This window comes from Panthera onca, chromosome A3, assembly GCF_046562875.1.
Source record: "Panthera onca isolate mPanOnc1 chromosome A3, mPanOnc1 haplotype 2, whole genome shotgun sequence".
In the NCBI taxonomy this organism is placed as follows: domain Eukaryota; kingdom Metazoa; phylum Chordata; class Mammalia; order Carnivora; family Felidae; genus Panthera; species Panthera onca.
Genome location: NC_138341.1, coordinates 90,412,060 through 90,484,148, shown reverse-complemented (window position 1 = coordinate 90,484,148; position 72,089 = coordinate 90,412,060). Strand labels below are relative to the sequence as shown.

Sequence of the window (72,089 nt, the reverse complement as noted above, 5' to 3'; positions counted from 1 at the left end):
TATTTTTTAAAAATAAAATAAATAAATAAAATAGTAAGTGTATAAGATTTAAGTTTGGTGCCACTGGACATTGAACTAGCAGTCCTAGACTACATGAAGAAGTAAACCACATAAGGGCAATATATAGGGATCTGTTTTTGAGAGAGAGAGAGAGAGAGAGAGAGAAAGCATGAGCAGGGGAGAGGGGAGGTGCAGAGGGAGAGGGAGAGAGAATCTTAAGCCTGCTTCATAGCCAGGAGGGAGACCAATGCAGAACTTGATCTCATGACCCTGAGATCATGACTTAAGCTGACATCAAGCGTCGGACACTTAACTGTGTCACCCAGGTGCCCTAAGCAGTCATATTTAATCCATCTATATAGCAAGAGCCATATATAATCAGTCACTTTCCTCTTGCTACTTTCAAGATTCTCTTTTTGTCTTTGTCTTTCAACAGTTTGACTATAAGGTGCCTTGCTGTGGATTTCTGAGTTTATTGAGCTTGTTAAATGCGTAATGTCTTTTATAAGATTTGGGAAGTTTTCAGCTACTATTTCTGCAACTATTCTTTCTCTCCCTTTCTCTCTTTCCTCTCCTTCTGGGACTCTCATTATGCATATGTTGGTATGCCTGATTGTGTTCCACAGGTGACTTAGGCTCTGCTTATTTTCCTTCACTGCTTTTCCTTTCTACTTTTCAGAATGGATAATTGCAATGGTCTCATCTTCCATTTAGTAATTCTTCTACCTGTTCAAATGTGCTATTGAAATTCTCCTGTGAATTTTTGATATGTTGTTGTACTTTTCAGCTCCAAATTCCTATTTCGTTCCTTTGATAATTTCTCTCTATTGTTATTTATTTGTTGAGCCATCACTTTCTTGTTTTCCTTTAGTTCCTTATCTAGTTTCTTTGAGCTCTTTGAGCCTATTTAAGACAGTTGATTTAAAGTCTTTGTCTAATAACTCCAATGTCTGTACTTCCACAGGGACAGTTTCTGTTCATTTTTTTTGTGTGTGTGAATGGGCCATGCTTTCTTGTGCTTTTTTTCCATGTCTCATAATTTTTTATTGAAAAGTGAACATTTTTATATTATAATGTGGTAAATCTAAATCAGATTCTTCCCTCTCCTCAGTGTTTGTTTTTGCTTGCTATGGGTTGTGATTGTCCGTTTAGTGATTTTTCTAAAATATTTTCTCAAAAGACTATTTTTTTGGCATGTGATGGCTGAAGTGCAGCTAACAGTTTCACAGACATTTGCTTAAATGCTGTGCTTCAGCTATCTTTTTCTTGATTCAGCATTTTCTTCATTGCTCTAAACCTTTGACTATTTTCTGGGGTTCAAAAAAATTGATCACGCCTTTCTTTTGCTTTTTTTTTCAGTGAGGAGATGGGCCTTTTGAATTCCATACTCTCTTTTCAGTAATATCCCTATGATCCTTTTGGAGTTAATTTTTGTATATGATGTGAAACAGGGATCCAAATTTACTGTTTCTATACCAAATTATATAACATTGTATGTTGAAAGGAATATGTTTTCTCCCATCTGACTTATCCTGACAACCTTGTCCAAAGTTAATTGAGTAGAAACGTAAGGATTTATTTCTGGACTCTAAATTCTATTTCTATTAACCTGAACTATACATCTATTCTTGTGCCAGTACTATACAGTAATGTTGACTATAGCTTTCTAATAAATTTTGAATTGGGAAACTATGAGTCCTCCTCTTTCTTCTTTTTCAAAGGTTTCTGACTATTCCAGGTCTCTTTCATTTCTGTATGAATTTTCATATTATCTTGCCAAATTTCTACAAAAAAGTGTAATTAAGGTTTTATAAAGATTGCATTTATCTGTAGATCAATTTGAGAAGACCTACCATCTTAATATTAAATATTTTAATTCATAACATAGCATGTCTTTCCATTTACTTAGGTCTTCTAAAATTTCTTTCAATTATTGTTTTCTAGTTTTCAATGTATAAGTCATACACATTTTGTAAATTTCTTTCTAAATATTTTATTCTTTTGATATTGTTATAAATAGAATTGCTTCCTAAATTTGATTTCATTCAATGTTCATGACTAGTGTATAGAAATACAATTTTTTTTTTTTTGGTTTTTAGTTCTGAAGTTAGTTTTAAAAAAATGTAGTCTTGGCTTCAGTAGAATCCAGTGATTCATCACTTACATATAACACCCAGTACTCATCCCAACAAGTGCCTTCCTTAAGCTTTTTACTATTAATCTCACCCCTATCAATCTTCAGTGTGTTCTCTGCACTTTAGAGTCTTACATGGTTTGCCTCTCTCTCTGTTTTTACCTTATTTTTCCTTCTCTTCCCCTAAGATTATCTGTTAAGTTTCTCAAATTCCACATATGAGTGAAATCATGTGATATCTGTCTTTCTCTGATTGACTTGTTTCACTTAGCATAATACCCTCCAGTTCTATTCATGTTGTTGAAAATGGCAAGATTTCATTCTGTTTCATCACCAAGTAGTATTCCATTGTGTATATATACTGCATCTTCTTCATTCATTCATCAGTTGATGGACATTTGGGCTCTTCCCATACTTTGGCTATTGTTGATAGCACTGTTATAAACATTGGGATGCATGTGCCCCTTCAAATCAGGATTTCTGTATTCTTTGGATAAATTCCTAGTAGTGAAATTGCTGGGTCTTTGAGTAATTCTATTTTTAATTTTTTGAAGAACTTCCACACTATTTTCCAGAGCGGCTGCACCAGTTTGCATTCCCACCAACAGTGCAATAGGGTTCCCCTTTCTCCACATCCTTGTCAACATCTGATGTTTCCTGAGTTGTTAATTTTAGCTATTCTGACTGGTGTGAGGTGTATCTATTGTGGTTTTGATTTGTATTTCCCTGATGATACACAATTTTGAGCATCTCTTCATGTGTCCACTTGCCATCTGGATGTCTTCTTTGGAAAAATGTCTGTTCATGTCTTTTGCCTGTTTCTTCACTGGATGATTTGTTTTTGGGTGTTGCATTTGGTAAGTTCTTTGTAGACTTGTGATACTAACCCTTTATCTGATATGTCATTTACAAATATCTTCTCCCATTTCACTGGTTGTCTTTTAGTTTTGTTGATTGTTTATAGCTTTTTATCTTGATGAGGTCCCAATAGTTCATTTTAGCTTTTGCTTCTCTTGTCTTCGGTGACATGTCAAGTAAGAAGTTACTTCAGCCAAGGTCAAAGAGGTTGCTGCCTGTGTTCTCCTCTAGGATTTTGATGGTTTCCTGTCTCACATTAGGTATTTCATCCATTATTAATTTATTTTTGTGTATGGTGTGAGAAAGTCGACCAGTTTCATTCTTTTGCATGCTGCTATCCAGTCCTCCCAGCACCATTTGCTGAAGAGACTTTTTTTCCACTGGATACTCTTTCCTGCTTTATTGAGGATTAGCTGGCCATATATTTGTGGGTCCAGTTTTGGGTTCTCTGTTCTATACCATTGATCTATGTGTCTGTTTTTTGTGCCAATACCACACTGTCTTGATAATTACAACTTTGTAATACAGGTTTAAGTCTGGGATTGTGATGACTCCAGCTTTGGTTTTCTTTTTCAACATTACTTTGGCTATTCAGGGACTTTTGTGGTTCCATACAAATTTTAGGATTGTTCTAGCTCTGTGAAGAATACTGGTGCTATTTTGATAGGGATTGCATTGAACATGTAGATTGCTTTGGGTAGTATTGACATTTTTAACAATGTTTGTTCTTCCAATCCATGAACATGGAGTGTTTTTCCATTTCTTTTTGTCTTCTTCCATTTCTTTCACAGATTTCTATAGTTTTCAGCATATTGATCTTTTAGCTCTTTGTTTAGGTTTATTCCTAGGTATTTTATGGCTTTTGGTGCAATTGTGAATGGGATTAGTTTCTATTTCTCTTTCTATTGCTTCATTATTGGTGTATAAAAATGCAACTGATTTCTGTACATTGATTTTATATCCTGTGACTTTGCTGAATTCATGTATCAGCTCTAGCAGTTTTTTGCTGAAGTCTTTTGAGTTTCACATGTAGAGTATAATGTCATCTGCAAAGAGTGAAACTTTGACTTCTTATTTGCCAATTTGGGTGCATTTTATTTCTTTTTGTTGTCTGATTGCCGAGGCTAGGACTTCCAACACTATGTTAAACAACACTGGTGAGAATGGGCATCCCTGTTGTATTCCTGATCTGAGGGGGAAAGCTCTCAGTTTTTCCCCATTGAGGATGATTGGTTTTACTATATCAGTCCTATATCCTGCCACTTTGCTGAATTCATTTATTAGTTCTAAAAGCTTTTTTGTGTATGAGTGTATTCCTTAGGATTTTCCATATATAAGATGATGTCATCTGCAAATAGAGGTAATTTTAATTCTTTTTTTCCAACCAAGTTTCCTTTTGTTTCTTTTCCCTGTCTAATTACCCCAGCTAGAATCTCCAGTGCAATGTTGAATAGAAGTTGCAAGAGTTGGTACCCTTGTCTTGTTATTAATATTGGGTAAAAACATTTAGTTTTCCACCACTGCATATGTTAACTGTGTTTTTTTTATTGTGATAAAATACATATAACATATAATGCATCACACAACCATTTTTAAGTTCACTGTTCTGTGGCATTAAGTCCATTAGCGTTGTTCTGCAACCATCACAACCATCCATCTCCAGAACTTTTTCATCTTCCTACACTGAAACTTTGTCAACATTAATCTCTAACTCTCATTCTCTCCCACCTCCAGTCCCTGGTAACCACCATTTTATTTTTGTCTCTGTGAATGTGACTACTGTAGATATTTCGTATTAGAGGAAGTGGAATCATGTCCTTTTGTGTGTGGCTTATTTCATTTAGCATAATGTCTTCAAGGTCCATCCATATTGTAGCATGTGTCAGTATTTTATTCCTTTTTCAGGTTGAGTAATATTCCATTTTATGGGTGTACTACATTCTGTTTATCCATTTATCCATTGATGGAAATTTTAGTTGCTTCCACCTTTTGGCTACTGTGAATAATGGGGCTATAAACATGGGTGTACAAATATTTTACTTTCAACTATTTTAGTTATATACCCAGAATTGGAATTGCTAGATTATATGGTAATTCTATTTTTAATTTTTTGAATAACTGCCATATTGCTCTTCGTAACAGCTACATCATTTTACATTCCCACCAGCAGTGCAGAAGTGTTCCAGTTTCTCCACATTTTGTTAAGACTTGTTATTTTCAGGGTGCCTGGGGAGCTCAATCAGTTAAGTGCCTGACTCTTGATTTTGGCTGAGGTCATGATCTCACAGTTGTGAGATCAAGGGATATTCTTTCTTCCTCTCCCTCTGCCCCTCCCACTCTCCCACCCCCACTCTCTCTCTCATAAAAAAGGGAAAAAAAAGATTTGTTCTGTTCTGTTTTGTTTTGTTTTCCTAATAATAACCATCCTAATGAATGTAAAATGGTATCACATTGTGGTTTGGATTTGCATTCCCCTAATAATTAGTGATGTTGAGCATCTTTTCATGTGTTTACTGTTCATTTGTATACCTTTAGAGAAATGTCCACTCAAGTCTTTTGCCCATTTTAAAATCAGGTTGTTTTTTGTTGTTGTGAAGTTGTAGATATTTTTATATATTAGTCCCTTAACAAGTATATGATTTGCAAATATTTTCTCCCATTCTGTGGGTTTTTTTCACTCTGTCTTTGGTGTACAAGAGTTTTTAATTTTGATGTAGTCAATTTATTTTTTCTTTCTTTACCTGTACTTTTGGTGTCATATCCAAAAAATCACTGTCTTATCCAGTGTCATGGAGCTTTTTTCTGTTTTCTTCTAAGAATTTTATTTTAGCTCTTACATTGTGGTCTTCGATCTATTTTGAGTTACATTTTATATATGTTGTAAAGTAAAGGTCCAACTTCATTTTTTTTTGGCATGTGTAGATCCAGTTTTCTTTGTTTTTGTTTTTTATAAACTTTTTAATGTTTTTTTATTTGAGAGAGAGACAGAGATAGAGACAGAGACAGAGTGCAAGCAGGGGAGGAGTAGAGAGAGGGAGACAGAATCTGAAGTAGGCTCCAGGCTCTGAGCTGTCAGCACAGAGCCTGACGCAGGGCTCAAACCCACAGACAGCGAGATCATGACCTGAGCTGAAGAGTAGAAAGGAAAAGCAGTGAAGGAAAATAAGCAGAGCCTAAGTCACCTGTGGAACACAATCAGGCATACCAACATATGCATAATGAGAGTCCCAGAAGGAGAGGAAAGAGAGAAAGGGAGAGAAAGAATAGTTGCAGAAATAGTAGCTGAAAACTTCCCAAATCTTATAAAAGACATTACGCATTTAACAAGCTCAATAAACTCAGAAATCCACAGCAAGGCACCTTATAGTCAAACTGTTGAAAGACAAAGACAAAAAGAGAATCTTGAAAGTAGCAAGAGGAAAGTGACTGTTTCCATACAACACCCAGTGCTCCTCCCAACAGGTGTCCTCCTCAATGCCCATCACCCACCCACCCCTCCCACCCACACCCTCAGTTTATTCTCAGTTTTTAAGAGTCTCTTATGGTTTGGATAATTTCAATTGTCTCATCTTCCATTTAGTAATTCTTCTGTCTACCTGTTCAAATGTGCTATTGAAATTCTCTTGTGAATTTTTGATATGTTGTTGTACGGAAACCAATTTGACAATAAATTTCATATTTAAAAAAAAAAAAACCTCCACCCCAAACAAACAAAACAAACAAACCTTCCTATAAAGAGAACCCCAGGCCCAGATGGCTTAAACCCAAAATTTAAAGAAACAAAAACAAAAAAAACACAATGCAATTTCACCCCCAAAAATATAATGGAAGGGAACATTTTTCAACTAATTTTACAAAGCACGTTTTACTGTGATACCCAAACCAAAGACATAACAAGAAAAGAATACTATAGGTCAATCTCTCTTATGAATATAAATGCAAACCTCTCAACAAAATACCAGCAAACCAAAGACACCAACACATAAAAAAGATTATGTAGCATGACCAAGTGTAATTCATTCAAGGAATGCAAGATTGGTTATATGAAAATCAGTCAGTGTCAAACACTGTATTAATAATTAAAAAAAAGGACAAAATCACATGATTATCTCAGACACAAAAGCATTTGACCAAAATCCAACATGCTTCATGATAAAAACTAGGAATGAAGGGAACATTCTCAAACTATTAAAGGGTATCTATGAAATCCACAGCTATACTACCATAAAGACAAACAAACCAATAGAATAGAATAAAGAGCACAGAAGTAAGTCTGTATATATATGTTAAATGATTTTCAACAAAGGTGGCAAGATCATTTAGTGGGGAAAAGGGCTATAATTGAAGCAAGCTGTGTGTGTTTATGTGTCTGTGATCCAGAAAGACCTCTCCTTCTCATTATGTAATTAATTGTGTAATGTTGCCTTATCTTGAGAGAGCATTAATAAATTAGCTTATAAAGGAACTCTTTTCCTGGTTGGCTTATAGAGCAGTTGGATCATTTTTAGCCCATTCCAGCAATCCTTGCCTTTTTATTGGAATGTTTAATCTATTTACATTCCAAATAATTACTGATAAGGTAGAATTTATGTCTTACATTTTGCTATTTGTTTTCTACATTCTTACATCTTTTTGGTTCTTCTATTACTCCATGACTGCCTTCTCTATTTAAATATTTTCTAATATATCATTTTAATTCCCTTGCTGTTTCTTTCTTCTTTTTTTTTTTTTTTTTTTTTTTTTTGGATAATTTCTTAGTGATTGCCCTGGGGATTACAATGAACTTATTAACTTAAAATAATCTAGGCCCAGGGTGCCTGGGTGGTTCAGTCAGTTAAGCGTATGACTCTTGCTTTTGGCTCATGTCATGATCTCATCGTTCATGAGCTCAAGCACTGCATTGGTCTCTGCACTGATAGCATGGAGCCTGCTTGGGATTCTGTCTCCTTCTCTCTCTGTCCCCTCCTCTGCTTGCTCTCTCTCTATCTCAAAATGAATAAATAAAAATAAACAAAATTTTTGTAATAATCTAGTTCTGACTAAGGCTAATAAATTTCAGTAATACACAAAGACTTGGCTCCAGTGTAGCTCTGTTCCCTGCTCCCTCTTTTGTCCTATTATTGTGAAACAAATGACATCTTTATATGTAAGGAGTTTATCAATACAATTTTATAATGATCGCTTTATACAGTTGTGGTTTTTTTAATATTTATTTATTTTTGAGAGAGAGAGACAGTGGGGGAGGGGCAGAGAGAGGGAGACACAGAATCCAGAGCAGACTCTGGCTCTGACTTGTCAATACAGAGCCCGATGCAGGGCTCAAACTCACAAACTGTGAGATCATGACGTGAGCCCAAGTCAGAAGCTTACCTGAATGAGCCACCCAGGCACCCCTATACAGTTGTCTTTTAAATCATATATGAAAGGAAAATGCTTACAAACAAAAATACGGAATACTGTCTTTTATTTTAATCTATATATTTATCTTTTCAGTATTCTTTGGTTTTTCATGTGGATTGAAATTATTGTCTAGTGTCCTTATATTCAACTTGAAAAACTCTTTTTAGCATTTCTTGTATGGCAGGTCTACTAGTGACAAACTCCCTGGGTTTTATCTGAAAATGTCTTAATTTCTCTTTCATTTTGAAGGATATTTTTGTTGAATATAAATTTTGTGGGTTTTTTTTCTTTTCAAACTCGGAAGACAGTGTCATTTTGGCCTCCATGGTTTCTGATTGAGAATCCATCCTAGGTAATGAATCACTTCTCTCTCACTGCTTTCAAGATTCTCTCTTTGTTTTTGGCTTTCAGCAGTTTGTTTATGGTGTGTCTTGGTGTAGATCTCTTTGACTGATTCTACTTGGAATAGTTTAGCTTCTGAAATATGCAGATTAATGTTTTCCATAAAACTTGGGAAGTTTATTACTATTGTTCCTTCAAATCTTCTTTGTGCCCCTTTACCTCCTTTCCTTCTAGGAATTTAATTATGTGTATGTTTGTACGGTTGATGGTGTCCCACAGGTCTCTTATACTCTGTTCATTTGTCCATTTTTTTTCTTTCCAATCCTCAGACTGATCATCTCAATTGATCTATCTTCAAATTTGCCGATTCTTGATTACATTAGTTCAAAACTGCTATTGAACTTTTCTAGTAATTTTTCACTTCAGAAATTGTCTTTTTCCAACTCTAGAATCTCTGGTTCTTTTAAAATAATTTCTATCTCTTTATTGATGTTCTTTATTTGGCAAGACATTGTTCTCCTACTTTCCTTTAATTCTTTAGACATATTTTCATTTGAACAATAGCTGGTTTAAAGTGTTTGTCTAGTAAATCCAACATCTTGGCTTCCTGAAGGATAATTTCTACTACTACTACTACTACTACTACTACTACTACTACTACTACGTTTTTCCTGTGAATGGGTCACCCTTTCCTATTTCTTTGCATATCTCATTCTTTTTCATTGAAAACTGGACATTTTAGATAATATATTGTAGCAATTCTGGACACTTATTCCAAGGCTATAATCACATATTTGCTTACTGATTTGTCTGGAAGTTTTCACTGTCTCTTTCCCCTCATATGAACAACCTTTTATTTCACTCCTCAGAGAGCACAATGTTCGACACTTTCACAGTCACTTTGACCCTTCCTCTGTCCAGGGATGACAATGGTCCTAGTTGGACTTGCTTTGACTTCTCTTTCTCTGAGGAAAGAAATGTTTCCTTTATGTTTCTAGATCATCTGTCTCTACTGATATTGTACCCAGATTTAACTTCCACTAATTGCTAGCTGATTGTTCTGTTGTTTCTGACAACATTCTGGGGCATAAATTGCTCTATAATCTGATCCAGTCAAATTTGGGGCCCCTTTAAAGGATTAAAGTAGGTTTTGAATCAGTGTTTGAGGCTTGCTCTGACTCCAGTGGGGATCTTCCTAGCTACCTCTTTCCCTGGTTCTATTGAAAGCATAACTGGCCCACCATTTCCCTTGTTGCTACCAGTCTCCTCTTAATTGCTAGCCACCAAAATCTCCACTGCTTTTTAAAATTTTTTTAATGTTTATTTATTTTTGAGGTGGGGGCAGAGAGAGAGGGAGACAGAGGATCTGAAGCAGGGTCTTCGGTGTCAGTGAAGAATACAGAGCTCGATCCATTGCTTTTGAGACTATGATTAGGCTTGAACTTCCCCATGTTCTATTCCATGTAAAGTCAGTCCTCTTGAGGAGAACTACAAAGTCTTTGTTATTCTTATGACCTGTCTCTCTTCCTCACAGAACCTCTGCACCACTGCCTTGTTTCTGGAGGTAGGGACAATCGTCCCCCCCGCCCTTCTCTTAGAATGATGCTCCTGCTTTACTAGAATGACACTAGAGCAGGGATATAGCCCCTCAGCTTTCTGAGGTTTTCTCAGCCTGCTTTTTCTGGAATGGAAAGTCTAGCTTATGAATGAGCTGGGGCAAGGGCAACCAGGACCCAGTATTCCTGGCCTGCCATACCTGGGGTATAACCTGTGCCCTACGTGTGGGTGCGCCTAGGTGGAAGAGGGTAGCCACAGACCTCTTGGCTACTCTTATCTGAAATAGAACTTCTGCAACACGGAGCTGGAGGGAGATGAGAAATGTTAGTAGTCTTTCCCTCCTGGGGTGAATGTGTAACCCAAGATTGAGAACTGAGGAGAGGAGTCCATTTTCTTGATTATACCCACCTAAAATAGAGCTTCATGGAGGGAGAGGAGACAGATCATGATCATGCCTCAGTGCCACAGACACTCACTGTTCTTACCCAGAGTTAGTAGAATTTCTTGAATAAGTGTTTTTCCATATGCTGTATGCCCTTAGAATTTTCAGACTTAAAGTGGCTATTACTTTTAAATATGTTTTACCAGTTTTGCTTGTTTTGCTTGGGAAAGAGTCTGCAGTGCTCATTACACCACCATTTCAGAAATGCTACTACTGTGTGCACTGAGTTTTAGGATGGTTTGTTACATAGCACTGTGGCAATAGCTAACTAGTACAACAAGCCTTTTTCTCCTAAAGTAACACCTAACATTTGTTGTTTACTCTGTGCTACCCAATGGTTAGATATTATTTTTAATCTTCATTTTACATATGATAAGAGTGATAGGCAGTAATTTCTCTGACATTGGACATAGCAATTTTTTTCTAGATAGGTCTCCTGAGACAAGAGAAACAAAAGCAAAAATAAACTATTGAGACTATATCAAAATAAAAGCCTTCTTCACAGCAAAGGAAACAACCAACAAAACTAAAAGACAAGCTACTGAATGGGAGAAGATATTTGCAAATAGCATATTCAGGAAAAGGTTAGTATCCAAAATATATTAAAAAACTTATACATCTCAACATAAACACACCAAAAAAAAAAACCCCAAATAATCCAATTTAAAAGTGGACAGAAGACATGAACAGAGATTTCTCCAAAGAAGACATACAGATGACCAAGAAGACACATTTAAAAAATGCTCAACTTCACTCATCAGGGAAATACATATCAAAACTACAATGAGGTATCACCTCACACCTGTCAGAATGACTAAAATCAACAACACAAGAAACAACGGGTATTGGTGAGGATATGGAAAGAAAGGAGTCCTCGTGCATTGTAGGCGGGAAGGCAAACTGGTGCACCACCTACTCTGAAAAACAGTATGGAGATTCCTCAAAAAGTTAAAAATAGAACTACCCTATGATCCAGTAATTGCACTACTGGATATTTACCCCAAAAAATACAGAAACATTAATTCAAAGAGATACATGCACCCTTATGTTTGTAGCAGCATTATTTATAACACCTAATTGTGGAAGCAGCCCAACTGTCCATCAATAGTGGGATGGATAAAGAAAAGGTGATGTGTACACACACACACACACACACACACACACACACAGGAATATTATTCAACCATGAAAAGAATGAAATCTTGCCTTTTGCAACAATATAGATGGATCTAGAGAGTATAATACTAAGCAAAATAAGCCAGAGTAAGACAAATACTATATGATTTAATTAATATGTGGAATTTAAGAAACAAAACAAATGAACAAAAGAAAAAAAATAGAGACCAACCAAAAAACACTCTGTTTTTAATATTAAAAAAAAAAAATTTAACGTTTATTTATTTTAGAGAGCGTGAACAGGGAAGGGCAGAGAGAGGGAGATACAGAATCTGAAGCAGAATGTGAAGCAGCACAGAGCCCAACGCAGGGCTCAAACCCGTGAACTGTGAGATCATGACCTGATCTGAAGTCAGATGCTTGACTGACTGAGCCACCCAGGCACCCCAAAATCAGACTCTTAACCACAGAGAACAAACAGATGGTTACTGGAGGGGAGGTGGGTGGAGTAATGGGTGAAATAGGCAAAGGGAATTAAGAGTACACTTACTTGAGGAACACTGAGTAATATGTGGAACCGTTGAATCATTATACTGTATACCTGAAACTAATATAATGTTGTGTGTTATCTACACTGGAATTTAAATTTTTCAAGAATAAAAATAAATTTTAAAAATAAAATTAAAAAAGAGTGAAGCTCAGGGAATTTGAGGAAATTCAGGAAATTTTTCCATCTGAGTTTCCTCTTTATAAGAGGATACAATGTTTATCCCTGATTCCATTGGGGGAGGGGGAGAAAGTAGACTAGATTGTCTCTGAACTCCCTTTCTGCTCTAATGCCCTAAGATATTAACTAAGAACCAGGTTTCCAGTACCCTCATAAATAGCCTCCAAATCCTACCTTTCCGATATCAACTATAGTTAACTCCAAATGTCCTGTCTGGTCTCTGTGCCTGAGGGCTCTTCCGGAGCCTGCATGTACAGCAGGCCAGATATGCAGAGAAATTAAAGCTTGGCAAATGACTGACAGAAGCTGATGTATACCCCAGTTGCCTCCTGCTCTAGACTTTGGTTCCCAAAGGGACCCAAACTAAGACTGAGAATCTGGAAATATTACTGTGGAGCAGAGGAAATTTGACTGAATGAAAGTTGGAGCTCTGCCAGGTATGGAGAAGGAGTGCATGGCGAAGTCTAGGTTATAAGGACACAGTTGGGTCAGCAATAGGGAATCAAGACAGTGATGACCAAGAGCCTTTCAAGAGTTTGGGGCACCGGGGTGGCTCAGTCAGTTAAGTGTCCAACTTTGGCTCAGGTCATGATCTTGTGGTTCATGGGTTTGAGTCCCACATCAGGCTCTGTGCTGACAGCTCAGAGCCTGAAGCCTGTTGTAGATTCTGGGTCTCCCTGTCTTTCTAAAAAATGAATAAACATTAAAGAAAATTAAGAGCCTTTCAAGGGTCATAAAGGGCTTGAGAGAAGACAGGTCAAAAGAATTGGAGGGAAGAACAAAGGATCGGGAGTACGGCTGCTCAGATAAAGCCTTGAAACCTGGGAGTCTCTAGCCCTAGATGAGCTTGGACACTAACAAACAGGGATGTATTTGTGAAGCAGGTCTGTAGCTCTTGTTCACATGGCATTCCAAAATATAGATCAACTCTTTTTGTTCATGACTCAATTATAACAACTCTTTCACTATGCTTCTACAATGTAAGTGATGGATATAGCCAAGAAATCAAGATTGGGGGAACATCATGACCTCCCAACAACTACAAGGAACTTACCCTCAGAATGAGGATTTGGAGTGGTAATCCCAAACCGGTCCAGCTCTGACACTCCAGAGGACAGCCAGGTCAGCACAAGCCATCCTCAGGCCACCGTTAACAAAATTATCCAGAGTAATGCACCAAGCCCCAAGCCAGACATACTGATAAAGAAGCTTAGCCCATTCCACTCCACCTTTCTGTCCATCCTCATATTCTCTGCCCTCCAGTGGTTCTCCACAGGCCAAGCACATCAAGTCTTCTAGCCCCAACAAGTTACTTTTGGTTTGGCAGCTAAAAGTGTTTGCTTTGGAGCCAGAATGTCTGGGTTGGGATCCTGGCTTATTAGTATGATTTTGGGCAAGGTATCTACATCATTGTGCCTCAGTTTGCTCATCTATAGAATGAAGATAATAATCATTTTCTGAGGAATTAATTTGAAGGGTGTATGTAACAAAGTGAAGAAACCTAGCAGATACTATCTCAACCAAGTGAGTAAAGTTAACATCACCAATAATGAGCCATCAGGGCTCTGAGATGTGCTGAGAACACATCACTTTTGTGGTAAATCACTTCTGCCCAAAATACATAACCTGAATTGGATCATGAAGACACATCAGACCAACCCAAACTGAGATACATTCTACAAAGTAACTGGTGCATGTTCTTCAAAAATGACAAGGTCATGAATTACAAGGAAAGGCTGAGGGTCTATTCTAGATTGAAAAGGACTGGCAGAGACAACTAAATTCAGTACATGATCCAGAATTATATTCTGGACCACAAAGGAAGAAAGATAAAGGAAAGAATTTTTTGTTCTGTTGTGTTTTTGCTACAAAAGACACTTTTGGTACAACCAGTGAAACTTGGTCTGTGTGGGTTCCATGATAGTACTGCATTAGTGTTAAGTTTCTAATTTTGGTGAATGCACTGGCTATGTAGGAGAGTGCCTTAGGAAGAACCTTAGTAAGAATACTAATTATAGCATTTAGGTTAAGCAATTAGTCTGCTCCATACAGTCTATTATATATAGTTTTGTTGCTTAACTGTTTAGCAGACAGATGTTTGATCCTTGAGGGTGTTACATATTTGTAACAATCCTAAGATCTAATATATTGGCATACAAATTTGTTTACCCAGCAGACACAAATCCAGATTTTAATCTGAATTTGCCAGCCACTGGGCCAAGCATGGGAATGCATGCCCAGATGAGTCCCAGGTTCAGGTCCTCAGAGTGTGTCTGTTCTAGTGGGAGAGGCTGAAGGTCACCTTAAGGGAAAAAGCAAGAGGATGCAGGGTACTGATTGGTGAGACAAGAAGAATAATAGGAATTAAAAGGAGGGAAAGGAATGTGTATAGAATAAAGATAGAAATGAAAGGAATACATAGTAAGATCAAAAAGGCCTTGTTTAAAATTACCTTTTGTGTGTTTTCTATGGGGTGAGTTTGGGCTTGCCTATAAAGGTAAAAAGACAAGAGATGGCATGTGTTCAAGGATAGATAGTGTATCATCATTTATAATTATTTTAGAGAGAGAGTGTGTTTGTGTGAGTGAGGGAGAGAAACAGAGGGAGAAAGATAGAAAGAGAGAGAGAATCTTAAGCAGGCTCCATGCTCAGCACAGAGCCCCATGCAGGGCTCAGTCCCATGACCCTGGGATCATGACCTGAGCTGAAATCAAGAGTTGGACTCTCAACTGACTGTGCCACCCAGATGCCCTTCCAGGATATACTGTTAAATGAAAAATGTATATACAATAATGTGCATAGAATGCAATCTTTGATGAAAGTAGGGGTTTTATTAAAGGAAATGTATACACTTCTATCCTTACATTTCCTAGAACTTCACTAGAAGGGAGTAGGAGAAATGGGGGAGGCATTGTCACCAGGAGAGAGGGGAAGCGTAGCTGTGGGCCTGAGGCAAGGACCACATGTGGGAAAAGGAGTCAATTAATTTTTTAAAGCAAGGGAAAATCTAAAGCATGGAGAAAGTAAGGGTGCTTTCATTGTTACTTTAACACCTCAGATTATAAGTACTGTGTGGGTTTAAATCATTTGAGGCTAACAATTTTGAGGGAGGAAACATGTGCACATGCATGATCTTGGAAGGCTTGTAGGGGAGTCTGGAGTGGCTCTAAAATTGTGTTTTTCTCAACAAACTAAAGTCCTGTGTCAGATTTTACACTCAATTTTTATAATAGATTTAAAATTCAACCAAGCCCTCATTTATTAAAATTGGGTAGCCATTTACCTACACACATGCACAGACACACATGCTCAGGAGACCTGTTGTGCAGAGGATAACCATGTGAAACTGCTGTTCAATTTTTGGAAAGATCCCCCAACACACACACAACCCACTCCTACTCTCACCCTCCACTCTGCCTCCATCTTCTGGTAATATACTGCCACCTAATGTCCCATAAACAAACTGACACATCCTCAGAAATGTGAATTCAGAAATAATGGAATATATAAGGTTAAGGATGATGCATGTTACTATAATTGAAAAATACATTAGAAACAAGTCTATATATACGCATGGATGCTTTTGTATATATAAAATACCTCTGGGGAATATAAACAAGCTGTAAACCAGGAAGGGGAACTGGGAAGCTGAGAAAATTATTGCTGTACATAATTTTGTACCTTTAAAATTTTAAGCCATAATAATGTATCGCCAATTGAAAATAATTAAGCAGTTTGAAAAGAAAAAAAACATGTTTATTAAATTTTGCTAGTATGTTAACTAGGAGGGCATCTTTTCTTCATTCATTGGTTCATATATTTAACAAATTCATATATTTAACAAATACTTAGTAAATGTATACTGTATGCTGGGCACTGTCTGGAGGAACAAAGGTGAAGAAAACAGATACATTCCTGGCCTACTGGAATGTAGATGCTGCTGAGAGGATGGCCTTAGACAGCACATGTTGAGCATAGCAGTGCCCATGAACTTGGGTCCTAAGATGACAGATGGTAGGGAGCAGGGCTCCCAGCCCTGCGTCACTAGGATGGCAAACAATCATCTTCTATTCTCTTTAGACCTATGGTGGGATCTCATTTCATCACTTCAGCTTATCAATATCACAAGTGTGATATAGTGGGTATTTTATTCACTCAACATCTGAAACACACACATTTTCCTCAAATACAACTTAAAATTAGTAGATGCAAAGCTACTCTCAATAATTTTCAAAGAATGGATATTATAGAGATTACATCCCCAGGCTACAATGCAATCAGGTGAGAATTTACTAAGCAAAAGGTTAATTTTAGAAATTAATTCAAAAAATTTAAAACATATTTTTTTAATTTTTTAATGTTTATTTTTAAGAGAGAGAGAGACAGAGAGTGAACAGGGGAGGGGCAGAGAGAGAGGAAGACACAGAATTCGAAGCAGGCTCCAGGCTCCGAGCTGTCAGCACAGAGCCCAATGTGGGGCTCGAACACACAGACCACAAGATCATGAACTAAGCCGAAGTCAGATGCTTAACCGAGCTACCCAGTCACTCCTAAAAACATATTTCTAAATAACTCATGGAACAGAGAGATTTTGTAATGGAATTTAGAAAATTTTTCAAGCCAACAATTATAAAAAGACAATATAGCAAGATTTGTAGGATAGAGCTAATGTGGTACTTGAAAATTTAAAGCTTTAAATACATTAGGAAAGAAGGCTAAATATTAATGAGATGATTAATTAGAAAAAGGAAAAAACTGAATATACTCAAAGAAAGTAGGAAGAAAGATAAAATAAAGATGAGAGAAATTTTAAAATATCACACAGATATAATGGAGTTGTTTAACAAAGCTAGAAGTTAGTTCTTGCGGGGAAAATGTAACCAAATATTTAAATTTCTGGAATGTTGATCAAGAAAAAGAAACAGGGCAAAAAGAAGTAATATTATTAGTGCAAGAGAGACTATAACTACAAATGCTAAGGAGATAAGATATGAGCAATGTTATGCCAATAAAGTTGAAAACTTAGGTGAAATGGGAAAATTTTTCACCAGAAATATACCAAAATTGCCTGAAAAATAAATAGAACACTTGAATGATTAGAAATGGAATCAGCAGTTTAAAATGTTTCACGTAGAAAACAGGCATATTCTCTCAAATGCGCAAGGAATAGAAAATTCAAAACGACACAAACTCTCTTAGGAGGTTGTTGTTGTTGTTGTTTTTTAATTTTCAATTCCCTTTGTAAGGCAATATAACCATGACCATATATCCAAATAAGTACAATGTATGAAAGAAAATTAGAAGCTAACCTCTTTCATGAACATAGAAACAAAGAGCCTAAAGCCCATATTAGCAAATCAAATCCAACAATGTATAAAAAAACAAAAAAAAAAAAACAAACATACTTTCTATTGGGAATCAGGAATGATTCAACATTAGAATTTGGGGCACCTGGGTGGCTTAGTCCATTGAGTGTCCAACTTCAGCTGAGGTCATGATTTTGCAGTTTGTGAGTTTGAGCCCCATATCAGGCTTGCTGCTGTCAGGCTGTCAGCACAGAGTCCACTTTGGATTCTCTCTGCCCCTCCCCTGCTTGTGCTCTCCCAAAAATGTACTAAATACTTTTTTAAAAAGAATTTAATTTACCACATTTACAAAATAATGGATAAAACTCATATGATTGCCTCAATAGATTAATAAAATGCACAAAATAAAATTGACATCCACTATGATTTTTTTAACTCTTAAACTAAACTAAAAGTTCTTAAAAGGAAGTTTTCTTAATCTGACAAAGGGCATCTTCATATTTAGTGATTAAAAAGTTAAGGGCCTCCACAGAGGGGAGGAGAACAAATACACAGCCACTTGAGGAATTAAACAGGACAATCATCCACACCAGTCTGTCTCTCCTCTTGATAGTTAACCCAGTCACCCAGAACTTTACCTATGCTTCTTATACCTGCACTTCTTGGTGTCCCAATTAGATTTTCATTATGGTACAGGTGGCCTCTGTTGAGCACATATCAGGAAGTCAAAGGAGATCTTGTGATGACCAACATGGCAGGTAGAAATAAAAAGTCCACCTCCTCTAGTTAAGGATAAGGTTTCCTTCACATCTTCTACGTGTGTACTAGATTTTGGAAAATGGAAGACTAGCCATGAGTGCAGAGGATCTGACTTTTCTGGAGAGTTAAAGAAAAAGAATTTGGATGAGAAAGTAGTAATTTGTGGTTATATTCTTCAAGGAATCATAAATGACTAAGATATTTTACTTGGTATTATTATCAAAATGACCTATGAGCAATGGGTGTCTTAGAACAACCCACCCCATAGGGGTGCCTAGGTGGCTCTCTCGGTTAAGCGTCCAACTTCAGGTCATGATCTTGCGGTTTGTGAGTTCAAGCCCCGTGTTGGGCTCTGTGCTCAGAGCCTGGAGCCTGCCTTGGATTCTGTGTCTCCTCCTCTCTCTGCCCCTCCCATGCTCATGCTCTGTCTCTCAATAATAAACATTAAAATTTCTTTTTAAAAAAAGAACAAACCACCCCATAAAAATAAATCCTGAGAAAGGAGTGTATTTTACTTGGGAGGTGACCCCAGGGAACACCAGTAGAGTGGGAAAGTTAGACAGGGATAGGAAGAAAGCCAATATGGGTCACTACTTTGCACAACTGGGGCTCAATTCCACTGTAGAACATGCCAGAGTATTGTCCCACTTGAGGGGCAAGGAAGGGAGCGGCAATGGATCTAAGATATTCACACCTGTCATTGGCTGAGGGGTAACATTAGCTCCCTAGCACTTCCAGTTGTTGTGCATGCTTGGGCCAAAAGAAAGCTGTTATGGGGAGAATCACTGGTGCTTCCAGTAGGAAGGATATGGGTAAGGGATACTGTGGTACCATCTACTATCAGGACACTATGGAGTCCATGTTATACTGTTTTGTGTAACACAGATTTGCAGATATCCTCCTGGATTGATGTGAGTAGATGGACAAATATGAACAGGCAGCTGCACAAAATAGTGGGCATACTCCACTCTGTCCTTAGTCACATTGGGTAAACTGAGGGAATTTAATCATTCATCTACCACTTCTAAAATATTCACCTCCCAAAAGCAGGGCTTTTGGTGACAATGTTTGCTACACCTCCCTGCTGTCAGAGCACTTGTACACATTTTCTGCCACAGCCCATATCATAGTTATCTGTCCCATTTCCTGCATGTCCACAATAGGTGTCGATTGGCTTCCATCATTTTCCACCTGCAGGACTGAGCTGCTTCTTCCGGGCTTACCAGTGAAAGCTGAAGAAACACTATAATTAATCTATGCATTTCTTCAACAAATATTTACTGAGCATTGCCTTGGTTTGGGTTTCCTCAAAGATAGTCTGAGACAAAAGCTTAGGTGTAAGTAGTTTATTTGGGAAAGGGCACCAAGGCAGAAGGAAAAGTCAACCCAAGGGGTTGGGCATGACTGAGCTAGTTACCACCATGGGCAACTAAAGCTCAATACAGCCCCTATGAAGCATGGAAGGCTGAGGCATTCAACCCCAATAAGTTATAGGTTAACTTCCTTCAAGTTCCAGGCTGTGCCAGCTCCAGATAAAGTTCTAAGGTAAGCTCTAAAGAGGACAGCAAAGAGCTAACTGAGGTGGCAGCATTCGTGGGAACTCTCCACCACCATTGGAGAACGGAAGTCAGAAGTGGGCTGAGGAGATAAAGTGACCATGTTTGCTATAGGCACCTACCACCTGTCAAACAGAATGCTAGGTGCTGGCCATGCAACAACCATCAGGACAAATCACTTCCTTGTTTTCGTGTAACTTACCTTTCAGTATGGTGTACAAACCAACAATTAAATAATGATGGGTTTGAAAAATACTATGAAGTAAATAATGGAAAGAGGGGAAAAACAGAACCACTCTAGATTTATATTCCAAACAATTATTTGTTTGGAAGAGGTGACATTTGAGCTGAGTCTAAAGGATAAGAAAGAATCTATGTATCAGTCCATTCGGGCTGCTATAACAAAAACACCATAAACTGGGTGGCTTATAAATAGCAAACGTGTATTTCTCACAGTTCTAGGGTCTTGGAGGTCTAAGATCAGGGTGCTGGCAGATTTGGTGTCTGATAAGGGCTGATTTCATCAGAGGGCTAGCTTCTCATTGTAATTACACATGACAGAACGGGCAAGGGATCTCTCCAGCGCCTCTTTTACAAGAGTACTAATCACATTCATCTCCAAAAGGCCTCACGCACTAATACATCACCTTAAGGGTTATGATATGAACACATGAATTTGGGGGGTACACAAACATTCAAACCATACCAGTTTACTAAGGAAAGACCTGGGGGAAGAGCTTTCCAAGCAGTGAACAGCATATGCAAACACACATGTCAGTAAAATTGACAAATTCTAGAAATTCTAAGAGTGAAATATGGTGAAGGTAATGTTATGAGTGAGGTGGACAGAAGAAAGGTCATCACATTTCCATGAGTAGACATTTCAAAATATTAAAATAAATTCAAATGGAAACTGTGAGATAGAATTTTATAACAGTTGGATTGGCAAAGATCCAAAGGTTTGTAAAGACTCCGCTGGGGAAAACGTGGGGAAACCTACACTCCTATACATAACTGTGGGCGTATCAGTTAGTTTACAATGTCTAAGGAGCAATTTAGCCACATGTATCTAATATTTAAAAGAAAAGGGGGTGAGGGACACATCCTTTATGATAGCAATTCTTCTAAGAATTTTTCCTAAAGATACACTCACACACGCACACAAAAAGTCTCAGGACTCTATAGCATTATTCAAAATAGCAAGTGTCTGGAACAAGGGACCATATGGGCTAACTGCTATATAAACAACCAAGTCTCAGTGGTTTGACTGGTGAAGAAGGGCAGTGTGCAACCAGGTGCTCACAATGATGACATGCCCTGTGCCTAGTCCTAGTATATGCACATTGTCCCTACACACTGTCTGGGTAGCACCCACTCATTCTCAAAAGTGCCACCTCTTGACCACAGACTTAGGAGCACCATGTGCTTCAGGAGCCCATTAACAGCCCTCCCCGGGTCTCCCCCAACCAACATCATGATGGAATGGGTTTCTGGGCCAGGCCCAGAAGGGGCACACACACAGCTCATTGGCCATACACTGTCACTTGGGCAGACCAGCCACAAGGGAAGATGGGAAGGTGGCTCCAGCTCTGGCAGGAACACACTGGGACCCACAGAGGGGACATGTGGGCAGCCCCTACCACAATTATCCTTAAGTACACTGGGGGCCTCTGTAGATGACTAACCCAAGTCAGGAGCTGGCAATCTTGGTGACTTCTAGGAAGAGTTAAGAAAATGGGGGGCACCTCTGGGACGCAGCAAAGGCAGTCATAAGAGGGAAGTATATAGCAATCTAGGCCTTCCTAAAGAAGAAAGGTCTCAGATACACAACCTAACCTTACACCTTAAAAAGCTGGAAAAAGAACAGCAAATAAAGCCCAAAACCAGCAGAAGACAGGAAATAATAAAGATTAGAGCAGAAATCAATGCTATCAAAACCAAAACAAACAAACAAACAAACAAACAAAAACAGTAGAACAGATCAATGAAACCAGAAGCTGGTTCTTTGAAAGATTTAACAAAATTGATAAACCACTAGCAAGTTTGATCAAAAAGAAAAAGGAAAGGACCCAAATAAATAAAATCAAGAATGAAGGAGGAGAGCTCACAACCAACACAGCAGAAATAAAAACAATAATAAGACAATATTATGAGCAATTATACGCCAATAAAATGGGCAATCTAGAAGAAGTGGACAAATTCCTAGAAACATATAAACTACCAAAATGGAAACAGGAAGAAATAGAAAATTTGAAGACCTATAACCAGTAAAGAAATCGAATTAGTAATTAAAAATCTGCCAAAAAACAAGAGTCCAGGGCCAGATGACTTTCCAGGGAAATTATACCAAACATTTAAGGAAGAGTTAACACCTATTTTTTTGAAGGTGTTCCAAAAAATAGAAATGGAAGGAAAATTTCCAAACTCTTTCTCTGAAGCCAGTATTACCTTGATTCCAAAACCAGACAAAGACCCCACTAAAAAGAAGAACTATAGCCCAATTTCCCTGATGAATATGGATGCAAAAATCCTCAACAAGATATTAGCCAACAGGATCCAACAATACATTAAAAAAATTATTCACCATGACCAAGTGGGATTCATACCTGGGATGCAGGGCTGGTTCAATATCCACAAAACAATCAATGTGATTCATCACATCAATAAAGGAAAGCACAAGAACCACATGATCCTCTCAATAGATGCAGAGAAAGCATTTGACAAAATACAGCATCCTTTCTTGATAAAAACCCTTAAGAAAGTAGGGATAGAAGGATCATATCTCAAGACCATATCTTTCATATATGAAAGACCCAATGCTAATATCATCCTCAATGGGGAAAAACAGAGCTTTCTCCCTAAGGTCAGGAACAAGACAGGGATGTCTACTCTCGCCACTGTTATTCAACATAATATTGAAAGTCTTAGCCTCAGCAGAGAAGACAAAGAAATAAAAAACATCCAAATCGGCCAGGAGGAGGTCAAATTTTCACTCTTCACAGGTGACATGATATTCTATATGGAATCTACCCAAAAGATTCCACCAAAAAACTGCTAGAACTGATCCATGAATTCAGCAAAGTGGCAGGATATAAAATCAGTGCACAGAAATCGGTTGCATTCCTATACACCAATAATGAAGCAACAGAAAGAGAAATCAAGGAATCAATCCCATTTACAATTGTACCCAAAACCATAAAATACCTACGAATAAATCTAACCAAAGAGGTGAAAATCTACAGAAAACTATACAAACTTATGAAAGAAATTGAAGAAAACACAAAAAAAAATGGAAAAATATTCCATGCTCCTGGATAGGAAGAATACATATTGTTAAAATGTCAGTACTACCCAAAGCAATCTACATATTCAATGCAATCCCTAACAAAATAACACCAGCATTCTTCACAAAGCTAGAACAAACAATCCTAAAATGTGTATAGAGCCATAAAAGACCCTGAATAGCCAAAGCAATCTTGAAAAAGAAAACCAAAGCAGGAGATACAATCCCGGACTTCAAGCAGGAGACATCACGATCCCAGACTTCAAGCTGTATTACAAAGCTGTAATCATCAAGGCGGTATGGTACTGGCACAAAAACAGACACACAGATCCATGGAACAGAATAGAAAACCCAGAAATGGACCCACAAACATAAGGCCAACTAATCTTTGACAAAGCAGGAAAGAATACCCAATGGAATAAAGACAGTCTCTTCAGCAAGTGGTGCTGGAGAAACTGGACAGCGACATACAGAAAAATGAACCTGGACCACTTTCTTACACCGTACACAAAAATAAACTCAAAATGGATGAAAGACCTAAATGTAAGACAAGAAGCCATCAAAATCCTCGAGGAGAAAACAGGCAAAAACCTTTTGACCTCGGTCACAGCAACTTCAGAGGCAAGGGAAACAAAAGCAAAAATGAACTATTGGGACCTCATCAAAATAAAAAGCTTCTGCACAGCTAAGGAAACAATTAGCAAAACTAAAAGGCACTCGGCGGAATGGGAGAAGATATTTGCAAAGGACATATCAGATAAAGCGTTAGTATCCAAAATGTATAAAGAAGTTATCAAACTCAACACCCCAAAAACAAATAATCCAGTGAAGAAATGGGCAAAAGGCATGGATAGAAACCTCTCCAAAGACATCCAGATGGCCAACTGACCCATGAAAAAATGCTGCAAATCACTCATCATGAGGGAAATGCAAATCAAAACCACAGTGAGATACCGCCTCACACCTGTCAGAATGGCTAACATTAACAACTTAGGCAACAACAGATGTTGGCAAGAGAAAGGATCTCTTTTGCACTGCTGGTGGGAATGCAAACTGGTGCAGCCACTCTGGAACACAGTATGGAAGTTCCTCAAAAAACTAAAAATACAACTACCCTAGGACCCAGCAATTGCACTAGTAGGTATTTATCCAAGGGATACAGGTATGCTGTTTTGAAGGGGCACATGCACCCCAATGTTTATAGCAGCACTGTCAACAATAGCCAAAGTATGGAAAGAGCCCAAATGTCCATCGATGGATGAATGGATAAAGATGTGGAATGTGTGTGTGTGTGTGTGTGTGTGTGTGTGTGTGTGTCTCACACAAATGGAGTATTACTCAGCAATCAAAAAGAATGAAATCTTGCCATTTGCAACTATGTGGATGGAACTAGAGGGTATTATGCTAAGTGAAATTAGTCCGAGAAAGACAAAAATCATAGGACTTCACTCAGAAGAGGACTTTAAGATACAAAACAGATGAACATAAGGGAAGCAAAAATAATATAAAAACAGGGAGGAGGACAAAACCATAAGAGACTCTTAAATATGGGAAACAAGCAGGGTTACTGGAGGGGTTGTGGGAGGGGGGATGGGCTAAATGGGTAGGGGGCACTAAGGAATCTACTCCTGAAATCATTGTTGCACTATATGCTAACTAACTTGGATGTAAATTTTTTAAAAATAAATTAATTAAATAAAAATAAAATGCTTAGAACAAAAAAGAAAGAAAGAAAATGGGGGGCAAGAATAGGAGATTTATCGTGCTGTCTATTCTGTTGCATTTTCCATCACATATTATCTTAAAAAAAAGAGAGGGGACTTTAGCTATGAAAGGACCCAAGGAAAATTCAAAACTTCCACAGGCTAGTTAAGGTCAAGGTTGTGAGGTTGCGGTGGTAATTCTTTGGCCAGCACCGTGGCCGGCTCTACTGCACAGAGGAACCCCTACAAGACAGGGCAGGAGCCGAACACGGCCCGTGAAGGACGCACTTGGGCGGTGGAGGCCAGACAGGCCGAGACCTCATTCAAGTCCAACACTACCCGAACCGCCTCCAGCAGGGAACCACAAAGACCTACCCAGGCGGAAAATACGGCCACACCGCTCAGGGGATCCAGCTAAGCCCCGCCCACACGCCGCTCCTGCGCGCTGGATCCGCAACGTTCTGCTATGCTCCGCCAAAGACATGACGTGCACGTAGGCGGGGCCTAGGCTCCCAGGATCCGCCGGCTGTTGGCCTGTGGGTGGTGGCCCTGGTAACGCCGGTAGGAGAGGAGAGTCGGACGCTTCCTGGGTAGCCCGCCAGCTTCCGCGAAAGGGAACCTCCCTCCGTGGTGAAGAGGGGACCCTACAGGGTAAGTGCGGGGGGGAGAGCGGGGGGGGGGGGGGGGCGGGGACGCGTGTGGGGCCGGCGGAGTTTGCCGGACCCGGGGGTCTGCACGTGGGCCGCCCGTAGCGGGGGCACGGAGTGGAGGAGGGGTCCAGACCCACGCGCCTGCCAGCTCCTCGGGCTTTAGCGGCAGTGCTTGCAGGCGACATCAGGGTCATTCGCACCCGGCTTTAACCTCCTGCTGCCTTAACGTCCTGGTTCCATTAGTCTTCCTTGAACTCTGGGCTCCGCTGACCCGTGAGGGGAGCGATTCGTGTTCTGGAAACTGGGTGGGCCAAATAGTAGGGGTCTCTGCCCCCAGGAAGCTGGAGCCCTGCTACATTCATTCATTCAGCAGCATTTGCTGACCGGTTCCCAGAGCTGTGCCAGATGCAGGAGATCCAGTAGGGGAAGGACTGGCAGGCCCAATTCCCTTCTGGGCCTCACAGCCCAGGTGGGAAGCCCAGGTAACGGGCAAGATCATGCCATTCTGACAGTACTGCGGATGTGAGGACAATAAACTCTGGCATTGCTGTAGTGACCAGGAATAGACCTCATAGGGTGGTCAGTCGGTTCTGCCTGAGCTGAGGCATGAGCCAGGAGTGCTCCAGGCTACCAGAGAGAGAGAGAGAGAGAGAGAGAGAGAGAGAGAAAGAGAGAGGCCAGAGGTGGATAGAGCTGGACACCAAGCTGGACTTCCTTCAGAGGAAAGCCTTGAAGCATCAGGAAGGTAGAAGAGAAGGGAGAGATGGGCAGGGACCATGGAAGGAAGGGTGTTTTTTATCTTAAGTTAGAAGCCATAGAATGGTTTTAAGGGTTGGGGAAAAGCCTGAATTGTTTTGTAAATGATGTGGGCACAGACCCCATATCCTGGGCATCCACCCAAAGGAATCAGTCACCCAGAAGTGCCTGGGTAGTTTCAGTTGTCTCTCCAGACACTTGTATTCCAGAATCATGCATATCATGCCACATATCCTACATCCTTCAGGATGCCATGGAGGTCCTAACCCATAGCCACCCAGTGAAGGAAACTGAAACTTCTAGGAAGGAGGTTGCTTGGGGATAGGTGGATATCAACTGTGATTACAAGGACCTTCTGACGTACTGTGCAAAACTCATGATGGATGGAGGGATTAGGGTTTGTCTGGGGGAGGTTCTTGTGTTGCTGTCACCAACATATTAACAAGGTTCATGGGGGAGAAAAGCATAGTGATACAAATCCAGAAACTGTTTCTGTCTCCCCCCCACCCTTATAAGCATCAGTTGGCTAATAAGGTGTGTGTCTCTCTCCCTTGTGGAACCTCATATGACAAACCAGAGAGGTGGACAACCATGTAAAGAGATCTGGAAGAACCTCCCCTCCCACTCTGTCTTGTGAAAAGGAAACACCGGGTGATGTTAACAGGGCTGACTCATGTATGTATGCTTTTTTTTTCAGAGAAGGGGAGAAAAATCCATTTAAACCTACCAGGAGAATAAGTAGTGGTTTGTTAATGTCATTTAATTTTGGATAGGTTTTTAGCATATGTGACAGTCATTTGCATACATGGCCCTTTTGTGTATTTTAACTGAAAACCTTGATGAAACTGGCCGACATATTGTGGGGCCACTGATCCAAATCAGATGAGCTTGTATTTCCAGAAGCTCAGCTACCTTCCCTAGCTTCTAGAACGCTAGCCAATGGATGGCCAGGCACTTGTCTCGGGCACCATTGCTCCACACCCAAATTCTGCTCTGTGACCCCACCCTCCCTCTGATGGAAGGTAGCCCCCAGCTGGAGTCAGCTGGAAGCAAGATATGCTAAGCCAAACCTCTTTTTGCCTTTGCACACCTTAGATCCTGCCCCACCCTACTCCCAGCCTACTCTTTATTCCCCACCTGGCTTACCTTCCTTATAGCCTTGTTCTAGACTCTTCCTTTAAAGGACAAAGCTAAAGTGAATTGTTTTCCTTCTAGGGAGGGCCTGATCAACACATTTACACTTATGGTGTTAGTGGTGCCCATGGAAATGCAATTTTCCCCTCCAAAGGTTGTCTCATAGTACTAGTATCACTGAACAAACATCTTAACCCAGTGGAGTGAAACTGGCTTTTAAGTTTGGGTCTCCAGGATGTGGAGGTTCCTGTGGGCCAGGCTGTTCCTGGCTCTATGCTTCCTAAATGTTATTTTCTATTTGGACTCTGTTTATGTCATGCCAAACTTCTTGGTGTGTAACTTTAATGATGATGTGTAATTCCATGTGAGTATTTTTTTGTTGTCTAAAGTAGAGTCTTACATTAATAGGGTAAGTGAAGTGATGGAGCACATTTGATTTGGAGACAGAAGCCAGAAAGTCTGGTCTGTGCCTCACCACGTGCCAGCTCTGTGATTCCAGGCAAGTCTGTTTTCAAACATTTTCTGGGCCTTGGTGCTGTCATATGGCAATAAGTTATGTAAGTCATATGTTATGTAGTATAAGTGCCAGCCTTGTAGGCCTCTGGTAACAGGATATAGCATATGTAAAGTGTATTTTTTTAATGGGTAGACAAATGTAATAAAGAGCAACCTTTGCCTCAAAATTTGGTATTCCACCTGTTAATCTGATCATGTAGGACATGGTTCGTAGACTAACACAGGACATGATAAAATGTGATTATGAAAAAGGGTCTTCTACCCGTGTGGCTCAGACAGGCAAATGTGGTGCCAGCCTTCTGGTTGCAAAAGAGGAGAGAGAGTGTACAGAAAGAAAGAGAGAGAAAGAAAGGCAAGAAAGAGTCTTATAAAAAGCACCATCAGAGTTGGAAGATGTTAGTATTACTTTTGTGTCCTTACTGTTCATCCTTAGAAATAGTTGCTTTAGAGCTTTCTTTATAAATACTTTTTTGTTTAATCATCTCTTAGCAATGGAAAACTCTGGGTTACAGTAACCTAACGAAAGGAAGCCTGTGAGAGGGTAGGGTATAGGGTGAACACTGGCTGCCTGGGGATGGGCATTCCCCAGGTCACATCTCAGCCTTGATTGTTGCTGGATCTTCTCTCTGTAATTGATTTCTTCATTCCTAATCTTAGCTAACATCTCAGTGCAGATGGTTCCCCAGGTCACAGCCCCAAACCTGCTCTCTCACAAGGGTCAGTTCCATTTCTGACCCATGCCCTGCTATAATTTCAAACTTGTAGAAAACCTGGTCACTATTGTCTCCTGCCCAAACAGCCCCTTCCCAAACAGCCTGCTTCTGTTGGTGGCCATCATCTGGGTCATGAAGCCCTGTTGATGGCTCCATCTTTCCCTGACTACCAGAGAATTGCTAAGCCATCATCTAGCCTCCTTTACCAGCAAGTATTGGCTTACTGGCTGTGGGCTCTGGCCTTGTGTTGGGGTTGGGAATGAGTGGGCTGGTCCTTGCTTCTAGAGAGGCACTCTAACCAGAAGGAAGAAAGGCACAAATGAATAGCTCCACATACCGCTTACTCAAGGAGGGGAAATGTGTAGAGCACCGAAGAGCCCAAGAGAGAAGCCTCTAGCTGCCAGGGTTTAGAGTGGCAGTAAACATCTTGGGTAGATTTTGTAGAGATGTGGAGAAAAGACAAGAGAAATAAGATCTTTTTAAAAAAGCAAAACAAAACACTCAACCAACTGAGCCACCTACGCTCCCCTCTTCTGGGAGTTTTATAGTTTTAGGTTTTATAGTTAGGTCTTTAATCCATTTTGAATTAATTTCTGTATATGGTATAAAGAAAGGATCCAACTTCAGTCTTTTGTGTGTGTATATCCAGTTTTCCCAGTACCATTTCTTAAAGAGACTATCCTTTCCCCCATGAATGGTCTCGATACCCTTATCAAAGATCATTTTACCATGTATGTAAGGGTTTATCTCTGGATTTTCTGTTCTGTTGGTCTATGTGTCCCACTACCACAAGCTTTTAATTACTGTGGCTTTGTAGTATGTTTTGAAATCAGGAAGTATAAGGCATCCAATTAGTTCTTTTTCAAGATTGTTTTGTGATTTGGGGGTCCCTTGAGATTCCTTATGAATTTTAGGATTTATTTTTTTCTGTCTCTGCAAAAAAGTCATTAGGATTTTGATAGGAATTGCATTGAACCTGTGGACCATTACAGATAGTATTGATATCTTAACAATATTAAGTCTTACAGTCCATGAACACGGGTTATCTTACTATTTATTTGACTCAGTTTTCTTTCAGCTATGTTCTGTAGTGTTCAGGGTACAAGTCTTTCACCTCCTTGGTTAACTTTTTTCTTTTTTAAATTTTTATTTATTTGTTTGTTTATTTTGAGAAAGAGAGCATGTGTGAGCAGGAGAGAGGGGCAGAGAGAGAGTAAATCCCAAGCAGGGTCCATGCTCAACACAGCCCGATGCAGGGCTTGATCCCATGACCCTGGGATCATGACCTGAGCCAAAATCAAGAGTCAGATGCTCAGCCAACTGAGCCACCCCAGGTACACCTTGGTGGTTAATTTTATTCTTCAGTATCTTATTCCTTTGATGCTATTGTAAATAGAATTATTTTCTTAATTTTCTTTTCAGATTGTTCATTATAGTGTATAGAAACAACTGATTTTTATGTGTTGATATTGTGTCCTGTAACCTTGAATTTATTAGTTCTAACAGTTATTTTCCTTCCTTGTGGAATCTTTAGGGTTTTTTACATGTAAGATCATGTAATCTATGAACAGATAATTTTATTTCTTCTTCCCACTTTGGATGCCTTTTATTTCTTTTACTTTCCTGATTGGTCTGGCTAAAACTTCCAATGTTATGTTGAATGGAAGTGTTGAAAACAGACATCCTTTCTTGTTTCTGATTTTAAAGTAAAAGTTTTCAGTCTTCCACTATTGAGTCTGATGTTAGTTGTTGGGTTTGTATATATGGCCTTTATTATGTTGAAGTATTTTCTTCTATTCCTGTTTGCTGGTTATTTTTATTATTAAAAAGTGTTGGATTTTATTAAATGTTTTTTCTGCATTGATTGAGATGATCATATGGATTTTTCCCCTTTATTCTGTTAATATGATATATTTGCCTTGATGGGTTTTAAATCTTGAACCATTCTGGCATTCTAGGAATAAATCCCAGTTGGTCCTTTTGCTGTGTGGTTGAATTCAGTTTGCTGCTATTTATTGAGGATTTTTGCATCACTATTCATAAGGAATGCTGGTCTGTATTTTCTTGTAGTGTCTTTGTCTTGTAGTGGCTTTGGTATTAGGGTAATGCTGGCCTTATTGAATGAGTTAAAACGTTCCTTTTCTTCAATTTGGGGGAAGATTTTGGGATTCTTCTTAAAATGTTTGGTAAAATTAGTAGTGACCAGATCACTAGTCATTTGGTCCAGGAGTTTTCTTTGTTGGGAGATTTTTGATTACTGATTCAATCTCCTTACTAGTTATAGGTCTTCAGATTTTCTATTTCTTCATAATTCATCTTGGTAGGTTGTGTTTCTAGGAATTTATTGATTTCATGTAGGTTATCCAATTATTGGTATACAGTTGAACATAAAACTCTTATAATCATTTTCATTCTGTAAAATCAGTAGTAATGTTCCCTTAATTTCTGATTTTAGTTATAATTTGAATCTTCTCTCTTTATTCCTTAGTCAGTATAGCTAAAGGTTCAGTTATGGTGATCTTTTCAAAGAATTGGATTCATGGATTTTTCTTGGCTTCATGGATTTTTCTCTGTTTTTCTATCTTCTGCTTATCCTGCTTTAATTTTTATTGTTTCCTTCCTTCTAGTTTTGTGTTTAATTTGTTCTTTTTCTAGTTCCTTAAGGTGTAAAGTTAGGTTGTTGGTTTGCAATCTTTCTTATAATGTAAGCATTTACAGCTATAAAATTCCTTCTTGGTACTGCTTTCACTGCATTCCAAAGGTTTGGTATGTTGTGTTTTAATTTTCACCTGTCAGAAGGTATTTTCTGATTTCCTTTTTGATTTCTTTTTTGACACATTAGTTAAGAGTGTGGTGTTTAGTTTTCCAGCTTTCCTTCTTCTATTGATTTCTAGTTTCATTCCACTGTAATCAGAAAATATACTTTGATTGTGATCTTTTAAAATACATTAAGACATGTTTTGTAGCTTCTCATCTTGTCTGTCCTGGAGGATGTTCCATGTGCACTTGAGAAGAATGTGGATTCTGCTGTTGTTGGGTGGTCTGTATGTGCCTCTCAGGTCCAGGTGGTCTTTAGTGTTGTTCAAGTTCCCTATTTCTTTATTGATCTTCTGTCTGGTTTTTCTATCCTTTATTGAAAGTGGGATATTGAATTCTCCTACTATTATTGTACAACTATTTCTCCTTTCAGTTCTGTTTGTTTCATATATTTAAGAGCTCTGTTGTATATGTTTATAATTGTTATGTTAGTGGAGACTTGACCCTTTTATCGTTGTATGTTTTTATTTTTTCTGACAGTTTTTGATTCAAAGTCTGTTTTGTCTAATGTTAGTATAGCCACTTCTACTCTGTTTTGGTTACTCTTTTCATGGAATCCTTTTCATTCTTTTACTTTCAGTCTGTATATGCCCTTAGATCTAAAGTAAGTCTCTTGTAGAATGATATGGTTGGATCTTGTTTTTTTATCCATTCAGCTACTCTATGTATCTTGGTTGGAAAGTTTAATCCATTTACATTTAAAGTACTGACAGGGAGGTGTGCCTGGGTGGCTCAGTTGGTTAAGTGTCCCACTTCAGCTCAGGTCATGATCTCACGGTCCGTGAGTTCGAGCCCTCTGTCAGGCTCTGTGCCGACAGCTCAGAGCATGGAGCCCGCTTTGGATTCTGTGTGTCCCTCTGTCTCTGCCTCTTCCTCCCACATGCTCTGTCTCTTCTCTCTCAAAACTAAATAAACATTTTAAAAAATTTAAAAATTAAAGTACTGACAGGGAAGGACTACTTTTGCCATTTTATTTTGTGTAGGTCTTATAGCTTTTTTTGTCCCTCATTTCCTCCATTATTGCTTTCCTTTGGGTGTAATTGATTCTTTTCTAAGGACAGTATTTATTCCCTTCTCATTTCCTTTTATATATATTTTCTAGATATTTTCTTGGTGATTACCACAGAGATTACATATAACATCCTGAAATTATAAGTGTATTCTAAAATTTATCCCAGTTGAGCTTGAATTACATATGTTAACTCTTCTCCTTTATATCATATATCTTCCTAATTTGTTTTTGATGTCACAGCATTTGTTTTGCTTTGTTTTACTTTTATTTATTTTGAGATAGAGAGAGTGCAAGTTGGGGAGGGGCAGAGAGAGAGAATCCCAAGCAGGCTCCACACTGTCAGCAAGAAGCCCAATGAGAGGCCTGAACTCAAAACCTGTGAGATCATGACCTGAGCTGAAGTCAGACGCTTAACCAACTGAGCCACCCACATACCCCTCAGCATTTGTTTTTTTTAATGCTGAAGAAAATAAAAAGTGGAGTTACAAACCAAATATACACTAATACTGGTTGTTGTGTTTGTCCACGTATTTAACTTCTTTGGAGATCTTTATATTTTCTTATGGATTTCTGTTACTGTTTGGCGTCCTTGCATGTCAACCTTTAGCATTTGTTGTAGGGCAGGTCTGCTGGCAAAGAACTCCCTCAGCTTTCATTTATCTGGGAATGTCTTAATTTCACCTTCATTTTTGAAGGACAGTTTTACTCAATATGAAATTCTCAGCTGACAGATTTTTCTTTCAGCAGTTTGAATATATCATCCCGCTGCTTTCTGATCTCCAAAGTTTCTGTTGAGAAATGGGCTGATAATCTTATTATTTAAGGATTCTTTGTACATGATGGATTGCTTTTCTCTTGCTGCTTTCAAGATTCCTTCTTTTATTTTCTGGCTTTCAGTGGTGTGATTACAGTGTATCTCAGCATGAGTCTCTGGGTTTATCCTCCTTGGAGTTCAGCCATTATTTCTGTCCTTCTCTCTGTGTTTTCTTCCGGGGCTCCTGAAATGTGCCTGTTGGTCCCTTGTGGTGTCCCATAAATCCCTTGGGCTCTGTTCACTTTTCTTATGTCTTTTTTTCTTTTGCTCCTCTGATTCAATAAGTTTAATGTCCATGTTCAAGTTCACTGGTTCTTCTGCCTGCTCAAATTTGCTGTTAAACCCCTCTTGTGAATTTTTCAATATATTTAGCCCCACAATTTGGTTGCTTTTTATAATTTCTATTTCTTCATTGATATTCCCATTTTGTTGTCATATGTCACATTCCATATTTCTTTCAGTTCTTGTGTTTCACCATATGTAAGACAGTTGTTTTAAGTCTTTATCTGGTATATCCAATGCCTATGTTTCTTCAGAGACAGTTTCTGCCACCTTTTCTTCCTTTGAATGGGCCAAATTTTCCTGTATCTTGGTATGCCTTGTGATTTCTATTGTTGAAAAGTGGAGCATTTAAGAAAATAGCCACCTCTCTGAGGCTTTGCAGACTGGTTCTGTGCCATGAAAGATCTTCACTAATTAACAGAATGTGTCTGAGCCTTCGAGTCAGTCCAGGGCAAAGGCTTAAGGTCCTCTCAGGATTGTTACCTGGGCCTGTGTGTGTGTTAGTTTCAATTCTCCCATATGTTATGGTTGCTTTTAAATGTCTTAATTTCTTTTTTTTTTTTTTTTAATTTTTTTTTTTTAACGTTTATTTATTTTTGAGACAGAGAGAGACAGAGCATGAATGGGGGAGGGTCAGAGAGAGGGAGACACAGAATCTGAAACAGGCTCCGGGCTCTGAGCTGTCAGCACAGGGGCCCGATGCGGGGCTCGAACTCACGGACCGCGAGATTGTGACCTGAGCCGAAGTCGGCACTCAACCGACTGAGCCACCCAGGCGCCCCTAAATGTCTTAATTTCTTAAACGGTTCCATCCACACTCCTTCTTAGGTGTTCAATGTTCTCTTGTTTCTTACACACACACACACACACACAAACCTGGCCTCTTGCCCCAAGCATGTGTGGTTCTGCAGTCACCCCGTGACTTTCATAAGAAGTACCCATAGCTGCGTTCCACGGTTTTCCCCCATTGGAGCTCTGAGCTCCAAGTCAGGCAAAACAGAGACCTGTCTCTTGGGCAGCCTGAAGATAGGTTAGAATGTTGCTCTGATCCCTCCAGTTTGAAGGAAGGAGATAGGTAGACACTGAGCTGCTGCTTCCTTTAGACTGCACTGTGCAGAGAGGGGTGGGGGCAAGGATGAGTAAACACCACTGAACTTAACGAACATTCTGAGTGTGATTTCTTGATTCAGCATTTGCTTGTAGAAATCTATGGATCTTTGACTGTTTTTCAGAATGCCTATAAAATATTACAGCCAGTCCCAATTTTTTTCTAATATTTCTGTGGGGGAGCAAGGGCCTAGAGCTCCCTATTCTACTGTCTTGCTGATGTTCCTCTCCTCATTAAAGGATTTGAAACAGGGACTCTTTTTATTTTTTTTAAGTGTTTATTTTTCAGAGAGAGAGAACACATATACATGAGAGAGGGAGACAGAAGATCTGAAGCAGGATTTGTACTGACTGCAGAGAGCCCGATGTGGGGCTTGAACTCACAAACTGTGAGATCATGACCTGAGCCAAAGTCAGATGCTTAACTGACTGAGCCACCTAGGCACCCCAAAATAGGGACTCTTGTGTGTCTGGTGACAGTGTGGGAGGTAGACAGGGATAGAGGCGCATACTCCACCCTTCTAGATAGGGACCTGTGTTCTCAACTGAGCTGCAGTGGCACAACCAGGATAAGTTCCTGACCTTGAAGCTCATGGCCTAGAGGGTGACATGGACCTTCAGGAATTAATCCCACAGATCCTGGCATTGTTACAGATTATGGGGGTACCAGGCCAGAGGGGGCAGGGAGTACAGAGAGAGCATAATGGGGGTGAGGATCTTTCAAGTTGAGGGTGGTCAGGGATGGTGGGGACAATAACATTTCAGCTGAGGCTTGGGGATGAGAACAAGGTTGACTGGGTTGTTGCACGAGCATTCTGGGAACTGGTAACAGTGTGTGCAAAGGGACTGAGGCAGAGAGGAGCTGAGTTCTAGGGACAGAAGGAGGCACTAGGTTCTCAGAGCACTATGAGCAAAGGCAAGAGAGGATGAGAGAAAGCTACAAAGGCTGGTGAGGATCCAGGGTGTGCACCATGATCCTTAGAGCAGTAAGAAGCTCCCAAGTGAGACCCAAGAGAGGCTCAAAGTTAGGCAGGAACAGGGGTGGGGAGGAGGCTTGCTCCTTGGTCCTGCCAACATAGACTTTCCCTCAGCCCTGTGCACAGCAGATGCTCAGGGAAGTGTGATTTGTCCTGCTCCCTGCCTAAGCTTGGGTGGTGGGCCACTGGTGTCCCCCTGAGCAGGAGCACAGAGACATCCAAAGGTTTGGGCAGCGCTCTTGGATCTGAGGGCATCCAGGTTTAGCTGCAGGGCTAGATCCTGGAAAGGAGTGGCCACAGAAGTCCTGGACTCCCTTCCCCACCACCCCAAGGGCCACTTTCATTCCATTTCTCCTCTGCCCAGACAACCTCAAGGTTGGTGTGAAGACCACCACAGGCTTGCCCCCTGCACTTTTAACTCTGGCCCCTGCTTTTCTCCTTCCCAGAGAGTGCAGTCACACTATCTTCCAGCACTCCTGCCTGTCACTGTCCCTGGTTCCAAGGGGGGTGTTACCTCCCACTACCCTGCTATAAAGCCAGCATTGAATATGGGCTGGCACATTCTCTGTGTCCTCTTCTGAGCACATCACACATCTCATTGTATCCCCAAACAGCATCACGAAGCAGCTTTCCCCCTTACAGATGAGGAGACCAGCCCTCATGAAGGTTAACTTGCCCACAGTCACATGCTGCTATGGGCAGAGTATAAACCCATGTCCTGCTTTCAGCTTTGTACTTCCCTGTCTCCTTACTCCTAGGAGAGTCCACTCCATTTACAACTTACAGAGTGAGGGATGGACAGACAGGTGGACATTCCCCAAGGGTAGGGAGCCCTGAGAATCAAGCACCCTGCTTCTTATTCTTTGAAGCCTCAGGTTCCCACATGGTGTCTTATACCAGAAGCTGCTAAGAAAGCTTGAATGAATGCTTTATTTGAGGGGCTGAGGGGTATTGAACCAAAGACAGTGGCGCGGAGTTAGTTTCTTTTGCTGCTCGGGTAGGATTTCATAGGCTTGGAAAGCACATAGGCATTATTTCCTCCTTGGTGGAGTATTCTGCCTGAGTAAAATGAGACATCTCCTGTGAAACTTCCAGGAAGATGAGCTGCATTTCTCAGACGTGGCTGGGGCTCTTTGTAGTCCCCAAAGGATGGGACTTTAAGCCTTCTGAGAAGTGAACACCTATATAGAAGAGGAAGCGAGAACTGAAAGAATGGATTGGACACATGTTCCTGTACCCTGAGAGGTTTGGGGATACCATTTACATCTGGCTTTTTAAAGTGCCCATAAATCCAAAAGCCACTCGTCTGGAACAGCACTTGCCTTAGAGCTGGCAGCTGTGGATCTGTGCCCCGAGTCAGCCTCAGCAAGACCTCCCACCTCGAACAGATTATCTAGTCTTATAAAGACTATAGTCTTTCTATATATAAAAGACTTTATATATATATGTATATATACATATAACTAGCCTCAGTTTCTCTTCTCTTCTTTTTTAAAAATTTTTTTAATGTTTATTTATTTTTGAGAGAGAGACAGAGTGTGGGTAGGGGAGGGGCAGAGGGAGGAGACATAAAATCTGAAGCAGGCTCCAGGCTGTCAGCGCAGAGCCCGATGCAGGGCTCGAACTCACGAGCTGCGAGATCATGACCTGAGCCAAAGTTGGCCGCCCAACCGACTGAGCCACCCAGGCGCCCCCTCTTCTCTTCTATAAAGTGGGCTCATACCTTCTAGAAGCTCTTTGAAGACCAAATGAAGCTTCTCATTCCAGGCAGAAAAATGCAGACCAGTTTCTGGCTGAATGTTTTGTCTCCAAGCGCAAATGTTTGTCTGACTCGCCCTGGAAGCTTGCTAACGTGTTTTTCCTGCTTTCCCTCCCTTTTCACCAACAGCTTCAGCACAGTCCTCAGCAGATAGAGACATGAGAAAAATACCAAATAATGGGAACCTGAAGATGACAAAAGTGGCTTACCCTCTGGGGCTGTTCATTTGCCTGTTCATCTACGTCGCCTATATCAAGTGGCACTGGGCCTCCGCCACCCAGGCCTTCTTCAGCATCACTGAGGTAGCGTCTGGGGCCCGGAGGGGCCAGCAGGCTCATAGTCCTCTGGGGACAGCTACACATGGTCATGAGGTTTTCTATGGCATCATGTTTGACGCAGGAAGCACTGGCACCCGTGTGCACATCTTCCAATTCGCCCGGCAGCGTGGAGGTATGCTGGGCAGAGGGCCCTGGCCATTCACTGCATGGTTCTCCTTGCTCACGTCAGAGCTCTTGGGATCTCTTCCACTTAGAGACAATGGTTTATCAGCATGTGGGCTGGATGCCCTGCCTCGGACTCATCTGGGAACTTGTCAAAAATGCAGTTCCCAGAGAAGCTGGCTCCGGTGTGGTTTGGGGCCCAGGAATCTGAATTTCCCTGGAGCACCAGACTGTCCATACTCACACTAGCATCTGGTGACCACCTCAGAGCAACTGAGATCCCCAAGGGTATTGGGTGTCCTGTCCTGTCCCAGTGTTTACCAGCATGTCAGATGACTAGGACCATGACTTAAGCCAGAAGCTGCGTTGGGCGAGGTTAAGGCAGGAAGTTGCCCCAAACTCAGACTGGTATGAGGCAGCAGTCTGGGTAAGTCATGAACTGGCACGGACCTAGGACCCAGGCTGACATGGTGCTGCCCAGTGGGTCCAGGAGGAGAGGGGGGTGGCAGACGAGAGTGGCCTCAGCAGTGCGGAGGGAGCTGGAGTCTGAGCCCCATCAGCTTTGCTTGCTAGGGTGGGGACCACAGGCTTCCGGCAAGAAGGAGGAGGGAGTTTGTGTATGTTCGCCCCCTAACTGCTCCTGTGGAGAGACACAGTCACTGCCCAGCTCTGAACTCTTTCCCTCCCCACTTTGATCTCCTTCCCTAGCGCCCCTTGTACCCTCCAGCTCTGAGGGCCACCCTCCAGCTTCTAGCCAGTGAGTGTTTTCCCCCTGGCTGCTCAGTAGGTCTGCTGGTCGTGTCTGGTTCTTTGCTGACCCTCGAAACCTTTTGAGTAGACACTGTTTTTGAGCTGGTGGCAACAGACACCATTAGTAGTTCTCTCCAAAACTGTTGTGGCATGTTTTCTCTACTCTTCATCTGCTCTATTAATTAACTCCTTTCAGTAGTTAAAGTTTTATATGCCAGACCCACATACTTCCCATAACAGTTTTGAAGCTTTTAAGACAATTCATATTCAGAATGTAATCCTTTAATAGCCATATTCCAGTATTTTATCTCTGGAGAGACATCCTTTCAAAAAGTTCTGTCCCTGATTTTTCCTCCTGGGTCTTCATGTCCAAATTTGAACCAGCATCCCTTGGCCACCAGTGTACCCCTGAACACTCCCTTGCTATATGCTCATGAGTCCAGGCCCCTTATGGTTTAAAAGAAGGGAAAAAATAAATGTTCTTTCAGAACCTGTACTACATCCATCCTAGAACAGAGAAATGATTTTCATGTTTGCAGTTTGGAATCATCTGTCCTGCTCCTCTGTTAATTTCACGAAAACCATGTTAAAATTTAGCACTTTAGATGGATACAGTTTTGTATATAAATTATACCTCAGTAAGGTTGACTAAAAAAAAAAAAAAAGTTCTGACCAAAGCCTCAGGTGTTAACATTCATCTTGTTTATCTGAACTAAAGAGGCAGCATCCCAGTCACCCTGGGATTGGTCTGATTTCAGTCATCTGCTTTGAAAAGGGCAGCAAGCCATTGTTGTATATATTTATATATTCATGTATATATTTGTCGTGTACCTTTTTAAACATGTTTCCCCCTTAGAAACTCCCACTTTGACCCATGAGACCTTCAAAGCACTGAAGCCAGGTCTTTCTGCTTACGCTGATGATGTTGAAAAGGTAATTATTTTCTCTCACATCTGTTGTTCTTCACATTTGTCTTCCAACTGTGTAATCTGTTAAAGCCAGCTCCCTTTCTGTTGAGTGCAGTAGGCCTTCTTCACAGAGAAAAGCATCTCTGACAGTACTAACCTGGGAGATCTCCTGCTGTTTAGAATGATCAGTTGGAGGAAACTGGTACTGCACGTGAGGCTCAAGGAGGGCCGCTGCCCCCACCCTAGGGCCTTCCCCCAGCCAACACACATGCCACCCAGAAGTCTTAGTGTGGTTCAAAAACACAAAGCCTACAAACTTGACAAAAAGCATTATTTGAGGGGCGCCTGGGTGGCTCAGTTGGTTGAGTGTCCAACTTTGGCTCAGGCCATGATCTCACAGTTCTTGGGTTCAAGCCCCGCTCTGCTGACAGTTGAGAGCCGGGAGCCTGCTTTGGATTCTGTGTCTCCCTCTCTCTCTGACCCTCCCCTGCTTGTGCTCTGTTTCTCTCTCTTTCAAAAATAAACATTTAAAAAAATTGCTTTAAAAAAAAGCATTATTTGAGAGTTTGTTTTTGTTTCAGTTCCTCTGATTGAGGGTGACAAAAGTTGACTAACACAAAAAATTGAAGTTAAAAATGTATTATGTAAAGTCCACAAAACCAAGTAAGTGTGAAAGATTTATTTAAACTGTCAAACAATGATTTTTGTAAGCTTGTAGCTTTTATATTTTTTGAGTCCTTAAAGCTTATAGCTGCACTAATACTGGACACCTGTATTTCCACTAAAGCACTGATGAAACGGACTAGTTAGTGATATACCTATACATGCCTTTTGGCTCAAATATGTCTTAAAAACTGATGTATCATTTTTGCCCACAAGTGTCTCTTGATCTCAGTGAAGTCACACCCTGCTTTCCTGTGGCTTGGTTAAAATTGAAAACAAAACTGAAATGAGTGATGCTAGAGTAACCATAAGGTTACACATGATTAAATTAGGTGTCTTTAGAATAAACTTATAGGACTTTTAAACTCTTATTTGTTTTAGTAGGCAGTACACATTCAAGTGGGACATATTTCACAGCTTCACAGGGCAGACAATGAGAACTCTCCTCCCTCTCTAGTCCCCTCCAGGAGAGCTGGTGTCCCTGGTTTCTTATGTGTTCTTCAAGGGCTAGGTGATATACCCATGAGCAGATACATCTATATTCTTCCCCCTCCCCTATTTTTACAATAGAATGGCATTCACATTGTTGCATACTTTGTTTTTGTCCCTCAGCAGTATAACATGGAGAACATTTACTATCAGGATATGAAGAGCTTCCTTGATTTTTCTGGCAATGATATTGCAGTATGTGCGGGCACATTAAATTACAGAACCAGTCCCCTCCTGAAAGACATTTGGATAATGTCTAGCACTTTACTCTTAACGGTATAAGGCTGCAGTTTGTCACCTTATATGAACTTCATTACCCACACATGCAAGGGCATTTATCTCAGATGAATTCTTACAATGAGATTTCTGAGTAAAAGGAATGTATGTTTTCTTGGACAGACATTGTCAAATTGCCCTCCCCCACACCACCCCACAGCATTGTACCTATTGATAATGCCCAGAAATACTTTACCAAAGTTGTTTTGCCACCTATGCACTGACACAGGGCCCTAGCCAACTTTTGGACCTCAAGCATTCTGGCAGGTGTAAATGATTCCTCTGTGTAATTATTCATGGGATTTTAGCACCATGAGAGACCCCAGATTTCATTCATGATGTCCAGGAGAATCACAGCTCATCTGAGGTCACCCACTGGGGGTTGGTGATGGGGGCTGGGTGGGATTTTGGTTGCCAGAGTATAGAACAGCAAGACCCCTCTTGTGTGTGTCCTTATCCCACCATGCTCCACTGCCAAGGGTGTTTCTCTGTACTCACTTGGTCCCTGTTGCCCCTCACACCCACCAGCACCACTTAAGTCATTTTCTGCCAATTTGGAAAATTAGAAGAAAATGTATTTATGAGTTAATAAAACCAAAAGGGTTGGGGGAGCATCTGTGACCCTGTATGCTGATCTTTGACAGATTCTACTTTACTTTTACCACCTTCACAGAGTACTTCGGGAATTCAGGAATTACTGGATGTTGCTAAAAAAGACGTTCCTTTTGACTTCTGGAAGGCTACCCCCTTGGTTCTCAAGGCCACAGCTGGCTTACGTCTATTACCAGGAGAAAAGGCTCAGAAGTTACTGCAAAAGGTGATCTTATCCATTTACCCCTGGGGGCAGGGGGGGCGGAGGTGCATAGCTTATGATATCTGGAAACACCAAATATTCAGCCATTGTCCAAGCAGTCAGACGGGCTATGTAGAAGCTTCTTGAGGAGGAAAACACATCAAAATGTTAACAGCATCACTTTTAGCTGTTTGTGTTTTCTAGAATGAATCTGTTGTGATAACAGCAACTTTGTTTTAAAAATACATTGAAGCCTTTTGAAGGGCTTCCTTCCATGCAGACTTGTTCCTTGTAGAGGGCTGTGGAAGCCGAGTTCCTGACATTTCATCTCCAGCCTGCTTGTTCTCATGGAAACTGCTAGTATCCCTCTTGGTCTGATCCACAGATGTAACTGCTGAGGAGGCCTTTAGCCTTCTCCGGCCCTGTTCATTTCTCAAATGGCCAGGATTGTCCCCAGAACCAGCGGCAGCCCTGTAAAGGGGCTCTGGACCCTATCTCTAACAGGTGCCTGAATGGTTCTTATTGTCAGGCACATTAGGGAAACTGCTCTCAACAATATGGTCCCCTCATCCTCTGTACTGTTTCTAAACTGTGCAACTGCTAAATGATGAATTTTTGCACATTTTTCAAAGTCCCTTATAAAAATTACCTTGCATGCTCAAGTCAGATGGTGGGCCACAAGTGCAGTTGGAATGTGCAGAGTACTGAAGTTTCTGTGTGTCAATACTTGGTAAAAAAAAAAAAAAAAGGAAATACACCCAAATGCAGCTGCTCCTCTGCCTTCACCTTCCCTCTGTGGGACTGTCTCCTGAGTCCCAAGCTAAACTCTGCCTTGAGGGGTTTCTCGCCCCTCATCTCTAGTCCTAAAGCTGGGCAGTGTTTGGGGGCCCAGTAGGCTCAGGATGCCCCTGAGCAATTCTAGCCCAAAGTGGCTTGAAGACAGGGCTCTTCAGGGTAGCCTCTGCCAGCCCAGAGAATAGATTAAGGAGGATACCACTTGCCGAGGATTAGAGAAATTTAAAACAAGAGTTTTGTTACTTCACAGCAACAGCTGCCGTCCTTTGCTGTTTTGTCACCACCTGCTGAAAACACAGCATATTTGGGAACTTTGAGTCTAGATTCTGAAGGATAAAGACATGTCTCTTTACATTTAGGTGAAAGAAGTGTTTAAGGCATCGCCTTTCCTTGTGGGAGATGACTGTGTTTCCATCATGAATGGAACGGATGAAGGTAGGGTCTCCCAAGCTCTCTGTCCCTCGAGACAGGCTGTATGCAGGGCTGCTGTTGGCTTCCGAGTGGGAGCTTTCTCCTTGGTCAGACACAAGCAAACAAAAATGGCAGTCCCACTCAATTCACAGTTCTACTGTCTCAGAGGATCTTTGTGGGCCAGTGTTAGAGATGGGTTCTCATCTTGACCAGCTCCAAACTTGGCACAGATGAAGTTTCTGAAAACAAATCCTCTTCAGTTTTAAGAACATTTAGAGAGAATCCCCACTTGCTACCCTATTTAGAAGTTTGCTGTTACATTGTTATTGCTAAAAGAGAAAAGGTCAGGTTCCTCACCAGCCCCTGATTTTAAATATGACCAGGGGAGGGGAGAGCAACATTTGGTTCTCTTCCAAAAAGTGGAAATTGATGATAAAGAATAGGAGGGAGAGATACAACATTTGACAGAGTATTTATTGTTTTAGTGTGGTGTCTTCTAGAACAGTCTTCCAGAAGCTGTTGGTGACTTGATGACTGATTCCTCTTCCTGTAGTTGGTCTGGAGGCTGAGGAGTGATGGGTGCTCACTTCCAGCTCCTGGAATCTGAAAGTGGTCAGTTGAGTGCATGTGTTGTTTACAGCATCTGAGGTTATTCACATGCTGTCTGTGACCCTCTCTTATAGGCGTTTCAGCGTGGATCACCGTCAACTTCCTAACAGGTACATTCCTCCCCACCCGCCAGAAGCTGACAGTCCGCAGATGCCATTCTTGACAGCAGCAGCCTCATTTCTAGTCTTTAACCCCTTAGGGTTCCCCAGTGTTGCTACCCAAAGTAGGGTGTTGGGATGGGTTGGGGGCTCATCAGGGCAAGCATGGAACTTGCAGATAAAAATGCTAGGAAAAGCAGCTTCTCTGTACGCTTGGTTTTCACCAGCATGGCTCCAGCCTCTTGTCCTGGAGCCATACCTGCCTGGGACCCTGTCCTCTCATTTCTTAGGGAAGTCATGTATAAAACCAGTCATGCTTTCACATAGTAAATGTGGCGTATGCTCATCACCTTAGAATTGAATTCCTGTGCTGTAGACAGAACAGGGAACAAAAACATTAGTTCTTGGATCGAGGTGGCAAGTTGTTGTTATTCTTAGATTATTCTCAGTACATGTTGATTTTTGTCTCTTTATTGTAATTATGGCAAAGACTAGCGTGTGTGATGCATATATGAAAAAGAAAGAAACTTTGTGGCAGAATTTGCCCCTTGGGGTGGAGAGCCATGTTAGGGGACAGATTGGGAGTGCTGAGTTAGGGGAAGGCATGCCTCTGGGCATAAAGGGACATCATGGAAGTCTGTCTCTGAGGGGTGAGCAGTAGATAAGGGCAGGCCCCACTTCTCTGCTGAAGATCAGTGTCATCCTGTATTGTTAAAGCCACAGCCAGTGGAGCCACGTTCATGTCCCTGAAACATGTAGTGCATCCTTCCATAGAGATTGTTAAATACAGCTGTTTCTCTGTTCTTCTTTTCACTGAGGGGCCTGGCTCCTAAACTCTTTTTACTTTTTTGGCTGTTCTGGTCTAATTACTAACGTGACAGTGCTATTTTGGTTTCTATTCACTGTGCTCCAGGCAGTTTGAAAACCCCAGGAAGGAGCAGTGTGGGCATGCTGGATTTGGGTGGAGGGTCCACTCAGATCACCTTCCTTCCAAGAGTTGAGGTAACTGGTCTCTGTCACCCCACTGTGGCCCCTACCCCCCCGCCAAGGCTGCCTGTCCCCAAGAGTTGCAGCCCCTTAGGGGAGGCCCATAGAACTGGAGCCTCTGGGCCTGTGTAGTCAGTTCCTGTCCTGAAGCATTCACAGTTAATGCTTCTTCACTTGATTTTAACTCTGCCCAGGGAAAAAAAATGGAAATTTGGTCTTCAATGGGATAATAAATTAGATGCTACCTGGAACCCTTTGGGCCATAAGATGTGAGATGCTCCCCTTCCCCACCAGGGCAGCCAGAAAAGGGGCTATTAGTTAAGGGGCCAGTAGAGCTTGAGAGAGCTCAAGCCCTGTGTGATAGACCTTGTAAAGGAGATAAAAATGCTCTCAGTCAAGACCATAGTTAACTACAGTGCCTTCCTCACCAACCACTTTATTATTATTCTTAGTTTTCGGTGGAAGAACATTTAAATTTACTCATAATTGTCTTGATTGGGCCATATTTGTCAAAATGGTAAATATTGCTTATAAGGAGGAAAAACATAGTTTTTCATTTTGGACATTTTATTTTTCATTTGCTTGTTCCAGACTCTTTCATAACATGTGACTTAACAAAAAACTAATTTAATTGAATACATCTGTGAATACCCTGGTCTTTTTCTTTTTCTTTTCTTTTTTTGGATATGTATTTATTATTTTTTTTATATGAAATTTATTGTAAAATTGGTTTCCATATACCCTGGTCTTTTCAAATGAAAGACCAGCAGGAAGGATAGTGATCCTCACATTCTTCCTCAGGACACCCTCCAGACCTCCCCGCCTGGCTACCTGACGTCACTCCAGATGTTTAATCGGACCTACAAGCTCTATTCCTACAGGTTTGTTTTGGGAGTGGGGGCGGAGGGGTTGCCTGTCCAGGAGTATGACTCAGCCAGCCCTGTGCAGTGGCCAGAGCACCCGGTCACAAACAGGCCAGGCCCCAGAAACCCCTCTGCTGGATGCCCCACTGGAGGCTCTCCCTCCTCCTCCTCTTCTTCCTCCCTGCTATTCCTCCCTTCTCCTGCCTTCTCCCTGCTTCATTTTTCAATTCACCTACAGTAAAATCACATTTCTCTTTTTTGTGCTTATTCTCCTCTGCTTTGGAAGAGGTTTCCAAAAGGTGGGAAGAGCCCATGGATTGTGCAGGAATTTTCTCAGCCATCTATTTACTACGTGGCACCTTTAGTAGATTATTGGCATAAAGCACATGTGCTCCATAAAGATCAAGGCGCATCTGTGTTGTTCACTGGTGCCCGCAGCTCCTAAGCAAGCTCTTGTCAATTAATAGGCTTTCATTTGTTGAACTGAATGGCCTGAACTCCACAAAGAGAGGCTTCTAGGAGCAGAAAATCTGCTGCCTCGGCACAGGTTTCCTCCCTCTCCCATTTATTTTGGATCCAGGCCGGGTGACCATACTGGAGGTGGAGTTGAAGATGGCACCGAGCGCTTCCTCTGGCAGGCCAGTCCCTCACCTAGGATTGTCTTTCCACAGCTACCTGGGCCTCGGATTGATGTCGGCACGGCTAGCAATTCTGGGTGGCATGGAGGGGAAACCTGGTGAGTGGAATGAGAATTCAGAGCCCTCCTTGCTCAGCAGCCTTCAGGGGCCCTTCAGGAAAGGTGCTCCCACCCTCCACCCTCATAGTAGCCCGCTGGGCCCTGGGGGACTGGGAGAGCCCAGGAGGGATGCATATGGAGGGACGCACCCCACATCTTGTCAGTGGGCACTCTGATGGTGATGAATGGTGATGTGTTTTAGCTGTGTACCTGCTAAGTTATTTTTCAAAAGGAAGAGATGCTAGTGAAGTTATTTCTCAAACACTGAGCTGGGGGATTTTAGCCAAGAAACTGTATAATCATCACCTGTGTTTGGAATGGACTGGTTTTTAAGGATCTGGAGGGAACATTATTCTTCATGACAGTACAGGAGGGACCATGAGGAGGTGATTCTGAGGCTGCTGCCTTGGAGCTGGGGTTGAATTCCCTTATTCACAGCAATTCTAGTCTTATGAGAATGTCCCTCCATCTTCTCTTGCTCTGTGAAGGATCATTAAACATGGGCTTGGCCCTTCCTGTAGACATGGCATTGGACTAGAGATGGAGCCTATGTCAGATCAGGATGTTTCCTCCCAGGCCTTTTCTGATCTTCTCTGACTGGCCTGGCTGAGGAGAAGCCTGGTGCTGGCCACCAAGATACATGAACTCTTATGAGGTCTTAGGAGATCACTTAGGAGACACTTAGGAGTTTCCTGATTTGGGGGGCACTAATCTGATGCTGGCATTGGCCTCTCTTTACTGATGGCATCGATCAAGGCCCAAAGGCCTTGACCCATGCCTCTGGTCCAGAAGTGTGTGTGTGAGTGCACACCTGTGTTCCAGCCACAAGCCCTTCCCTCAGCCCTGCCACTCCCTGCTCCACACCCGCTCCCCTCCATAGGCCTAGCACTTCTCTGCACTTCTTCTAAGGGCCTGGTTGTTCTGACAGGTGGTAATGTTCAGCAGGAATTTTTGTTTTTCACATACATCTTATTTCAGTTCACTTATTTCAAATCCTAGTGTTCAACCTTATTATGGCATCTATCCCCTTTGCTGCAAACCAGAAACATGTCCATGTCTCAGGCATACCTGCAGACTTTGTTCTGGGACCAGAAAACACCTATTTAGCCAAGAAGAAGAAGGCAGGTAGCCTTGTCCATGGCTAGCCTTGGAGTCCTGTCATCTGCATGAAGTGCCCACTTGGGACACATAGGACTGTAACACCTGCCATGAAGGGTGTGGACAGCTCCTGCCCCAGAGGAGTCATCTCCATATTGTGTTATCTGTTGCTGCACAACAAGTACACACCAAACTGGTTAAACAAGCAAAAAGCAGTCATTGTTGTATCTCGTGATTGCACGGGCTTGAGCTGGGCAGCACCTCTTCTAGGATCCCTAGGGTGTTGTGTGGTGACACCTGGGGTGTCTGGGTGAATGTCTTGCAACTCAGTGCTCCTCCATGTGGCCCACCCCCAGCAGAGCAGCCTGCATTTCTCCCTGGCAGATCAGGAAGGAAAATGCCCTGAAGTCACATGCCATCATATCCTGCACATTCCATGGTGAAAGCAGCCCCAGGCCAGAATCAAGGGCAGACATAGGGACTCACTTCTCAGCATGCACATCCTCGAGGGGTGGCATCGTGGGGCCAGCCTTGGAGGCCAACCACCATGCTTCCTTTGCAATTTGTGGGGCCTCAGGTTTTGTCTTGTGGGGCAACACAGATGCATGGCATGATAACATTGTCTTGGCCCTGCCAGGTTACTCGCTGCCTCATTTGTTCATAAAATCAAGTAGTGTTGGCTCCCCTTTTATTAAGATGGTTGTGACAATTGACTGAATAGCACTTGACCCAATGCCTGGAACCTTGAAGCCCCTCAGTGCATGTAAGCTTGTGGTGGCTATGTTTCTAGAACTGATGAGATTTTGCTGCAACTTCTGTGATAGAAAAAGTCTTTGCCTCCCCTAGTTGACCTGGAATCCTTCCACAGGTCAGGTCTAATCTGGCAAAAAGAAGCATGTTCCTTTAGCTCTCCGATGCCTCCATTACTAGTATTAGGGAGGAAAATTTTTTCTTTTGGTCTATTAATTAAATTGACATAGATTAATAGGAGAAAAATTTAATTATGTATGCACAGAACTCCATAAAAATATGATACCCAAGGACAAGTCAGGCAATTGAGGCTTACGTGCCATTCTGAGCTAAGGAATAGGATAGAGGTCTAGGGCCTTAAAGGGGAAGAGGGCACAGTGAGGTCTGTGCAGGTCCCAACTTGTTTGGGGTTTGGGGCTTGGGGGTTACTATCTGCCTCATAAAGCAAACTAGAGCATTTGTCTTCTGGGAAGACAAAGTCATCTTCTCTGAAAAACCTGCTATATAGTTGGCTTTGGCATCTTCCAAGAATAGGGAGGCTGGGATTAAGGCCTCATGAGTCTGGGTTTTCAGCTGAGGTAGAGAGGGAAGATAGTGCTTATACCCAGAAAGTCCATAGTTGGGTGTAGTTACCTCTAGGACTCATTACTGTTAACCCCGCCTGGGTTTCATGACAGTCACAGAAGTGGATTACTTAATAATAAAATAATAAAAGTACAGTTTAAAAAGGTGAGGGGGATGGGCATTCACAAGACAATAGGAAGAACAGATGTTGGGTCATTAGATGTGTTTGCCCTCCCATACGGAGGTCATTCTTAACAACTTAACTCTGGTAACAGCTCTCTTTCTGGGCTAGACCCCCTATCTAAATTCTTTTAGTATTTAAGAGAAAGGTAAAAGTTTTTCTTGAATCTTCTGAGTCTTGATTATCTTTAGCTCAAAACATTCCACATGCCAAAGTGGCATATTTTGGGGTCATCTATTCAACTCCCTGTTAGTCCTACCTTTGAAATTTTTCTAAGAAGTTTCACAGTCCAGAACTCAAGCTAGTAGATTGTTCCATATCACTGAACCAGGCTCTTAGTCCTGATAACGGATGGGTTCAGTTAGATAGTTGTGTCTCATTTCAGGAGGCAGTGATGCAGGTGGGCACCCAAAGTTAGGCCTGTGGTGCCGGAAATCAGGTATTTAAGTAAAATACATTTCTGTGGAAATAAACATAGTGGTTAATGACTGGCAGATTGTAATCCTAGTTTCTGTTCTGAAGGCAGCCATTTGAGAAGCTTTCTAGATGTTCAGCCTGAAGTACCTTCAGACAGACTGAGGGCAGACAGCGGCAAACTGATAGGTTTTCCTGTTGCAGTTTGAATGTCTTTGGTGATCTTTCTGAGTGCTCTACATAGCAGCCGGCATGAAGATTATCCATATGTGAGCTGTTGTGATGATTCTCTGAAATTTATATCCAATTGTCCAGTCTAGGTTTAATGGCTTCAAAAAAGGGCAATTTAGCTCTCAATGATTCCAAGTCAGAGGTGTAGGAGAAAAACTGGAAATGTTAGTTTGGAGAGTTATAGCCAGCTATCCGAGAAGAGTAGAATAATGAGCCTCCAGTCCAGCTTATAGGCAGAAGATAAAACCCCAGAGACAGCAGGAGTAGAAGTGTATACTGTGGTTTCTACTAGCCACCCCATTTCTACCAGAGATAAACGCAGTAAGACTAATTTGTTTGCAGATTAAGTTTAGTTTCAATAAATTTGGTCTGATTACTTGCATAAGTGCAGCAAGAATAGGGATTGACCATCATATAGGCTCTTTTAATCCTCTTTGCTGGAACTTTCATAAGGAATCTCAGATTGAAGTTTTTAAAATGGCCTCTTGAAGCTAGAACCATCAAGCCAAGGCCATCAGACTTAACCTGCAATACCTATAGTTTAGGTGAATTCCTCTTTTCTTGAGGTGTCTAAAATATCATGAGGCTCCTGCACCTGCCAGAAAACATTTACTCACCTGTAAGCATGCTAGGAACCCTTCAAGCAAGAAATCAGGCCAGTTTTTTCAAGGTGCTTCATTGGCTTCATAACACCAGCCTTAGTTCCTTAAAATTGTCTGATCATGTCTGAGCTTACACACATCCTTCTCAAATATGACATTCTAGTAAAAACCTTGGTAATATAGCCAGTGTTTCCAGTTGTGTTCTGGAGACCCAGGAGAATGGATTCTTACTGAACTTAGACACGTAACTATATTGCCATGAAAATAAGCATATTCAGTAAGTTTCCAAATTCTGGAAGTATCACATAGGGAGAAAAAGTAATTGTTTCATCTTTGTTCACAAAGGTATATCTTACCAAGTTGTTGATAGCTTAAGAAAAAAGAGAAAAAATGTTTCCTTAAATCTGGAAAAACAAGGGCACCTGAGTGGCTCATTTGGTTAAGCAGCCAGCTCTTGGTTTCAGCTCAGGTCTTGATCTCATGGTTTGAGTTTTGAGCCCTGCAACGGATTCTCTGTCTCCCTCTCTCTGCTCCTCCCTGATTTGCGCGCTCTCTCTCAAAATAAATAAATATATTTTTAAAAATTTTTTTCTAAATCTGGAAAAACATAACAGAACAGGCAATATTTCAAACAAAAACTCATAAAAATTATAATTCTCCTCAGTTTATTCAGTTCCATGTAATTAGTACTTGTTTCCCTTAAATCCCGTTTTCTCTTTAGCTCTCAAAATTCTTACCCAGCCCGGTTTTATGATCATAAAGTTATCAGAAACCTGGACTTGTCAAAAGTCCTTTTCTTGAATGCTCCTTTTGTAGGAACACTTTTGCAAGAGTAAAAATAGTAACTGTAAGTGACTATTAAAATACCCATTGTCAAAGATCTGATGAGAGTTCATGGTAGTGGAATTGGCAAAGAGGTCTGGTTATTTCTGTGGTGTGCAATATTTTAAGGTAACAGAATTATGATACAACATTATACCAGGACATACCAGAATTTTAGGAATTTCTTAACAATTTCTATAATATGTATGTTAGTAACATTTACTCATATGTTATAATCTAAGAAGGCTTATCATCACTTATCTGACATGCTTCCCAGGTAATTTAACATAACAAATAAACTCAGTGTAACATCTCTTTTTATAGAGAGAGCGTATATTTTGAGATGTTATCCTTGCCCTCTTAAAAATCTCAAACTTAGTTGGAGGCCAAAAAAGAATTCATTTAGAATTTGATTTTGGAAATTTGTTAAAAAAAACCCACAAGATTTGTACACTTGACGAATACAAATTACTGATCACTATGAAACATTACTTATCTGTTTAACCAAAGTGACAAAGGTAAAATCCTTTGGGAGGGCAAAACAGAAGGTTACATAGTTGTGAGCAAAACTGGTCAAAGACCTGATAAAACAAAATTTTTTGATAAAACATAATCTTTGTTTTTGTAGGCTGGTTACTTAAAAGGTAACAAAAAGCCTTTCACGGTCTTATCAGGAACAGGCCAGTTACTAGTCCCAGAAAACTTTGTCCTTTTAGTAGGTGAAAGAACATTCAATTTTGGTTTCATATAAGTACACTACTGATTTTAAAGCTTCATTTTATAACCTAAATAAATTCATTCAGTTTTAGCCAACTTAACCACACAAGGTAAGATTTTATCTTTCCAGCTTTCCATTTAATTGGTCTTTATTCTTCTCCTGCCCATTTGGAAATAACCAGTTTTACCTGGATCAAATTTACTTTCTTTCTCCTTAACAAAAATGCATCTTCATACCTCATACCTCTTCTTACTGAAAGCACATTTTACTGTCTTTGCATACAGAGTTGTTTCCCTTATTATTGCTAGTAATTTTAGTTACATATATTAATTAGAATTAACTCTTAGAACCCCTAAGAAGTTAACAGTTGTAAACTACGTCACACCAGCATTGTTTAGATTGGCAAACTTATGAATACATTTAATAATTTCTAGGGGTGTCTGGGTGGCTCAGTGGGTTAAGCTTCCAACTTTGGCTCAAGTCATGATCTCACCATTTGTGAATTTGAGCCCTACATCAGGCTCTGTGCTGACAGCTCTGTGCTGGAGCCTGCTTCACATTCTGTGTCTCCCTCTCTCTCTGCCCCTCCCCCCCCCCCAAATAAATAAACAATAATTCTTAGAGACATATGCTTCCTCATAGCACAATTTTTTTTTTCAGTATGGCATAAGATATGTTTACTCATGATCCAAATACCTTTTAGTTCTTCTGTAAAAGGAAATAAAAGTGTCTAAATCTATGTTCAGTAATTAATGTTCCAGTATTTTCTCTTAATTAGAAATGGTCTGGATAGTCAGTGAATTTAACTTAAATCATCATTTAGCAAAAGTTTAAAGCTTTAGCTTATCCAAAAGATTTGGGAAAATTTTTTAAGTACACATACCATAAAACATAATTATTGCAGAAAAGTTCACCTAAAAATCTCATATACTACTTGTATCTATTTAATTTACTTGTTCTTAACAACTGTGTTTAGACTGCTTTATGAGACCTTAGACAAAGTCAGCCATCATCCCAAGCTATTTTTCTGGCTGATAGATTTTTGTAAAAGATGGCATGAGCTTATTTGACCTTAAGTAAACCAAGGTGGAATAAAAGTGATATAGTGCTATTCATAGTGATATTCATATTTCATACTAGTAACTTTTTTTTTTTTTAATTTGAGAGGAAGAGAGAGAAGCTTGAGCAGTTTTCCATGCTCAGCATGGGCTCAGTCCCACAATCCTGAGATTGTAACCTGAGCTGAAATCAAGAGTTGAGTCAGACACTCAACCACTGAGCCACCCAGGCACTCTGCCATACTGATTAACTTCTGAAGACCTGCCTGTTTTAATCAACAAACTTAAACTAGTTTTTATTTACTCAAGGTTAATACTAGATCACATTAACTTGAAAACATTTGGGTTAGTTTCTTTTTTTTTTTTTTTAAAGATTTTGTCTTTGGGGTGCCTGGGTGGCTCAGTCAGTTGAGTGACTGACTTGATTTCAGCTCAGGTCATGATTCCAGGGTCATGGGATCAAGCCCTGCATCTGGCTTTGTGCTGAGCCTGGAGCCTGCTTAAGATTCTTTCTCTCTCTCCCTCTGCCCCTCCTCCTCTCGCAAGTGTGCATGCTCGTTTTCTCTCTCTCTCTCTCTCTCAAAAAAAAAAAAAAAAAAAAAAGAATAAAGTATTTTATTCCTTAATTTTTTTTAAGTAAATTCTATGCCCAATGTGGGCTCTAACCCATGACCCTGAGATCAAGAGTCACATGCTCCACTAACTAAGCCAGCCAGGCATCCCTAGTTTCTGCATATTTTTGAGAATTCAATTTATGTAAACACTTCATTTCTTTAAGCCAATTAAATAGAGCTCTCTTACAAATTAGTTTTGTTGACACCATTTGGACATAGAAGATATCACCCAATTACAACACATACATATACAATACATAAACATATCAACAGATGCAAACTGAGACCTTACAGTTTCCATACACTTAAAATTTCCTATGAGCCCAAGTTCCAAGTGACCATTCCCTTTTTTGTTTTACCTCCCTGAATTTTGTACTTTAACATTTCAATTTCAAAGGCACAAGGAAGAATGCATGTTGATGATAAATTGAGGGGGAGAGGATTGGTGAAAAAGAACAGGTGAGCTTTGAGCTGCCTGTAAAGCTGCACTGTTAGTTTTGCAAAGATTTGTAAGACAAGGACAGTTCTCAATTCTTTAAAAGAATTGGGTTGCAGCTTAAATGATATCATAGTTTGATCCACCCATCCAACTATATTAATATGTTTATATATATATACATGTATATATGTATATATATATATACATATATATACATATATATATGTTTATATATATACATATATATGTTTATATATATAAACATATATATATATATAAGAGCTTTGTAGTGTTTTAGTAATAAAACTTTTTATAGAGGCTTCAGAAGATTTTTCTTTTCCTCTGAGAACATAGTTTCATTTTAGCTTAGAGGAAAAGACCTAAAAAATCCTATCAGTCTCTGAATATCATTTTCCAGTCTGGCCGGTCTCCAGCCACAGAGCTATTTAAAAAAATCTTTTAAATGTCTTGGCAATTTTCAGTCTGGACAAACAGCAGATGTTTTCCGGGATTAATGCAGTATGCCTTTGTAAAGTCTATATATAGTATTTTAACAAAGGCCTCCTTTCTGAGTGTACATTTCAACCTTGGACCTTCATCTTAGGAAGAAAAGCCTATCAGCCCCTAACATCAGCCTTCAGCTGATCATTTATAGGAGGTCCTAAGAGAAATGCTAGTCATCTGTTTCCTTGGGTGGGGACGGGGACTTTCAGGGAGCTATCTGGCTTGTCTGATAACTACAATATAACCATGATGGGAAGAATGCCCCTTAGCACCCAAACAAGATCCCTATGAGTAGGGTTGTAAATGGACATTAATCTGGGATTTTCTTTTAATTTGGTAGAATCCAATGAAAGTCAAGACTTTTAAGGCCCTTTAAGGGCTTTATAATTTTAAAAATCTGCTTTCTAGGGCATGTGAATTATTTGGGTGGGAATCTAGGATGTAGCTGTAAAGGACATTGCACAGGAAGACCTAAAGCTAGCAGAGCCTGATTATAGCAAGGAGCTTTCTCTCTAAGCCTTATTGTCTACCTTGGGTGCTACTGTTAAATTTGTTTTTTGGCTTTTAGTATTTATATGAGTAACTTGTATACCCTGGGCATAGAGATCAGGCCAGAGTGCTCTCTGTAAATCTTGTAGGGAAAGGGAAGCTAAAGTAAGCAGTTCAGTGTTTAAGGGATTTTCTGGGGAAGGTGGACGAGTTTGGGAGTTAAGGGAAGTTGCTGAGGAGACAGGGCCAGATTTTAAGAAATTTATGTTGGATGGGGACTTTCATTTTTGTTTTAAGTCTAATTTCCTTTCTTCCCCCTGCCCCATCTTATTAAAGGAGTCCCTAAAGCTTAGCTGTTACATTTCTTTGTGTCTGTTTTTTTTTTTAACTTGGTCTTTCTATAGGTACCAATAAGACAATTATTTAGGATAATAATTGAGAACTCTCAAAAATATTTTTCTTTCTTTCAAATATTATCAATTCAAAGGATTCATTGGCCATTGGTGAGCAGGATTTTTATATTAATCTCAATAGTGACTCAAACCAATAAGCCTTTCTATGGCTTAACCATGAACACAAGAAGTGTCCCAAAAGATGATGGGCCCTTATAAGATCCAGAAAGTTTACTCCCAGAAATAGTCTAAGAAAGTAAAGCCTTTTGTTGTTGCAAGCAGTAAGAATGGTGTCATGAAAACACTTTCCAGTTCCCCATGAGAACATGAGGCACCTCCAGTCACACACCTGCTAATCAGATACCAGGTAGGCACTGCTAAAATGGGACTTTTTCGGCACTGACAAAACAGTGAAGGTTGAGATGACAAAAACCCCATATGGACCAGGACCCCTGTGACAAACTCTCCTGAGAGCTGGCCTGGTCAGACAAAGAGTGCTTCTTGTGACTTAAAGTCTCGGAACCACAGACTACTCAGCTAGCCACCGAGATGCATGTGATGTATACAGAGAGAATATTCTCACTGGTCATAAAGACAAGCTCTCAATACATAAACAAAATGAAAGGAAAGCCCCTTATAGGCACATTAACAGCTTTAGCTGAGCCTTTGGTGTCTCAGCCAAATTGTACCTGAGAGGGATGTGTTGCTGGGTTAGAGATTGTGAAGTGTTTTACAGAGTACCTCGTATGGCAGTTTTCTCAAGGTTCACAGGTGACCTAGTGTCAGTCTGGCCTGTTTTGTGACTAACTCATCCTAACACAGGAGTCTTTGGGTTAGACAGGGAGCACTCTGACAGCTTTTAAGTGCTTGACCCATGCCTACCTGTTTTGTGGCTTTGGCTTCCAAGATGTCCCCTAGCAACTTCCTTTACCTCATGTGCATATTGACCCACAGCAACATTTTTCTAAACAGACACTAGTCTGGTGGGAACTGTGAACTCAGCAGGCTTATAGGACCTAGGCTTGCGTTCTACCCTGTGGTCTTCCTTCTTATGACAAATGATGACAGACCAGAGAAAAGCAGTGACCATCTCTGCAACAAAAAGGATCAATAAAAAAGTCAAGAGTGTTAATAATAAATCTTTACCAGAGTCACCATACCCAAGGAACTTGTACAAATATTTTCTCCTGCTAATCTAAATTTAGAAGGGTGGGGGTAGATTTTCACCACTCATTTCCACTGGACCCTACAGGCAGAGATTCAGGAGCCTGACAAAATTCGTACCTTGTGCCACACCTGTCAGAAGTCTCAGGATCTCTCAGCTGCAGCAGCCTCAGAACAAGCAGTTTGCAGCCAGTGAAGTTTTTCCTGGCTGGCTCCCCAACTGTTGGGGAGGAAAAATTTTTCCTGCCCTTCTAGGTTCCTCTGGCTAGTATATTAATTAAATTGACATAAGACAGATTAATAGGAGAAAAACATTTAATTACAAATGTATGGGAGCCCCAGAGAAATATGACACCAAGGACAAGTTGGGCAATTGAGGCTATGTGTCATCCTGAGCTAAGAAATAGACCAGGGGCCTGGGGGCTTTAAAAGGGAAGGAGGTGATTCACAGGACACAAGAACAGAGGTTTGGTTATTAGATGTTTGCCCATCCATACAGAGGTCACTTAGATTAAAATATCTCTGGTAACAGCCCTGTTTCTAGGCTAGACACACTATCTAAATTCTTCTAGGTAGTTAAGGGAGAGATAAAAATCTTCCCCTCACTAGCCTATAATCCTCTGTGTTATAGGCGTCTTCTCGGGAGAATCCATGTGTGCCCCATTCTTACTGTGATAACGTGCCTTTCTTCTTATTTCTCTTTATTTCAGCTGAGGATGGAAAGGAGTTGGTTAGCCCTTGTTTGTCTCCAGGTTTCACAGGAGAGTGGCAACATGCTGAAATAACATACAGAATTTCAGGACAGAAGGCAGGTATGGTGGAGTTCTTGTTCATCAGTGGTTTATGAGGGTTAAGATCCGCAGCCTTCCCTCTCTCCTGTACCTTCTGAATACCTCTCAGAAGCAGGGAGGCTGTTGCCAAGCCTCATTCACAGACAAGCCCTCACTTGAAATGGAAGCACCTCTGTGAACTGTCAGGGCTGCAGGAGGCCCTCGCCAGAACACACTGGGAACTGTTGGCTCCCATGAGGTCTCTGCACAAGGCTCCCTTGTCTGTCGCCACATACTTTCTTCCAAAAGACTGCACTTCCTAACAAGCCTCCAGTGAGGAAGGACCTGAACATTCCACCACTCTTAAGACAAATGGCCAAGTTGGGGCTGTTGGCCCAGTAGCAGTGTGAGCTTATCTCTGAAAAGAGGGAGAAATGGCTTCTTCAGTGGAATCAGTTCCCTCCACCTATCACCTCAGGCTGCCTGGTGAGCACAGGAGAGGCTGCTCCAGGTGGCATAGCCCCCCCAGCCTGTGACATTGGGTGTGCTGTCTCACCAGCCTGACCCCTCTTGCCCCACATGGTCTTCGGTTGCTCTGTGCTCCTTTAGTTTTTGCTAAAAGAAACATTGAACTGTTTCCAGGCTGGACATAATGGGCATGAGGTTTGTCTGTCTTTGGTGACAGAGCTATTCCTACTCACATTTCTGACACCAAATGTGGGCAGGGGAGGGGAGGGAGTTCCCCACACCCACCAGTTCTCCACACATGAATAATTCTGTTCAGACTCACCCCGGAGTTAGTGCAGACTGCAGAGGTTAAGGGCTCAGACCTGCAAGGCTCCCCTCACCCCCCTCTGCTTCAGATGCAGATAGCAAGTCCTGGGCCTCCTATACTTCTGACCAGCCGACTACAAATTAGGGGTTCCCACGAACCACCACCACCACCCCCAGATAATTTGCCAGAATAGCTCACAGAACTCAGGAAGGCAATTTACATAATATCACTGTTTTATTATAAAAGGCACAAGTCTGGAACAGCCAAATGGAAGAGATGTATAGGGCAGGGTGTTGGAGAAGGGGTGTGGAGCCTCCCTGCACTCCTTGGGGACACCACCTCCCAGTACCTTCATGTGTTCACCACCCAGGAAGCTCACGGAACCTATTGTTTAGGGTTCTATAAAGCTTTACTACACAGGCATAGGTCATTACATCATTGTCTGCTGGTGATTAACTCAAGCCCCAACCCCCTGCCCTCCCTGAATTTTGAAGGGTGGGCTGAAAGTTCCAACCCTCTAATCACATGGTTGGCTCCTCTGACAACCAGCTGCCATCCTGAAGCCACTCAGGGACCCACCAACAAGAGCCCACTCATTCCCATAAACTCAGGTATACTTGAGAAAAAGGGGCGGATTTATCCTGAGTAACAGAAGATCTTCCTTTTATCTCCATCCCTCGGGAAATCCCAAGGGTTTTAGAAGCTGTGTCCAGAACAAAGACCAAATATATGTTTCTTATTATTGACCATGGAGGTCACTGACTCAGCCAGCTGCTCATGCACGTCCTATGCGTCAGGCCCTGTTGCAGCCACTGGCATACAGCTGACATTTCAGTGAGAGGAACTGATAAACAAGAAAGTAACTTGAAGAAAGAAACAGAAGGGGTTGTGGGGAGGGGGTACCTGAGAGGAAGATAGCTGTTTTAAATATGATGGCCAGGGAAGGCTTCATGGAGTGGTGTTTGAGCCAAGACCTAAAGAGATGGAGAATAAGGCACACAGATGATCTAAAGCAGCAGTTCTCCAGGCCAGAGGAGCAGCAAGTATAAAAGCCCTGGGATGGCTGCTGTGTTTAAGGAATGAGGAAGTGGAAGTATGGCTGTCCTGACAAGGGACAGTGGAGGGAAATGAGATCCAGCGGACAAGGACAAGGGGAGAACTGGCTGGAGCTGCCTTCAGGCCATGGACAGGTCTGTTGGGGGAGATGGGAAGCTGAGTCCAGGGGTGGGCTATGGGATATCCACGTTTGATAACCTCTGGGGCTCTCTGTTGTCTTTCTTCCGAGCAAGGGGTTAATTGCCAGCTGTGTGAGCTTGGCAAGCTGCCTGTTAGGCCTCAGTTTCCTCATCTGTGACATAAGGAGGGTGCAGGTCCCACTTCCACAGTGGCTGATGGGATAGCCTGCATGTTCAGAGCTCAGTAAGGGCTAGCAGAGAGTCAACAGTGTGAACTTGAACCCATTGGGCTGCATTAGGACAGCTGTGTGTGCTGAGCCAAGGGCTGATGTCCTTCAGGGTTGAGGACCACACCGTCTCTGGCCACCTTCATGCTTTGGGTTTCTCTCCCTTGACCTGGGCCCACAGTACTGTGGCTCCTGAAAGTTTGCTGTTGATATGTGTGGTGTTGATGAGCACCCTGACTCAGGGTAGGTGCTATGCAGGCTTTTTGCCCTGCCACACCCTCCAGGTCAGGGCCTCAAATCACTGGACAGAGCCCTGGAGGCTGCGTGGCCCAGGTGTTGAGCCCCCGAACTGCTATCTTTGTGCTTTTCCTTTGCCTCAGCAGTGAACCTCCATGAGCTGTGTGCCAGCAGAGTGTCGGAAATCCTTCGAAACAAAGTGCATAGAACAGAAGAAGTGAAGGATGTGGATTTTTATGCTTTTTCCTACTATTATGACCTTGCAGCAAATGTTGGCCTCATAGGTAAGGGTGGGGCTGAGGTGTGCAGAGGGCCCACGGCAGAGAGTAATCATGTCATCAGTGACCCTCACAACTGGAAGTAGACAGGAGGGCAAGTGTCTTGTCATCCGTATAGGCAATAGTAAGCCCCCTTTTCAAAAATAAAGCAGGTTTTTGAGCCACTTAGTAATACAATGTCAGTGCAAAAACAGTTACTTGCTGTTGAGTTGTTCTGCTCTAAGGCAGAACTGACGCACCTGTGTAACTCAGACCCTCAGCCATTCCTGCCTGGCCCCCAGGTCTCTAGCTGAGGGAGCCCTTGGTTACATGGCCATCTTTCCCCATCTGGCACCTAGGCTGGCATGGGGAGGGGTCAGCCCACTGACCAGCTTCAGGAGCTTATGGGCACTGTGGCGTCTCCAGGCTCCCTAAGCCACCTGCTGCCTGGGACCAGTGTGGAACACTACCACCCAAGGGTGGGTAGTCCAGGTGGAAAATGATCTCTATTCACCCTTTGCTCAGGCCCCAGGTCTCTCTCTCTGGCATAGAACAAGCTACCTCCTGGTAGCTGGCCCTATGGCCACTTGACCTGCCAGGACTGAGGGCCCCTGCAGGCTCCCTATACCTGGAGCAATGTTAGTTGATCCCCACTCTCCTGACTGTGCCACTGGCTGCGGACATCACGATGCTCAGGGCCTACCACACACAAATTTGGCCTGGCAGCACACTGGGGGACTCCACTCTCCTAGGCTGGCTTGAAGAGACACCTCCCAGCATCACCTTATCACTGGCTGCAGGTTGCCCTTTCCCTAGGGGACCAACAACCTCCCAGAGTGACCTCGGGAGATGCTGGCCTGTTCAGAAAAGCTCTTCCAACTCCCTTTTGTGGTCACACATGGCTCTGAAAGAGCTGCTTAGGTCTGTTTTCAGAAATGGTATCCATCTTCAATGTGACATTTGCTGACTGAGCAAATGCCCAAAGTCAAGGAAAATTCAGCTCACTGAGCAGCTGCCCCCTATGAAACATAAGTGTGTGGGATATCTCAAGGCTCCTCTTTGAAAAGGAGAGGTTTTGGGGTGCGTTGAAGAAACAATCACCATTCTTGAGAGTTGGGAGACACAGCTGCCATGCCTCCCTCCCTAGGAATGTCACAGAAGGCTGGGGCCATTCCCTTCTGGAGAGCCCTGTAAAGTCTCTCTGACCATTTGATCTAAGACCTGGCAAACCACTATTTGACTTTTTTTATAGAATTTTTTTTCCACATTCATAAAATTGATACCAGAATACCATTGCTGAACTCTGGGCCACAGCTTGAGAAAATGTATCCAATTCTTCCCTTTTATTTTTTTTTTTAACTTAAAATTAAGAGATTGCCCAGTCTCTGGGGTCCAGGGATCCTGGTGCCTTTCCTCTGAGGGACCCTCTAAGCCCCATGATTGTGCTAATCATCCCCATGTGGTGTCCTGCATGGAACACCTACCCACCCCCAGCCACGTCACTTTGGACAAATGATCAGTGCATGGGAGGGCCACTGCCCCACTTGCAGTCAGCCTGGATACGCCGCCTTACATCATCCTCTCATGGGCACCAGCCTCAGGGCATGCTGGTGCTCCAGGGATGCTGGTGCAGACCAGGTGTTTGGTCTTATCCCACAGATGTGGAGAAGGGAGGCAGCCTCGTCGTGGGAGACTTTGATATCGCAGCCAAGTATGGTGAGTGATGGCTGCACTGCCTGGGTGAGAAGAGCCAGAGTGGGAGACAGGGACCCAGTCCCTCTGTGTGGCAGATGTACCTTGGTGCTTGTGAGGCAGTACTGAGAACTTCTGGATTTAGTTCCTGATTCAGCCAGGCAGATGAGTGTTCAGAGGTGGGAGAGGGTGCTTGGGGTCACTGTGCTGGGCCCAGACCACAGGTCAGCCACATCCTGTGTGGCCACAGCAGGGGGAGAGGGGAGCCTCAGTGTCCCTGGCTGTGATACGGCATATTTCTAGTTCTAAGGTTGTTAGGAATGGACTCCCTTGATTTTACGGTTTCTGACACCTCTTCACTGCGGTTCAGGGATTTCCCCTGATACTGTCCCAGCAAATTCACAATTGTCACACCAACAACCCCTGCACAGCAGAGCCCAACATGTAGGGAGTGAAGAGCTATTCCCCTTGAGTTTGCAGGTGACTGACCCAGCAGTCCCCCTTCCTCTCCTCCTTTGTCCATCACACTCAATCTGGCTGGCTGGGGTGTGAAATGAAGGCTGTCTAAATATTCTGCTCTTTGGTTGTTGTTGTTAATTGCAGATCAAAAGAGTTAAACTTCATATGTTTCTCTATAGAAAGTCCTTTCTCCCCTTCCCCTTCAAAGTGGCTTTTTTTTTTTTCACGTTTTCTTGTCACTTAGAGAGGTTTGTCATGACTTTTCAACAGGAAAAGGTTCTGAGCAGAATTCTGGGAAGGCTATTAGTAGGTTTGTTCATCCTCCTTGAGAATAAGAGTAGAATGTTCTGAGCCAGATTTGTTGGTGTTTTCATTCCCCAGAAAGCCCAGATCCACCCCTGAGAGAGGTATCTAGAAGTCATAGGTGCAGAGCTATGCCCTGTGAGACTTTGGCCTTAGGCCCATGACACCAAGACAAGACACACAAGTCCCTCTTGGTCTTGGAGGCCAGGCCCGGGGGAGGCTGGTTAGCTTTGAGACCCTATCCTTTGGTGTGCTCTTGGCAGATCACCTTCCCACTCTGGGCTATAGTCTTTTCTAAATCAGTGAGAATCTTGGGCCAACATAGAGCCCTGTGAAGGGTGGGCACCTGGGGTGGGTGGAGTCTAGTCTGCATAGAGCCCCCCCATCCCACCCAGGAATGAACCACTTGGAATCTGATTGGGAAAGGGCTCTCTCACCCCCAGTGTGCAGGACAGCGGAGACCCATCCTCCAGGCAACCCCTTTCTGTGCATGGACCTCACCTACATCAGCCTGCTGCTCCAAGAGTTTGGCTTCCCAGAGAACAAAGTGCTGAAGGTAAAGACTGTCTCTGGGTGCTCCTGTGCCCTTTATGACCCCAAGGGCTGGGGGTACTGCTTCCAGCCTCCCAACCATGCCCACTCTGCGCCTTCCTTTGTGTTTTCAAGCTGACTCGGAAAATCAACAATGTTGAGACCAGCTGGGCTCTGGGGGCCATTTTTCATTACATCGACTCCCTGAGAAGACAGAAGAATCCAGCCTCATAGTGGCCAAGCTGCCCCAGCCATCCTTACAGAGCGGCTCCATCTCCATGAGAACAGACCTGTGTGGAACGCCTTGATGTGTTGAGAGGAAGCCACTGCTCGGGCTGCCACCCCTTTCCCTTTGGCCTTGCAGACCTGCCCCTGGACAGGCAGAGGGCTAGAACGTGACCAGGCCTAGTGTCTCCTCCTGCCTCAGCCCTAGGTGGGCAGTAAACCAGACAGGGCAAAGGGCACATGTCAAGTTTAGTATGACACAGGCACACCATCCCCCATCCCTCCCCTGTATGCAGGGTTGGGTGACTGTAACGTGTTTCTGTGACAGGAGTCTTGTTTTGTCTCCCTGCCCCTGTCTGGTCCCTCCTCTCATCCCCAGGGTGGACCTCCACCTTCTCCCCAGAGACTTGGTGGGGAGGTTTTACAGGCTGTCCTGGCTGCTTTCAGGGTGGGCCAAGTGGCAACCACCATGTCCTCTGGGACAGTGAATAGGGCGGACCTGAATGCATTGGCCTCCTCTTTGGTTATGGACATGCGAGGTCATCCAGAGGTCTGTTTTCTCAGGTTCTTGGATGGCTTGGGGCAAGCTGATGAAGTTGGCCTTGTGAGTAGAAGAGGGCTGGGGGAAATACCTCTGTGTGTCCCAGCTCTTCAGAGGAGGTCTGAATGTGAGCATGACCTGCTTACAATATTTATGGCTGTGCTGTGTGAGTGACATCTCTGTTGTGTGGTGCTGGGTGTTTGTGTAGCAGCTGTGTTCTGAGCCCCAGTGAATGTATTGCTACCGTGAGCCATTTGCAGCTGAGCAGTGTTGAAGACACACACCATCCCCCTGTGGGTCAGGTGGACTGCAATCCCCAGAACTGCCTTCTTGAGGCTCTGCTGGGGTACAGGGCTATGCCCATTGTCTGGGGCCTCTGTAGGACACTGGCTCTGGGCCCTCTTGCATCGGGACGTGAAGTCTGTGAGACATAGGCCCTGGGGCCACAGTCGTTCTGCAGTGAATGTATGGTATATGGAATAAGCTGAACCTCATGTGTTCCACTCAAAATAAAGGGTTTACAAGGGTTTCTTCTCCAGTCACTCTTCTAGGTGAGCATCAGCAATGTTCATCCCCTGGTGGAAAAGCCCCTGAGATCCCTGTTTACTATAGTTGAAACAAAGAACTGTCCATGCCAGGTGACAGGTGGCACATTAACTCTTGTCAGTGTGCCTCATAAGGAGAAAACAACAGAAGGGCATAGGGAGGGCATCCTCAGGCCATCATGCATGCCTGTGGTTATAGGCGAGCCCCTTGCCTTCCCAGCAGAGCTCCCCTCTTCCCTGAGACTGTGACCCGCAGCCATGTGCAGTGTGGAGTTCTCAAGAAGATGCTGTGACCCAGCTTGCAGTGTGTTCTCTGAGGATCTGGCTTTAATCTGGGACAGCTGGAAAGGGGTCGCATGCCAGACAAAGACTGGGTGTGAGCATAGGGTCTGGCCCCTCAACTACTTAGGGCCACTGCAGGACCAGGACCGATGTGACTACTGAATGAGCCCATGAGTGGAGGCCTGTGTTGGGGAAAGGGCTCTGCAGAGAGCTACAGGAGGTTAGTTTTACTCCTTACCTCCAAGAGCCCTTCGTCCCCAGGGGTGGAGGCAGGGAGGGATCGAAGTGTAAAACCTTTGATGTTGAAGTGCTGTGCCCACGGAGATGGGGGAGCAGTTACCCCCTTTTCTGAGCGTCCTGATTCTGTGGTCTGATCGTCACTGGCCCAACTTCAGAAGGCTGGTGGAAGACCCCAGTACAAAATCCACTGACAAGATAAGGTTAATCACCCTCTGCCCAGTGGTTTCCCCAGAATTTAAACCCTGGGGCAGAGGTCTGGAGGTGTGCATATGACATAAGCAGAAAAAGACAAAGAAGGGAAGGTGTTTTACCTAAATAAAAAGCCACATTTGGACTACAGCTAGGAAACCTTCATTTGAAAAGGGCAAGAAAATCCAACTACCAGCACCTCACCATCCCTGCCTTGGCAGGGTTTCCCCAGCCTTTTCCTTCTATAATATCTAACAAGTTAAATATTTAAGGAACTCCAGAGGCCATGATCAAATGTGTATGAAGGTAAAAGTGAAAATTGATTTGGTCCATTTATAGGTTAGTGATCTCACATCTGAAAAAGTGGCAACAACTGGAAGTTTCCCAAAAGATCACCAAATAAGTCATGGAATATTTTTAGTTCCAGCAAAGTACGCAAGTCATTTTGCTGTGTCTTTTGTGATTATAAAGTAGGCTTTGTTTTTTAAAAAAGAAGTAACTACATATGCACATCCTAACATATAAAAGTCAAACTAGAGATACAGTAAGAATTTTGTTCCCTCTGGTGTGCCCCACTTCACATAAGCCGTGTGCATCTATGTGCTCAGATCTTTCTAGCACGTCCCACACACCACCTCCTGCCCACATGTCCTGCACTTCCCTGTTCTCACTCAGAACAGCTACACCGTTGATGCACACTAAGCTGCCTCAGTCCTCCAGTGGCTGGTGTCATCCATATGTCTGGATGACAGGACCCCCGGCATCAGGTTGTTTCCAGCACCACATCCATACGTGAGCCATGCTGACATTGCCAGATCCAAAGACAGGAATGTTTTAAATTGTGACCATGTCGTCAGATGGTAATTTTCCTGTGCACTGGCCTAATTCATGTCATATGTATGTCTAAGAGCATTTCTTTTTCTGTGAAACATCTGTCCATGCCCTGTGCCAATTTTTCTGAGAGATTGTGGTCATTCTCTTACTAGAAGAATGTTTATACATTAGGGAAATTAGCCATTGTGACAGAATGTGTGGCAAATTTTTTCCCATTTTATTACTTTTTGAATTTATGGTGTTTTTCTCAATGCACAGTTTTACTGTTTTTATGTATTTAAGTTTAACTAATTTATATTATTATATAGACTTATGATGACTTCCAGGTTTTGTGTCATAATTAGAAAGGCTACCCCACTGGGATAGTTTTCAAAGTTAACCAACAGTGTTGTTGTTTTTTATGATTTTGATTTTATTACTTTAAGAACTCCCAATATATACTTATGAATACCCTCAGGCACAGTAAATCATTATTTCAAGGTGGATTTTACTTTTAGAACCATTCCAGAGTCCTGAAAGGCAAATGTGATGTTCAAACTAGGGTAATACCATTTTGGGATAAAATCAAGGCTGGCAATAAGGTAATGAGCAATCCCAGAAGTGTGCAGAATCATAGCAGTGTCAGGAAGAGTCTCCTAGGGAAGCCACACTGTGTGTGCAGTTTCTGGTAAGGTTGTTTTAATGACTTGTTTGGAGAGCATGAAGTGTGAGGAATGATTGAAGTCCCTGGGGCAGTTCATCATTGTGGAGGAAAACTCTTCTCTGCTCTCCACTCAGCCTTCTACTCTCGGTACTTTTCTCTGATGCTAGATGTGTCAGCAATACTCCCACACCAACTAGGTGGCCTACAACTCAGTTCTGACACTATCTACCTGGAGTTAGTGCAGACCACACAGGTGAAGGGCTCAGTCTTACAAGACTACCCCCACCCCTGCTTCAGGTACCAGTCACAAATCCAGGTTGTCACCTGTGCTTCTGAATAACTGGCTCTAAGTGGTTTTCATGACCCTCTCCTCAGATTTGATAGTTTGCCAAAGAGGCTCACAGAATTCAGGAAAAACAGTTGACTTACTCTTGTTGATTTATTGCGGAGAATAGATGGAAGAGACATGTGGGGCAGGACATAGGGGAAGGGTCCATAGCTTCCGTGCCCTCTCTGGGCATACCACCCTCCTAGCACCTCCACATGTTAATTAAACCAGAAGTTTAATTAAAGCAAGCAACTCTTGATCTCAGGATCTCTAAACCCCTACTTGGGATTTTTTATGGAGGTTTTATTATGTAGGATTGATTAAATAATTGACCATTAGTGATTAGGTCAACCTCCAGCCTCTCTCTCCTCCAGAGGTCAGGGTGGGGGAGGCTGAAAGATCCATCCCTTTGATTGCATGGCTGTTTCTCCTTGGCAACTGTCCCCCTTCCTGTGGTCACCTAGGGGCTTTCCAGAAATCACCTCATTAACATAGACTCAGGGGTGGTTGAATGAGCTTACGGCACATGGGACCAAAGACCAAATGTTATAACAAAAGATGCTCCCATTGCTTTTATGACTTAGGAAGTCCCCCTAGGGTTTAGGAGCTGTGGGGCCAAGAGCAGGGATGAAGTCCAAATCTATGTTTCCTGTTACGAATCACAAAATCACAGTCCTGGAAAGAGGCTTTATGGCCGATGGGAATCTGACAGCATCTTCAATATTGTAAGGATTGTGAGATCCTGGACTTGCCTCTGTTGCTACAGAGGCCAGAGCTTAGACACATGGGCACAAGTTACAGACCATTTTCAGGTTTCTAACAAGGAAAGATGTCCTAAAAGAAGATAGGCTCTCTGTCATATACATCCCCACCCTTGCCAGCACTCAAGGGTACTCAAGAAGGGATCCCTGTCCAGATAAGAGGTCATATCAGGCACTTCTAAGGCCTCTTTACTCTCAAGATCCTTGAATGCGCCTTGAAAATTATCTTGAAAGTTATGAGCAGGTAAGCATACTTACACATAATGTCCCTCAGTTTTGAGTTGAAATAACAATGGCCTGTGTTGTGGAGTGTTTAGGTCAGGCATGGAGCCAACTGCTTTTTGGAATAGCCAGTGATTGCACTGTCATGGCAGCCCACGGAGCACCGACTGGTCAAGGGGCCCTAAGGACTCAAGGTCAGCAAGTAAAGAGTGAAGGGCCCCACCCAGACACAGATCCAGAGGCTTCCAAACCCCAAATTAGTGTGCCACATTGCCTCCAAAATTAGAGGTGGTAGAAGATTAATTTTTCCTCCTTACATTCGGTCTTGCATGAAGCTATTTATCAAAAGCAGCTCTCTCCACTAAGGAATCCGTTATCACTGTAATAATGTGTTTTGTGATATTTAGAAAAGTAGTTAAACAGTCAAAAAAATTAAAACTAGCTCCAGGCCTAACTGCCTCTTTATCATTTTGACAGCCTGATTCCCACTTTTCTGTGTTATTGATTGGTGGATAAAGGTTTCCGCTTAAGAGCTTAAGTGCAGCTCTGTAAATCTTTGTGTCTGCCTCAGGATTTACATAGCACAGAGCAGACATCCCCCTATATGGCATCTTGTCTTGAGAAGCCTCTAAAGGTCAGCAGAGCTCCAGAGCCTCATTTTAAGGCATGGAACACAGCAGTGGGATGGCTCCAAACAGCTTCCAAGGTGTTAGGTGCTCAAAACAGCTGTGTGGTTCCCCAGATCCATCTGGAGGTCTGCTAGGGATCAGATGGTTTTGCAAGTAAAAATGCCAACACTCAGAGGCCTACAGTGCTCATCCTAAAGCAACAAGGAGAAGTGGGAATGTAAACCAAGGTTTTCAGCTTTCTGGGGATGAAGAGATTTCTAGGACTCTCTATACATTGGAATATTATTTGGCAGTAAAAATGAGGTACGGACACATGTTGCGACATGAATGAACATGGAAAACATTAGGCTAATAAGTGAAGCTAGATACAGAGATCACATATTGCATGATTCTGCTTACGTAAGATGTCCAGAATAGGCAGCACCATAGTATGGCAAGCAAAATTTGTAAACGTTGCAAAATGATCACCATGGTAAGTCTAGTTATGATCTGTCATCATACATAGGTAAAAAAAATTTTTTTTTGCAATGAGGACTTTTAAGATTTATTCTCTTAGCAACTTGCAAATACAATGCAGTATTATTAACTGTAGTCAGTGTGCTATACATCACATTCCCATGACTTATTTTATAATTTCTTGACCATCCTTGCCCATCTTGCCCACCCCCTACCCCCTGCCTCTGGCAACCACCTATCTGTTCTCTGTATCTATGAGCTCAGGCTTTTTTGGTTCTGTTTTTTAGATTCTACCTATAAGTCAGATCATATGGTACTTGTCTTTGTCCGACTTACTTAGGATAATACCCTCAAAGTCCATCCATGTTGTCACAATGGCAAGAGTCCATTTTTTATGGACGAATAATATTCCATTATAGATAATATGCACAGACAGATGTACACACCACATCTTCTTTATCCATTCATCCACTGATGGACACAGGTTGTTGCCAGATCTTGCCTATTGTAAATAATGCTGCCAGGAACATGGGGTATATATATCTTTTTGAGTTAATGTCTCTGTTTTCTTCAGATAAATACCCAGAAGTGGAATTGCTGGATCATCTGGTAGTTCTGTTTTTAACTTTTTGAGGAGCCTCCATACTGTTTTCCACAGTGGCTGCACCAGTTTACATTCCCACCAACAGTGCAAAATGGTTCCCTTTTCTCCATGCTCTCTCCTACACTCATTATTTCTTGTCTTTTTGATAATAAGACAATATCAATAATCTGTCATTCTGACAGATTTGAGGTGATGTCTCGTGGTTTTGATTTGCATTTTTCTGATGGTGACTGGTGAGGATCTTCATGTGTCTGTTGGCCATCTGTATGTCTTTGGGAAAATTTGATTCAGATCCTCTATCATTTTTTAATTGGATTATTTGTCTTTTTTGCTATGGGGTTGTATGGTTTCTTTATATATTTTGGATATTAACCCCTTATCAGATATGATTTGCAAATAATTTCTCCCATTTAGTAGGTTGCCTTTTTGTTTTGTTGATGATTTCCTTTGCTGTGCAGAAGGTTTTGAAAGACCAGTACACTGTAAGTTATAAGACATTGAAGGGAGAAAATGAAAACACAAATGGGAAGATATTCCATATTTATAGGTTAGAAGAATCAATACTGTTAAAATCTCCATACTACCCAAATCAATGTATTGATTCAATGCAAGTCCTATCAAAATTCCTCACAGAAATAGAAAAAACACGGGCGCCTGGGTGGCTCAGTTGGTTAACATCTGATTTCAGCTCAGGGTATGATCTCACAGTTAGCGGGTTCGAGCCCCATGTCGGGCTCTGTGCTGACAGCTCAGAGCCTGGAGCCTGCTTCAGATTGTGTGTCTCTTTCTCTCTCTGCCCCTCCCCCACTCACACTCTGTCTCTGTCTCTCAAAAAACTGAATAAACAAGAAATTTTAAAAGAAAAAAGTAAATAGAACAAACACTCCTAAAATTTGTACAGAAACACACAAGAACCCAAGCAACGAAAGCAATCTTGGGAAAGAAAAACAAAGCTGGAGAACAAAGCCCTTATTTCAAACTGTATTACAAAGCAGTAGTGATCAAAACAGTTTGGTATTGGCATAAAAACAGACACATAGATCAATGGAGCAGAATAGAGAGCCCAGAAATAAACCCACAATTGTATGGTCAATTGATCTATGACAAAAGAAACAAAAATATACAGTGGAGAAAGGACAGTCTCTTCAATAAGTGGTGCTGAGAAAATTGGACAGCCACGCGCAGAAGAAAGAAACTGGACCATTATCTCACACCATACACAAAAATTAACCCAAAGTGGGTTAAAGAACAGAAGACCTGAGACCAGAAAACTAGGTGGTCAGCTCCTTGGCATGGGCCTTGGTGATGATTTTTGGATCTGATTCCAGAAGCAAAGGCAACAAAAGCAAAATAAACAAGCGGGGCTACATCAAACTAAAAAGCTGTTGCATAGCAAACGGAATACTCAACAAAATGGAAAGGCAACCCTTAGACTTTTTCCTGTATTGTCATGGTGGCCCCTTAGCCCTTAGACCTTTGGGCTAAGAGAAAATCCCCTTCCTGGGGAGGGGTCAGGTCTGCTCCCAGATATCTGGTGAACCCCTGGCTCCTGCAAGTTCTGAGTTTCTGGGGAGGGTCTCTTAACTGCCTACTGAGTAATAAAAGGCTACCTGAAAGAAAGCAGGAGAACTGAAACACCCTGAGAATAGGGATACTGACCTTGCCTTCCCATCCTCCAAATTTCCTTGTGGAGCCAACAATCCTCTTGTTTACTCAATGGGAGTGCCTGGCCAGGACTCCACCCAAGCCAAACAGCAAGGTTAAACTGTCAACAAAGCAAATAGGCTTTCTGCAAGACTTCTTCACTTCCCTCTTAGATGGAGTCTTCACAGTTGACTCAAAGCTTCAGCTGGAATTCCTTTACACAAAGTGAATTTCAGAAGGAATTTGGTGCTGCTTCCTTGAGGTCTAGACTTGCAAAAGGCTGCCTGCATGATGGAAGCTGTGTTTGGTATTTAAGATCTTCTAAGCTTTACTTCTGACCTAGTGAATTTTTTAAAGAATATTTTTGTTGGGGCGCCTGGGTGGCTCAGTCGGTTGGGCATCCGACTTCGGCTCAGGTCACGATCTCGCGGTCCGTGAGTTCAAGCCCCGCGTCGGGCTCTGGGCTGATGGCTCAGAGCCTGGAGCCTGCTTCCGATTCTGTGTCTCCCTCTCTCTCTGCCCCTCCCCCGTTCATGCTCTGTCTCTCTCTGTCTCAAAAATAAATAAATAAAAAAAAAGAATATTTTTGTTGAGGTATATATAGTAGAACGTACAGATCTTAAGTATACAGTTCAGTTTTGGCAAAAACAGCCATGTGGCCCATACCCTTATTCTTTCACCACAGACAGTCCCTAGACAATCCCCCCACCCTTGGCACCTGGCAACCACTGTTCGGATTTCCATCACAACACATAACTTTTGCCAGTTCTGGAACTTCATCTAAATGGAATCATACAGTATGTGCTCTTTTGGGTCTGGCTTTCAGCTCAACATGTTTGTGAGATTCACCCATATCAACATGCAGATCAGCAGTTTATTTCTTTTTGTTGTTGAGTAGTAGTCTATTATTTCGATATACAACACTTTGTATCCTCCTTTTCC

At 42.0% G+C, this 72,089-nt stretch overlaps 1 protein-coding gene across 6 annotated transcripts; it reads left to right on the top strand.

Annotated features, from left to right (window-relative positions):
• Nucleotides 1–25,673: 25,673 nt before the first annotated feature.
• Nucleotides 25,674–70,351, top strand: ENTPD6 (ectonucleoside triphosphate diphosphohydrolase 6). Of its 6 annotated transcripts, XM_060610487.3 has the most exons (16): nt 25,674–25,834; nt 27,167–27,264; nt 28,132–28,222; nt 37,850–38,170; nt 39,767–39,843; nt 41,920–42,063; nt 43,194–43,269; nt 43,929–43,964; nt 44,866–44,954; nt 45,741–45,820; nt 46,474–46,538; nt 57,289–57,390; nt 59,906–60,046; nt 61,679–61,735; nt 62,917–63,029; nt 63,140–70,351. In XM_060610487.3, the coding sequence occupies exons 4-16, from the start codon at nt 37,879–37,881 to the stop codon at nt 63,236–63,238; spliced, it is 1,371 nt and encodes a 456-aa protein (XP_060466470.1). In that variant the 5' UTR covers nt 25,674–25,834; nt 27,167–27,264; nt 28,132–28,222; nt 37,850–37,878; the 3' UTR covers nt 63,239–70,351. The 6 variants fall into 6 exon arrangements, with proteins under 6 accessions (XP_060466470.1, XP_060466473.1, XP_060466458.1 ...); XM_060610490.3 differs by lacking the exon at nt 27,167–27,264 and having other exon boundaries at nt 59,909–60,046; XM_060610475.3 differs by lacking the exon at nt 27,167–27,264.
• Nucleotides 70,352–72,089: the final 1,738 nt, after the last annotated feature.

Coding starts and splice junctions, on each gene's coding strand:
- ENTPD6 (XM_060610483.3), top strand. CDS start 37,879: ATGAGAAAAATACCAAATAATGGGAACCTGAAGATGACAAAAGTGGCT. Junction 43,270..43,928: donor CATGAATGGAACGGATGAAG/GTAGGGTCTCCC, acceptor CCTCTCTTATAG/GCGTTTCAGCGTGGATCACC. Junction 44,955..45,740: donor CCTTCCTTCCAAGAGTTGAG/GTAACTGGTCTC, acceptor ATTCTTCCTCAG/GACACCCTCCAGACCTCCCC.